Below are 72,089 nucleotides of genomic sequence, written 5' to 3' on the forward strand. Positions count from 1 at the left end.
TAGTGGGACAGCCCCCACCCCTCACCCCTACCCCCACTTTGGCATTTGGCATATGGGCTATTTTGAGCTGAAGGCAATCGAGACCTTGTGGGCTTAGGAGAAACTTTTGCCCCTCACTCTACTATATAGAAGAATCTAAATTGGAGGGTCTTTCCAGAATAAGGGTTATTAGCAAAGATAAATTTTATCTGAGTGACCCATCTGTATGGCAGGGCAAACATCTAATTACCAAAAATCTTCTCTTTTCTTACCACCCTGTGAATTACATTCTTTTCCTCTGAAGTTCCAGATCCCTATTCCATTCTCCTTAGTTCAGTATGACACAAGTACCTCATTTTGCCTATCTTTGGAATTTCCATGTCTATGTGAATTCCTCATACATATGCTATTAAATTTTATTTTCTCCAGTTAACATGTCTCATGTCAATTTGATTCTCAGTCCAGTTAGAAGGACCCTTGAAACGGACCTTGCTCCCTTAAAGGAATACTTGCTCCCTGATAATGACAAAATAATTAACTCTATTTTTACTCACGTTTTACTGAAATGTATCATATTCTTTGTCATTCAGTCAAGAAGAGGCTGTGAAGCAATCAAGGTGTTTATTTGGGGTCTTAGGGATTGCAATCTGGAAAACATAGAGTCCATCTAAATCCAAAGGATGCTTGAATTGGGAATTTGCAAATTATGAGTGGGAATTGCAGGCCTATAAAGGCAAAAAACCCAAGTTAACATAATTTGTTTTGGAAGAATTATAATTGGTGGGGCACCTGGGTGACTCAGTGCATTAAAACCTCTGCCTTCGGCTCAGGTCATGATCCCAGGGTCCTGGGATTGAGCCCCGCGTCGGGCTCTCAGCTCGGTCGGGCTCTCAGCTCGGCGGGGGAGCCTGCTTCCCCCCGCCCCTCTCTCTCTGCCTGCCTCTTTGCCTACTTGTGATCTCTGTCTGTCAAATAAGTAAATAAAATCTTTAAAAAAAAAAAGAATTATAATTGGTGCTGGCAGAGTTTCAACTATCTAATACATGATTGGTTATTTAGGTAACAGGTATTAGGTTATCTCTATTTCAGTCCAAAGTAGAAGGATATATCCCAGGAGATGGTCCAGTTGCAATTGACAGAAGTTAAAAGTTCATGGTGTTCTGAGAATTGAAAGAGGAGATGTGCATAGGCCTTACTTCCTAATATCCTTCTAACTCTATGTAGAGTGACTATTTTAGCAATAGATAGGTCATTCCGAATCTTCTTTCACATCCTCAATTATGAATGTTGGCAAAAAAAATCCACAGTAACATAGCAGTATTAACAATATATTTGTCACCATACAAATCACAGGTATTTTCATATTATTAGAGTTAGTGCAGATGATCTTGAAATATCATTTCAGTCCATGGGTTCAAAAAAAATCACAGTTGTTATTGGATCTGTTACTAGATATTATTTCTTAATAAGGAAACACACATTACTAGGTCATAATTAGTTTTTAAAATATTTTCAGAACTTTCATATTGAATTAATTTCCTTTGTAATCTTAATGTATTTTATTTTAAGCATTCCCAAACACTTTTCTAAGTAGGAGTCTATGGGTTCTACTAAGCTACCAGAGAGTTTATGGCCCCAAAAAGGAAAAGAATTCCTGTCCTCAAGAATTATCTTCCTTTGTATGGTTGAAATTTGGTTATTGTCTTTTCTACATTGCAATCTAAACAAATGAGAATGATAGAGGAACTTTGGGTTAAAGCATTCCCTTAGGCCCAAGTTGTGTACAATTCTGTTCATATGTCATTTTGAGAACTGAAATATAGCAATACTTCACTGCAAGAGGCTTGGGAAATGTAGTCTCCAGTTATGTGGCCCTGTACCCAGCTAAGTATTACTAACAGAAAGGGGAAACTGAATATAGAGGACATTCATGAAAAGAAAAAGAAAATCAATGACCTAATTTGCAACTTAAATGAATAATAGTCACCTTTTGTACACTGCTATAATTTCTTCCTATAGACATGCTAATGATGTCATGCAAAGATTGAGATAGTATCTATAGTCAAATTAATTTTGAATTTTTGCTTTTGAATGTCGGGAAACATAGGGAGAGGATGTATAATTTATGATGGGAGAGATAGGATAGAGCTATCTAATCTTTTAGGGATTGTCACCTTTGTGAGGTGGGGATCCTGATGATCTGGGCCAAAATGATGGGAGGACTACCGAATGATGATCAGTAGACATCTTTATTTCTTATAATCACTTCTTTTATACCTTCCACAAGATCTGATTACAAACAGGATATAGATTTATGTGCAGGGGGTGGGCTGCATGTGAAATGTGATTTATGTGCAGGCAATCAAGTGAGACAAGTGAACAACAATTATCTCTTAGCTTTAAATGACAATATCTCTTAGCTTTAAATGACAAGAGCAAGTTAAGGATTCTGCATAATTATCAGATCTATCTAAAGGAGGACTGGAAAACACTCCAGGGATCCTCCCACATTTAATCTGGGCGTTGGCCCAGGAAGATTCTTGCCCTCCATCTCCTGGTATTTTCTCACAAGATTTCACATGACACCAATCACATTGGCCAGGATCCAGGTTGTGTTCCAACAAGGGATATCTTTTTTCAGGCTGAACATCTGGATAACAACATACTTTAGCACACTGTGTTGTAAGTACCTGAAAGAGAAGGCAATGTAGGGGTACGTGGGTGGCTCAGTTGGTTAAGCATCTACCTTGGCTCAGGTCATAATCTCAGAGTCTGCTTCTCCTTCTACCCTTCCTCCCTGCTTGTGATCTCTCTCTCGATCTCTCTCTCTCTCTCTCTCTCTCTCAACTAAATAAATAAAATCTTTTTTTTTAAGCCTTTTAAAAAAGAAGGCAATGTAAAGTCCAGCCCTGGATTAAACATACTTTCAAGTTCTAGAGATTGTGTCTTCCTTTGCAAGTCTCCTCACTAGGGATCCTTCAGGGCTACTGTATTAATGAGTGCTGGTTGTACTTTAGGATTTCTGGAAAGACCAAAAGCTTTCCGGAAGTCAGACAAGCTTTACTTATCCAAAGGCAAAAGGAGAAAGTCAGCATAAACACAGGCAAGGATACATGGAAGAGAGATCAGCAGCTTCATCCCAAATACGGTTGTAGCTTCCTGGGCATTAAATCTTGCTGGGTATTAAGCCTTCCTTAGGAGGTATAGGAGTGGGGTCTGCATCAGACTTTCTGGCAATAAAACTCCCTCTCCCTTGGGTTGATATCTCATAGCCAAGGTGTGTGGTGGAGGCTTTGGAAAACCCCTTTTCTGAGCCAAGTGCACCACTCCATATACCAGGAGACGGTCTATGTATTACTTTACGTAATGATCTCAATAATCCTATAAAGGAAGTATACGTATGCCCTGCTTTTCACTCTTCAAAAGTTCTTCTTATTCCACTTGGCTTTTAGTGGCATAATGTACTTAGTACATAAGGTACTTATGCCACTAACATTAGTACCTGTTTTCACTAACCCTAAGAAATCTGAAGAAGATCTTTGCTTTCATGGAAAAAAAGGTGGTAAGTGAAAATAGTATTCAACATTTATTTTACTGCGTGGACCCTGAGCAGCCAGAGGGCCACCACCACACTCCATCCTTGGGGAGGACACTGGGTATCTCAGCACTGAGCTGCTGTAGCTTTTAATTATGTCTGGGAGCATCTGTGCTGTATCCCAATTTATTTTGTGCATCTGTTAGCAAGATGTGTCCTAAGGAAAGCTTAGAAGGAGTTATTTTTTGGGTCTGGGAATGTTCAAAAATGTTTCCATATAAATTAATGGTCATCGCTTCCTCACTTTACACCATTTTGGCTTAGGAAAGTTTTCATTAGGAATTCTAGAGAATTCTAGGAATTCTAGAGAATTAGGAATTCTCTACTTTTGGATAACAGGAGAAACACGCATTCCTGTTAATTCTTCTTTTAGAGGCAGGAAAACTGAGCAGAGATAGGTTAAGTGATTTTCCCAGAGTTGTATGTCTAGTGAATGGCAGAGCCAAGATCCAAACCTCGGAGGCAAAGGAATACTCTGCCCTCCCTAAAGCAAGAACAAACCACCACTACCTTTTCTTATTCTTTACCGCTCAGTCGTATTCCCTTATTTACGTCTTTCTATACAAGCCCTCATATGAAAAAAGGTCTATTTTCTTTGAGAAGTTTCCTCTGCATTAATGGACATTCTCCCTATTCCAGGGGTCTGGAAAAAAAAAATCTCCTTAGCTTCACTTGGTGCGGTTTCTTTCACATGTGTCATAAAAAGTTTGCCAACCCCATTCTCTGTATCATTGGTCCGGAGACCGGCAGCAATAGCCTATCCTGGAAACTTGTTAGAAATCTACACTTTCAGCCCTACTTCAGCCCACTGAATTGGCAGTTTCCCAGGTAGTGGTCTTTAATCTTTAATCCCTTTGTAACAAGCTCTCTGGACCGTTCTGATGCAAGTGAGAGGCAGAGAACCACTGATGGAGAGGGTTTCTCCATCAGACACGTGAACGTGCCTTTGCAAATCTCGCCGCCAGGCACTGGAAGGAAGGCCAGGCTGGCCACTGCCTTGCTCACACGGGTGGCGCTAGGACCCGGGCGGCACGGGCCTCCCCGCTGCCGCCCACGGCCGGGGGCGGGGCCGAGCTGTGCGGGGAGCCGGGACCTCGCTGCTCGACCCGCCCCTGGAGGCGGATCGAGCTGACTTAAACTCTGGGGCCCGGGAGGCCAGAGCGTCCTCCCCGCTTGCCCGCGCTGGGTCGTTCACCGGTCGGTAAGTGTGGGGCCGGGTAGCCCGCGGCCCCTCGCTCGCCTTCTTCGGTGCCCCGCGGGGCGCTGGGCGCCGGAAGTGTAGGCACCCGCGGTCTAGGGCTCGGCGTGCGGCGGCGGGCGCTTTTGTTCTGAGGATGGGACGGGGTCGCGGGGTCGCGGACTCTCAGGCGGCTCCGGGCCTTGGCCCGGCGGTTCCCGCGCCCAGCCGCCCGCCCCGCTCGTGGCCCTGAGGGCCGCGCGGGACTGGCGGTGGCCAGCCGCGGACGCCGAGCTCGAGCCGGAGGGCGGCGCCTCGTTGGGTGTTTTCTTTAAATTGCCTTACTCCTTGTGGAGGTCGCGGGTGGAGAGAGCGAGTACGCATTTTGTTGAACTACAAGGCGGTTGTTTAGGCGGTGGGTGTGAGAAAAGCTTATGTTTTTCATTATTTCCTGTCGTCGGCGTGGAAAAAAAAAAATCTGTGTTTTGCATTTACTGGTTCTCGAGCGTTCTTTCCTCCCTACCTCCATTATGCTGACCCTCCCGAAACAGGATTGCTCGGCTCGTATCTCCAAGTAGCCCGCGAACGCCTCTGTACCGCAGATGCTCTCCGTTCTCAGCAGTAGCTAGTTCCTGGAGGCATTTTTAAGTGCACAAATGCCTATCGCTTTTAGGTATTCTCGAGGGATGCGAATGCCCTAAGCAAGTGTCCTTAGGGTCCCGAGTTCAGCCGCACCCTTAGGGGAATCGTTTCAGTGAAAACATTTAATTTGTTAACACTTTAAATTTTTTTGAGATTTTATTTATTTGACAGAGTTCCCAAGTAGGCAGAGAGAGAGGGGGAAGCAGGTTCCCAGCTGAGCAGAGAGCCGTATGTGGGGCTCCATCCCAGGACCCGGAGATCATGACCTGAGCGGAAGACAGAGGCTTTAACCCACTGAGCCACCCAGGCGCCCCTATTTGTAACACTTTGAAAAGGCCTATTTTTAAAATAAAGAGAACAGCCGGTGATGTGATTCAGCTTGGGGTGCATTTGAATAGGCGGGTCACAGGGCTTGTTTGGGGATTTTTCTGTTTAATGTTGGCTGTAAACCGTATGTTTTATTCAGTGTTAACGGGCACGAATGTTAAGGTTTTACTTTTTTTTCTTTTTTTCTCCTGTATAGTGGAGATTCGGATTCACTTACTGTTCTCTTACTATTCAGGAAAATTGCAGAGACAAAGTAGTTTTGTTTTAGAATGGAAGGACAGTAGTGAACCTGGAGGACCGCACAGGAATTCTGAATTAAACAGTGAATGGTATTTTAGGCCACACCTAGTTTCTATTTCTGTTACTTTGCACACCTAAGAAGAATTTTTGTAAACCTGGTATGTTTTTGGTGCAGCCTTAAAGGAACTGAGTTTTGCACAGCAGTGTTGTATCAAGTAAACAGATTAACATACACTTTTATTGTAACTTTGAAGTAAATTTCATATACATAAAATTATAAATTTTATATTAAAATATTAATAATTACTAAATGTTTCTTGCTCTTCCTAGGACCAAAGAAGTAAACACTGTGTGAAGGGGGAACACGTTTTCAGAGGGAAATGGGAACATACACAATAATGTAAGAGTAAGATTGTCCTTACAAGTAAGTATGTTATCTCCAAGTAACCTACTTTAATCTATCTGTTAGGGAATAAAATTGGTTAAACATTAAATAGTAGGACACAATGGATTTGATGACAAAACTTGAGGAGAAATGGTATGGTTGACAAAGCACAGAGAATTCAGTTGTTAATCTTTGCAAGATAAGGAAGAGTAGATTATGGTGAGGTGAGTGGTTCAAGTTACTCAGATAGAGGTCTACTTAAGATTGCTCTGTTTCTTGATTTTTAAAATTTGGTTTTATTATTTCTGGCAAGGGTTTGGGATAAGGCACCACAGAGCACAACTCTGAGAACCATTCTGTGAGATAGAAAGCTGGAGAGATCATCTCTAGGGCTTCTTTTCTGTAAACACCCAAGTTGTGTCAGGAAATAATCTGTAGTGATTAAGACCATGGCCTTGCAGTCGATTGCTGAGTTTCAAATCTTGGCTCTACCATTTATTATCTATACAACCTTGGGAAAATTATTTAACCTCTTGCTTTAGTTTTCTCATCTGTAAAATGGGGATGACAGAGCACCTACCTAGTAGCATTGTTGGGATAAGTTACGTGATTTTACTCATACAACACACTTGGACTAGCTGTCAGCTAGCTATAAGTGGTAAGTGGTTAATAAATTTTAGCTGTTGTTTTGTTAGAAGAAAGATATTTTATAGCCCAAGCCAACATTATGTCTAATAGGGAATTCAATCTGCTAATTTAATCTCTTAAGTTTATCAACTCCAAGTCAGTTTACCAGCTTTGTGTTGATTAAATCCCTTCATTATAGACCCTGCTGTAGGTCCAGTTTTTGTAGGGAAGTACCAGACACAGCTCTAGTTTTTACCTGCAGGCTTAATTTGAAATCAGGAATGCCTCCATTAAATTCTTTATCTAGGGCAGATTTGCCCAAAAGCCTTGTTTTTCCAGGTTACTGTGTGATGTAGAGGAATCTCTTCCCGTTTAGATTATTGATGTCTGGCACAAATAGGATTGCAAATGTTTAGGGAATTGATGTTGCTTTTTAAAAAGGTGTTTATAGGAGCGCCTGGGTGGCTCAGTCAGTTAAGCATATGACTTCTGCTAGGGTCGTAGTCTTGGGGTCCTGGGATTGAGCCCCATGTCCGGCTCTGTCCCATGCTGGGCTGGGGGAGGGGGTCCTCTGTTTTTCCTCCTTCCTCTACCCCTGCCCCCTCTCCTGCATGCACCTGTGCCCTCTCTCAAGTAAATAATAAAATTTTCAAAAGTATTTATAGAGGTGAATTTCCAGTTTTTGTGTGCGTGTATGGAGGCCTTCTCCACCCTTCTGCCCCACCCCACCCCCCACATGTAAGGCATACTCTGAAACAGACATGGAAAGCATTCAGTTTGAGATAAAGAGACAACAGTTTACCAGCTCTGTCTCCAGAAATGCAAGTTAAAATTTACTTTGTAATAAGCCTTGTAAAGAAAGAAGTAATCTTGCGGACTTTGAGGAATTCTAAATGCTTTGTTGGGAGGCAGCATTGTAGTGTGTATATTCTTGGGATCTTAAGTGTGCTTGTAAATTGAAGGGCAATGTTGGAGGCTGGCCTGTTGAGGTAAATGTCTCAAGTGAGACATTTGCTCATAGTTGTAATGACTGCAAAGATTTAATGACAATCACTAAGATTCTCTTGAGATGTATTAAATTACAAGACTTCTTTGTAAGTAAAATCTTTAATCTATGGTTAAGGTTGCAAAATGTTATATGAAATATTGTCTACCTTAGGTTTTAAGAAACAAATAATAAGCAAATTATTTTTTTTAATTCCAAAAGGTAATTTATTGGATCACATCATTAGAAGTTCAAGTAGCTCCATCTTCGGCTGGCTCTAGCATGTGAATCTAAGGAAAGAAAATGTTTAGGCTTTAGAGACACAACTGTCTTTGAGCTCTGCTGTCTTCAGCATTGACTTCATTCTCCCTTCATTGAGTGGCTGCAGCATATCCAGGTATATATCCAGATAGCTTCATCTTGGACATGCCTTGCTTTACCAGAAGTCTATAATTAATTTCATTGGCTTTCATTGGATCATGTGCCTGTCTGTGCTGATAACAGGGAAATGCTGTGTTTAGTTCTTTATAGTTCAGGGATAGAATTCATACATACTCATTAATTCAGTTTGTCCATTTACAGAGTACAGTGATTTTCGGTATATTCACATGGTTTGCAACCATCACTGCAGTCAATTTTAGAACAATTTCCTGACATATCCCCCCCCCCCCCCCGCCGCCCCAAACAGTTTCCATGCTCATTAATGGTGTCGACTCAGATGATGATGAGGCTGTAAAGCAACCAAAAGAGTTTCTTAGGCATCTTTGGGACTGCGATCTGGGACACACAGATTTGACTGAAATCCAAAGTGTACTCCCAACGAGTGGGGAGCGCAGGGTTATAGAGGCAGAAACCACAAGGGTACATAACTTGTTTTGGAAGAATAATGATTGGTGGTACCAGAGTTTAAACTAACTAGAATACACGACTGACTGGCTGATAGGCATTAACATTCTCTCTGTTTTAGTCCAAAGTAAGAGGGTGTGTTGCAGGAGGTGGTCTAGTTCAGTTGACAAAAGTCAAAAGTTCATGGTGTTCCAAAAATTGAAATAAGACAAGCACTGGCCCTATTTCCTCAATATCCTTCTGACTCTATTTGGAGTGACTGTTAGTAATGCTTATTCTGTTTTGGAATGTCGTTTCACAAATCCCTCCCTCCTCACACCCAACCCACCCCAACCCAAGTATTCCCAGGCAACTGTTAATCTAGTTTCTGTCTCTAGGTTTGTGTGTTCTGCACATTTCTTATAGATGAATTAATAATACATGATCTTTTGTGACTTTCTCTCACCTCACTTGTTGTTTTCAAGGTTTATCCATGTTGAATCATGTATGTACTTCACTGCTTTTTATTGCCAAGTAATAGTCCATTGTATGGGAATGCCACATTTTGTTTATCCTTTCATCAGGTAACAGACACTTGGCTACTGTAAATAATGCTGCTGTGAGCATTCATGTACGAGTGTTTGTGTAGACATACATTTTTAATTCTCTTGGATATACACATAGGAGCAGAATTGCTCCATCATATGATAACTATTTGGTCTTTTGAGAATCAACCAGAGAGGGGAGCCTGAGTGGCTCTGTCTTTAAGCATCTGCCTTTGGCTCAGGTCGTGGAATCGAGTCCCACATCGGCTCTCTGCTCAGCCTGCTTCTCCCTCTCCCACTCCCCCTGCTTGTGTCTCTGTCAAATAAATAAAATCTTTAAAAAATGCCAAAGTGCTCTTCATAGTAGTGGAAGCATTTATAATCTCAACAGCAATGCATAAGAGTTCCAGTGTGTCCACATCCATGGCAAGCACTTTTTGTGGTATGGCACTGTTTTTGATTGATGGTTTATGATGTTGAACATCTTTTTATGATCTATTTAGATCTTTGGAAAAATTGTTCAGAATCTTTGTTGACTTTGAATTTGAGTTGTCTTTGTATTATTGAGTCGTAAGAGTTCTTTATTGAATTCTGTTCCACTGATCATTGTCTATCCTGTTTGATAGCACATGGTTTTGTTATTGTAGTTTTGTAGTAAGTTTTGAAATTGGGAAGTGTGAGGGGCACCTGGGTGGCTCAGTAGGTTAAGCCTCTGCCTTCGGCTCAGGTCATGATCCCAGGGTCCTGCGATAGAGCCCCACATCAGGCTCTCTGCTCAACTGGGAGCCTGCTTCCCCCTCTCTCTCTTTCTGCCTGCCATTCTGCCTACTTAGGATCTCTGTCTTGTCAAATAAATAAATAAATAAAATCTTCAAAAAATTTAAAAAAAAAAGAATATGAAATTGGGAAGTGTGAGTCCTCCAGATTTACTCTTTTCAAGATAAATTTTAGGATCACGTTCTCAACTTATGAAAAGACATCTGGGATTTTGGTAAGGTTTGCATTGAATCTGTAGATGAGTTTGGGGAGTATTACCACCTTAACATTATTAAATCCTTTAATTCATTGAATGTGGGATGTTTTCCATTTTTTTAGGTCTTTAATTTCTTTTTTCTTTTTTTTAATAAAACTTTTTTTTAGTAATTTCTACACCGAACATGGGGCTCGAACTCACAACCCTGTGATCGAGTTGCATGCTCTTCCTGCTGTGCCAGCCAAGTGCCCCAGGTATTTTGATTGTTTTATTTAGGGTTTTGTTTTTGGTTTTTTTTTTCCTCAGAATTATGACACCTTGGGGTGCCTGGGTGGCTCAGTTGTTGGGCATCTGCCTTTGGCCCGGGTTGTGATCCCCAGGGTCCTGGGATTGAGCCCCACATCAGGCTCCCTGCTCAGTGGGAGCCTGCTCCCTCTCCCACTCCCCCTGTGTGTTCCCTCTCTCACTGTGTCTCTCTCTGTCAAATAAATAAAATCTTTAAAAAAAAAAAAAAGAATTATGACACCTTTTTTTTTCTTTTCTTTTTTTTTTAAATAAACTCCACACCTAACATCAGTCTTGAACTTAACCACTCCAAGATGAAGAGTTTCATGCTCTACTGACCCAGCAAGGAGGTGCCCATGATCTTTAATTTCTTGCAGCAATGTTTTACAGAGTATAAATGTTTCATTTTTGTTGAATTTATTCCAAAGTGTATTTGGTTTTTTTTTAATGATGTAATGGATTGTTTACAAGAGTAAGTGTTGTTTAGTTTAGAAATACATATGGGTTTTGTATATCGAGCTTGTACCAGGCAACCTAGTTAAATTAGTTTATTACTTACGTTAGTTTTTTAGTGGATTCCTTATAGTTTTCTACATACAATATGATGCCATCTGCAATTAGAGTTAGTTTTTTTTTTAATTTATTTTTTAAAGATTTTATTTATTTATTTGACAGAGATCACAAGTAGGCAGAGAGGCAGGCAGGGATGGAGAGAGGGGAAGCAGGCTCCCTGCTGAGCAGAGAGCCCAAAGCGGGACTCGATCCCAGGACCCCGAGACCATGACCCGAGCCAAAGGCAGAGGCTTAACCCACTGAGCCACCCTAGCGCCCTGCAATTTTACTTCTTCATTCCCAATCAGATGTCTTTCTTTCTTTCTTTCTTTCTTTCTTTTTGTATAACTGCCTTGGTTTTTTGCTTAACCCTCTAGTACAATATTGAACAGAAGTAGCAAGAACAGACATATCTGTTTTGTTCCTGATCTCTTAGGGGGTAAGCATTCAGTCTTTGTTCATTATGAAGTAAGCTATGGGTTTTTTGTAGATACCTTTCATCAAATCAAAGAAATTCCCTTCTGTTTCTAGTTTGAGTGTTTTTATCATGGACATGTGTTAGATTTGAACGTGCATTTAATTTCTGCCCTATTAGATCCTTCTGCATCTGCTGAGATGATCGTGTGGTTTTTGTCCTTCATTTTATTGATACGTTATATAACATTGATTTTTTTTTTTTTTTAATGTTGAACCAGTTTTGCATTTCAGGGACAAGTCCCACTTGGTTATGGCGTATAATTATTTTTATATGCTACTGTATTTGATTGCTAGTACTTCGTGGGGATGTTTTTGCATCTGTATTCATAAGAAATTGGTCCGCAGTTTCATTGTTATCTCTTTTCTGGTTTTGCTATTAGGGAATATTAGCCTCATAGCATTAACTTGGAAAGTATTCCCTCCTCTTTTGAGTTTTAGAAAAGTTTATAGAATTTGTTTCTAATATTTAAATTTTTGATATAATTCACCAGAAAGCTGTCTGGAAGTAAGCATTTCTTTTTGGGTAATTTTCTGGTTACTAATTCAATCTCTTGATAGGTCTGTTTAGATTTCTTGTATCTTCTTGAGTCAGTTTTGGTCTGTGGTTTTTTTGGGGTCTTTTGGGGTTGTGCACTCAATTCCGCTCTGCGGGGGAAGGTTCCTCCCACATAAACAACAAGCAGTTCTCTGGAGATACGATGTGGGTATTCTGCAGTTCAACACATTTCTGATATATACCTGGAAGTAGCATCAGATTCTATAGGTTGAGGGCTCTGTCCCACAAGACTGTCCTCACCCCCATGTAAGATACCAGTTGTAAGCCCAGGTTGTCCCTTGTGCTTCTGACCAACAGGCTACATATTGTAGGTTTTTCTCTGACCCTCCTTGGACTTCACATACCAGTCACAAGTCCAGATTGTTTGTTACCTGTATTTCCAGCTAGCTGGCTGTGTAGATCACAGGTTTCCAAAAACCCTTCCCTGGAGTCTGTTAATTTGCTAGAGAGGCTCACAGAACTCAATCATTTTACTTACTAGGTTACTGGTTTATTGCAAAGGATTTTAAAGGATACAAATCAGTGGTCATAGAAGAAATGCATAGGGTGAGGTATGTGGGAAGGAGAGTGGAACTTCTGTCTCCTCTGAGCATGCCACTCTCCCCAGATCATCATGTGTTCACAAATGTAGAAGCCCTCAGAATCCTGTCTTTTGGGTTTTTATAGAGGCTTCATTACATAGTCATGATTGATTAAAAACATTGGCCATTGATTCAGCCTCCCATCTACTTCCTCTCTGGAGGTGGGAGGGGGTGGGACCGAGAGTTCCAACCCCTTAAGCAGGGGGCTGGTTCTCTTGGCCAACAGCCCACCCCTTTTGGTGCATTCTGAAAATTTGCCGTATTAGCATAACAAAAGGCACCTTCCTTCATCACATCACTTTGGAAAACCTAAGGATTTTAGGAACTCTGGCAGAAATGGGGACAAAGATCAAATACATATTTCTTACTATAAATCACAATATATGATTTTTATTCAAATTATCAAATACATTGGCATACAGTTGCTTGTAGTATTCTCTTTATGTTCAGTGAAGTATTGATAGTAATGTCTCTATTTTCCTGATTTTAGAAATTTGAGACTTTTTGGTCAGTTCAGATAAAAGTTTATCCATTTTGTTGATCTTCTCAAAGACCCAAGTTTTGGTTTTGTTCGTTTTCTCTATTTTTGTATTCTCATGGCTAAAGTTTATGACAGCAAAATACAATATATGACCAACAGAGAGAAGAGAGAGGAGGCACAGGGAAAGTTCATGGAGGTGAGATGCATGTTTCCAGGTTCTCCTTCCACGAGTACTGCATGCGTATGCCATCTCTGCAGCTGCAGATGGCAGGGACAGATGGTCTCTAGAAGCATTTATGTACATTAGAAATTCTTTAGAACCCCAAAGAGTATTTGTTTATGTAGGTTATATCAAATCTGCTTTTGCTTCAGTTTTTTGCCATGTACTGTTTTTAGATGAAGTAGTTGAGGGTCTTTATTGGATGTATGAAGTAGATCAGTGCTTCATTACAGTGCTGAAGGATCACTGCCACAGCTTCTATTGGTTTTTACATTTTCCTTCCATGTGACCATGTTACTGGATAAAGTGTTGTGGCTAGGGTGGCTTAGAGCATAGTATAGATCAGTTCACAATTGAGTGATTGTCATGCCATCTCACCTGCAAAACTTGCATAGGTCCCCTATGCTAGTTGGAGAAGGAAGACAGTAGACCCAGGGGATTGGGGTTGGGGAAGTAGGCAGAAACTTGTAATCTAATTACAGGCTGTTTCTACCTACCACCCTCAGTCAACATACTGCTAGCCAGTGAAAGATCCTAATCTGAGGACTCTTACCAACTTTCAGCCCCTGCTGATTTGGGGAGTGAATGTCCTTGGGAGTGGTGTCCTTTGGGTCAAGGCTTCTATACCTTATCCTTCTAGTCATGATTTCCATTGGTTTCCTGATGAGGGAAAGCAGAGTTCTCCTGTATGTATTTTCTGGACTAGAGTTACAGGCTCTGGATTTAAGTGGATATGTTATCCCCTGCCTGACCCTGCTAACAAAGTAGATTGTGTCCCACAGGTCTCTTCTGGTATTTCAGGTCCCCTTGCATCATTAATCTCAACCTTCAGTTCTCTAAAATCTGGATCTTAACTCCATGCCAATATAATGCCTCTGTTATAACAAAGTTCTTGTGACCCTCTAAACTAAACCTGGGACAACCAAAGTAGACGGTAGAATGTGGCTTGTAGTGACAGAGATAACTAACAGTGTGTAAAAGTTTTCAGATTTTTCTTCGGGGCAACTCAGCCTGCTTTTATGGCTCCTATTTAGTTTTGTTCAAAGAGTTTGTCCACCTCAAGAGCCACAGAATTGGCTCACTCCTATTATGATAGCAATATTTAAACTCCTAATAAATACACTTTGTACTCCAGCAGCATGTTGCATCTTAGGTAGCTTATACTTGCCTGGCAAACTACTTGTGTACTTGAGACCCTTGTCAGGGATTTCTAGATACTTGAAACCACTACCCCTTAATGAATCCTTTTTCCTTCCTTACCTGGAACAGTCTGCTAGACAGAACTCCAATGAAGGGTAACTGACTTTTTCATGTGTGCTCTGGGATCTTTAATTCCCACTCTAGGGTATAGTACAACTATAAAGGTAGTCTGAAATTTGCCTCTGACCTCTGCTTTAGAGACACAGTAAAGTAGCATAAACTTTCTAGCAGGAATGACAGATGCATTGCTCTGAACTTCCATTGGCCAGTTATGATGGGGTATATGTGATTCCCAACACCCTGTGCTGTACATTAATCAGTAAGCAAAAGTAGAGCAGTTTATTTCCTCCTCCCTTGTTCTTCCAGGGAGAAAGCCTTGTGGCTGTCATTGGTGAACCTTGATGATGATACCTGGGACGTACTTTGCTGACTTGGCTCTGTGTGGAGGCCTGACCTCCACAAAACACCTGATCATCCTGCCAGGGATCAGGGTCAAGTCAGTCTTTTCCAGTGTTGCCTAAGAGAAAAGTACAGTTAATTAAGGTATTTGACCAACTGTCCTGTGCTTCTGAGTAAAATTTGTAGCTAGACAAATGAAAGGTAGAGAAGGTAGAGATGTAGGGGGAGAGGGCAGCTTCACCATGATACTGTGATTACCTTTGTCTTCTCATGGGCCGAATGGGCAAAGCCTAATCTCTGCCTGAATACCTTGGCAGGACACCCAGCTTGTCCTCCTGAAACAAAGGTTGATAAGAACCCTTGGGAAAAATGACCATGAGGGTGTTTTTTTGTTTGTTTCTTTCTTTCTTTCTACTGCCCTGGTGTCCATTGAGCACAGTTTACCACCTCCCTTACCCTTGAGATATAGCTGCAGGCTATAAAATGATTATGCTTGAGTTGGCTTCTCAGCACCCTGTGTTCTTAGCCACATTGGTATCACCCTCCAGGAATAGGGACACTGATGTTGGTTTTTCTGTTTGTGTAAGTAATAAATTGCATATGAAATTATAGTCTTGTCTCCTTTCTGTCTTCGGCAGCTTGGAGACCTCACATCTGTAATTGTGGGACTTACAGCCCTGCTAACCGTAACACTACTGTATGGCATCATATCTTTAAAGCATTCAGTGCAGTTCTTAACATATGGTAAATTCTCAAATCGTAACTGTTACTTATAGAGTTGTATTATAAATAACACAAAACTTAGAATATTTTTGAAAGCTTAATTCAAGGATTGATAGCCTAATTTCTCCCATGACTAAGGTTACAAACAGCCAAAGGTAGAATAGGTTGAGTAAATCACGATACTTTGGCATTCCTGAAAAGTGTTGGTATTTGTGGCTTTGTTGATATTACAGAATTATCGGTAGCTTTTTCTAATGCAGATTGGTTTTTTCAATGAAAAATACTGGCCTTCCTCGATTTAACCACATCAGTAGACACTGCAAATAAACTTTGGTTTGTGGAACACATTAGAAGTGGAACTTAAAAAGCCATAAGGGAGAGTTCCAATTTAAAATACCAGAATAGTTGTTTATTTTTCCTTTTTGTTTGTTTGTTTGTTTGTTTAGATAGGAGAAAAGTATTCTGTATTTCCTAAGAAGTTTCTATATTTTTGAAGTACTAAAAGGCTTGCAAATTTAACCATGTGATAATTATGGCTGACATAGATCTGAAGGGAGGGGTGGGAACTTTTTTCCCATCCAGAAGTTTAAATAGGGACTTCTTTTTAACTTGGTATTCAGCACTTACAGATAATGTTTATTCATTTGACATTTATTGAAGCCGATCGGACATTGTCTAGATTTGCATCTTTTGTGTTGCTCTAAGACAGTCTTTTTTTATGCCTATCATCTTGGTTATTAATAGCATTGTCTTTCACTTCAGTAATGTTCCAGTTTGATAAATTAAGTCACCCTGTATATAAAACAGTTCTTGATGTGGCTTAGTTTGTCCTATTCTTTCTTACTATTTCATCTGACCTATAGTAGGCCTGGCCATGGCAAACCATAATATGACAGGTCCCTTTTCATAAGAGTTTTGTTCACGGGTATGTGTGCTTATGTGTTTCTGTATAAGATAGATACTATGATTATTCCTCCAAGCTGTGATTTTTAGATTTTTTGCTTTGTAAATTTCTGTAATGAGGCTAAATAACAAATAAAGGAAGCTGCTGGGTTGACAATTTTTCATTTAAACTACAGTCTTTGCATTAAATGGATATAGAATACTTTAAAATGAAAAGACAATTCACAAACTTTGGTGAGGGCTTAATGAAATTTTTATATGAAAATCACATACATTGTTAACATACAGTCTCTTATAGCCGTTTGATTAATTTTTTCCCTGCTTCACAAATTAATTTTGCATTTCATAGCTTACTATTAACAGCTTCTTATACTTTGAATTTTTAGTGACTTGCTTTCTTCCAGTTTCTCACAGGATGTAACAGTGATAGCATCATAAAATTTAAAGCCCCAGACTATGCATTTCATAGCTTACTATTCACAACTTCTTATACTTTGAATTTTTAGTGACTTGCATTCTTCCAGTTTTCTCACAGTATGTAACATTGGTAGTATCAGAAAATTTAAAGCCATAGACTATCAAACCTAAAGGTAGTTTGTCTAGGGACGCCTGGGTGGCTCAGTCAGTTACATGGCTGACTCTTGATTTTTGGCTCCGGTCATGATCTCGGGTCCTGGAATGGAGCCTGTGTTGCTCAGTAGGGAGTCTGCCTAAGGACTCTCTCCCTCTGCCCCTCCCTCTCCATGTGTGCTCGTACTCTTTCTCTCCAATAAATAAATCTTCAAAAGAAAAAAAAAAGGAAAGAAAAACTTTGTCTTTCTAGGATGTAAAAAAGGTTTTTTTAGCTAAAACTTTTAAGATTGTTTTTATGATGACACACAAACCTCACGGATCTTCTCTTCGGGATAGGAGTGTGTGTATTGACTCTGACTTCCCTCAGTTTGGGTCATGGCACTTTTATCATTGTCAGCATACACGGACTTCTGGCCTCCCAGTGAAGGTCAAACATCTTATCAGCATCAACATATTGGTATTACCTATCTTCAGACTGCAAAACCTGCCAGATGCGGGGGGAGGGGATTAGTAGAGCCAGACTTTGTGCTAACTGTATCAAGAGTCATTATTCAGGGTTTGCTAATTTACCTATAGCTAGTAATAGCAAGGATGTTCCTAGAATTTCCCACAGTTGAATATAAAATTCCAGTGTTTTGGTGGCTTGATGACATCTCCCATTACTGGGCGGCCTGCTGATCTTTCACCACTTGACAAAAGTACTTGAACTGTTGTTGCCAAAGTGGGGAGAGCCTTAAACTTAGAAGGCAAACAATGGACAATTATTTACTAACCCACAACTTAAGATACTCAAATTTGTTTTAATCCCTACTAGAAACAAATACAGGCGTGTATAATGTGTTCTGTACGTCTCTTTCTTCGTTGATTTTTCTGCCAGTTCTATTCATTATTGAAAATAATGGAATTGAAATTTTCAACTCTTGGTGAATTGCCTTTTTCTCCCTTGTTCGTGTTTTTGCCTTTTTTTTTTAATTTTAATGCTCTTTTAGGTGTTTTTAATTGTTTTATCTTTTTGTTAGATTGACCCTTTATGGTTGCAGAATACTTCTTTTATTTATTTATTTATTTATTTGCCAGAGAGAGAGAGAGAGAGAGTACACACAAGCAGGCAGAGAGGCAGGCAGAGGCAGCGAGAGAAGCAGGATCCCTGCTGAGCAAGGAGCCCGATGCGGGACTCGATCCCAGTACCCTGGGATCATGACCTGAGCCGAAGGCAGCGGCTTAACCAACTGAGCCACCCAGGCGTCCCTGCAGAATACTTCTTATCTCTAGTAAGATTTGTTTATTTTGTCTAATAATTAGCATAGACCTTCCATAGTTCTCTTAGCTGCTGTGTTTGCATGATATGATGCCTTCTTTATTCTTCTACTTTCATTGTTTGCATCTTTGGATCTAAAGTGTGTCTGTTAGAGACAGCATTTTAGTTAGATAGATTTTGTTTTTTTTTTCTCATCTAATCTGACATTATCTGTCTTTTGGATTATTTAAGCCATTCACATTTAATGTTACTGATATAGTGGGATTTATATCTGCTCTTTATACTTTTGTTTTCTAGGTCTTGTGTCTTTTTCCTCCCTTAGTATTTTCTTTTGCGTTAAGTGAATATTTTCTAGTGTACATTTTAATACCCTAAATGTTTTTTTTTTCCACTGTATTTTGTGGAAGCACAAATTACTTTTTTTTGTAGACCACTGAAAATCTTTCTTATTGTATTTTTCTGTATTTTGTATGTGTTATATATTTTTTTATTTTATTTTTTCAGTGTTCCAAGATTCATTGTTTATGCACCACACCCAGTGCAATACTTGCCCTCCTTAATACCCACCACCAGGCTAACCCATTCCTCACCTTCCAAAACCCTCATTTTGTTTCTGAGTCCATAGTTCTCATGCTTTGTCTCCCTCTCGGATTTACCCCAATTCACTTTTTCTTTCCTTCTCCTAATGTCCTCCATGTTACTCCTTATGCTCCACAAGTAAGTGAAACCATATGAAAATTGACTTTCTCTGCTTGACTTATTTCACTCAGTTTAATCTCCTCCAGTCCCAACCATGTTGATAAAAAAAGTTGGGTATTCATCCTTTCTGATGGAGGCGTAATATTCCATCTTATATATGAACCATATCTTCTTTATCCACTCGTCTGTTGAAGGGCATCTTGACTGTTTCCATAGTTTGGCGATTGTGGCCGTTGCTGCTATGAACATTGGGGTACTATGGCCCTTCTTTTCACTACATCTGTATCTTGGGGATAAATACCTAGCAGTATAATTGCAGGGTCATAGGGTAGCTCTAAATCATTTTTATCTTTACCTTTAAAGGTATTAAGCACTTAAAATCTAGTTTATTATGCTTGTGGATTTTTTTTTAAGATTTTTTTTATTTATTTGAGAGAGAGAGAATGAGAGAGAGCATGAGAGGAGAAAGGTCAGCAGGAGAAGCTGCTGAGCAGGGAGCCTGATGTGGGACTCGATCCCAGTACTCCAGGATTATGACCTGAGCCAAAGGCAGTTGCTTAACCAACTGAGCCACCCAGGTGCCCTCTGCTTGTGGTTTTAAATCAAACTAAAAGACTGTTACTGGTACGGAGGTAGAGAGGTGAAGAATATGGGGCCCAGTGAGGTTGATCTCTTGTTTTTGAATTCTGCCAATCCTAGAGTATGTGTGTACCTGTGTGGAAGACCTAATCCCGGAGAGACAGGTTGATAACTAGGAATAAAGGGAAGGGGAGTAGGATTTTATTTATTTTTATTTTTTTATTTTTAAATTTTATTTATTAAAGAGCATGAGCAGGGAGAAGGAGCAGAGGGAGAAGCAGACTCCCTGCTGAGCAGGGAGCCTTATGTGGGGCTCAGTCCCAGGACCCCGAGATCATGACCTGAGCCAGAGGCAGACACTTAACCCACTGAGCCACCCACATGCCCTGGGAATAGGATTTTAAATGTGGAGATTCTGTATGAAGGTCAGCTATGTTACCGGAGATGTGTGTTACATTTATATTGGTGCGCTTTATAGATTTGATGATGGTAGAACAGCAGATGATGCTATTTTTTCTCTGAAATATAAGCATCTGAGTTAGGGCAGGGAAACATGTATGGGTTGGAGTAGCTGGGGATCTGAGAGGAGAGGTCTTAGAGAATGGGGGGGGAATTCAATAAAATGAAGTAGAATTATTGAACAGTGTTAAGTTTGATGTTTGTGTTCCTGAAATAAAATCAGTCTCCTGACTTGCGTGACTTCTGTTTTTCCCCCAGAAAACTTCAGCTGCTCCCGTGCAGAGGAGATTCTTAAAATAAGCCATACTTGGGGTTTGTCAGGTGAGTGCCATGGCTGTCACAGGTGAAGGGTGATGATGGAGTGGGGTGGAGATTTTGTCCAACAATTCATTTTTTCAAGAGAAATTAAGATGATAGATAGCTCATATAAATTTTGTCTCTGGTAATCTCCATTACATTATATTCTCAGAAGGCTTAATACTGGGTATCCAAAAGTAGAGACTCTATAGTCCGAAAAAAGTCAGACAACTTTTGACTCCCTCCATTTAAAAGGTAGTTCAGGGATGATTTTCCAGGCTTCAGTTTTCTTCTGTGCCAGCAGAGAAGAGAGAGAAAAAAAGTAACCCCAAGTTTCTCAAAAAGGTCATTTGTCTTCCTACCCATAGGCTCTATATTGGTCCTCCAGGGCTGCCCTAATGTAACAGACTAGGTGGCTTAAACAACAAATTTGTTTCTCACAGTTTGTTTTGGGGTTTTTTTTGGTTTTTTTTTTTTTTAAGATTTTATTTATCCATTTGACAGAGATCCCAAGCAGGCAGAGAGAGAGGAGGAAGCAGGCTCCCCGGTGAGCAGAGAGCCTGATGTGGGGCTCGATCCCAAGACCTGGGATTATGACCCGAGCCGAAGGCAGAGGCTTTAACCCACTGAGCCACCCAGGCGCCCCTGTTTCTCAGTTTTAGTCTGGAAGTCCAAGATCAAAGTGTTTGGTTTCTCCTGAGGCCTCTCAGCTTTTAGTTAGCCGCCTCTGTGTGACCTCACATGGTCTTTCCTCTGTGTGCCTATGCCTGATATCTCTCTTAAAAGGACATCAGTCCTATTGGATTAGGGCCCTAGCCTTATCACCTCACTTAAATATAATGACCTGCCTGGAGGGCCTGTCTCCAAATATAGTCACATTGAGGGTTAGGGCTTTAGCATAATGAATTTGTGGTGGAACAACACAATTCACTTCATAACTGGCCTCCCACTGCAAGTATGAATAAGAACTAAGGGGAATGTATTAGGCATCATTAACTCCAGTATAAGTGCCACTTTGCATTAATGCATCTGCTTGATCCGTCAGTTGTATTATTATTTCTGTTTTAAGTAAACTGCCCCTGACTCCAATTCATGACCCTTAGATCAAGAGTCTAATGCTGTGCTGACTGAAGCAGCCAGGTGCCCCCAGTCAGTTGTTGTATTAAGGCAACTTTCTTGGGAGAAGGCACGTGAGGAATATGCAGATCTGTTTTTTCTTCTTCTTTAAGTTTAGTTAGCCAGCATAATAATAATTACATCATTACTCTCAGATGTAGAGTCAGTTATTTCTCAGTTATATATAACACCCAGTGTTCATCACATCACATGCCCTCCTTAATGCCCATCACATAGTTACCCTATTCCCCCGCCCTCCTCCTCTCCAGCAACCCTCAGTTTGCTTCCTAGAGTTAAGAGCCTCTCATGATTTATCTCCCTCTGATTTCTTCTCATTCAGTTTTTCTGGGATCTGTTTTTAATCCAGAAGCATATATGCCTTCTTCAGTTTTGTTTTTCTTCTTAATGAGAACACTACGATGGATAAATTAATAGATCTCAAAGATCTGTAGATTGTTTGGGTTCTCTACATAACCTCTGCATAGTAGTTTTTATGTTTTCCTTCCTGATTCTTACAATTTTCAAGGATCTCCAGTACAGTGATGAATAGAAAGGGAAATAGTGATGGATTGGTTTTATTGTCAGTCTAAATTTTGAAAGCTACCATGTATCAAATTTAAGGAAATTTCTGTTGTTGGTTTGATACAGTTTTCTTCAAATGAATGAATGTTGAATTTTATCAAAAGTTCTTGCATGTGTTGAACTTGGAATTTTAAAAATTATTGTCGTTATTACTTTAATTTTCAAATGACATCTTGTATTTCTGAAATAATCCCAATTTGATCATGATAGGTTATTGTTTTCGTATGTCACCCTTTTTGGTTTGCTAACATTTTGTTTAGGATTTTCGCATTTGTGTTTCTGCGAGAGATTGGCTTCTTAATTTTCCTTTTCATCTTTTGGATGATAGCATCAGTGAATGAGCTCTGAAGTTGTTCTCTCCTTTATCCTTTGTTATTTTGGATTATTTCTTTCGTAAATGATTGTTAGAATACTCCAGCAAAGCCATATGGGTCTGGCATTTTCTTTGTGAAAAGATACTTAATTATGTGGTATTTTTCCTGGCTAGGTGTATTTTTTTTTTAAAGGTTTTATTTATTTATTTGACAGACAGAGATCATAAGTAGGCAGAGAGAGAGGAGGAAGCAGGCTCCCCGTGGAGCAGAGAGCCCGATGCGGGGCTAGATCCCAGGACCCTGGGATCACGACCCAAGGCGAAGGCAGAGGCCTTAACCCACTGAGCCACCCAGGCGCCCCTAGGTGTATTTTTTTGAAGAATTTCTCTATTCCACCTAAATTTAAAATGTATTGGAATAGAATTTTTCAGAATAATAATGTTATTTTAAATCTATAGGGTCTAATGGTAGTTTCTATTCCCAATATTATACTTTTTAACTAGAGATTGATTGATTTTAAAGATAGAATAAGTGGGTACATGTAAGCTGGGCTAGAGGCAGAGAAAGAGAGGGAGAAAGAGAATCCACAAGCAGACTCCCCAGCTGAGAAGGGAGCCAGATGTGGAGCTTACAACCCGAGATCATGACCTGAACTGGAACCAAGTGTTGGCCACTTAACTGACTGAGGTACCCACCCACTCCAACCCCCCACCGCTGCCAGTATTGCACTTTAAAAATGTCATGATCAGTATTGTCAGAGGCTTACTGATTTTTATTCTTTTTAAAGAATTACCTTGTGACTTGCTGAATCTCTACATTTGCATTCATTGTTTTGTTTATTTCACTCATCATTTCTTTCCTTGGATTAACTTATTACTCTGCTTGTGATAAATGTGGGAATTGTTTCCCAGTCATTTCATTTTATTTTATTTTAATTAATTTTTTAAAGATCTTAAGTAATTTCTGCACCCATCGTGGGGCTCAGACTCACAACCCTGAGATCAAGAGTCACAAGCCCTGCTAACTGAGCCAACCAGGCCCCCCTTCCAGTCTTTTTAAAGTACATTTATTTATGCTATGAATTATCCTCAAGTGTTACGTGAACATGAGTGTAAGAGCAAGTTATGGACTGAATTGCGTGTCCCTCTTTCCCTGTTCATAGGTTGAAGCCTTAACCCCTAATGTAACTATTTGGAGATAAGGCCTTTAGGGAGGTAATTAAGGTTAAATGATATTATAAGGGTGGGGCTCTGATTCAGTAGGACTGGTATCCTAAGTAGAGGAAGAGGCACCAGAGCACTTTTTCTGTGTAAGTATAAAGTACATTCCTTATTTCTCAGTTATTTGGCAATTTCCTGGTTACTTCCCCCCTATAATTTCTAGATTGATTCTACTGTAAATTAATCTGAATTATTATAATTATTTGAAAATTGAGGTTTATGGCTCAGTTAGACGGTCATATTGGTAAAAATTCCATGTGCGCTTGGAAGGAATGTCTTCATTGGGTGATCTATTAATGGCCTGCATTTGGGATGTACTATTAATATGTTAAGTTTGTTTAATTTTGTTATTTTAATTTGGCTTCATTTATTATGGTTATAGATTTGACTTTTTAAATTTATCAATATACTGTTGGTGAGTGTAAATTATTTTTAACCATTTTGGAAGGCAATTTGTCACTGTTTATTTTTAATGTCCTTTGATACTGATCTCATTTCTAGGAATTTTCAGAAATATTTAACCACAAATATAAAAGCAAAAATACAAGAATGGTTAGGGTACTATAGTTTATAAGTGCAAAAACTTAAGAAAAACAAATAGAGGACTGTTTAAACTTAAGTCAGTAGAGAACTGGTTAAATGGGGATATACCAGAAACTCTAATGTTACACAGTGAAGTTAATATATTTATAGTGAAATGATAAAGGTATTCCAGGTATAGTAATGAAAATCAGACAAAAAGATAAGGTTTTCTTTATGTGTTTGTTTTTTGTGTATAAAATTTCATGAAAGGAAATTTAACAATGGACACCCCTAGGGAGTTAGACAATGGACTTTTTACCATGTGTTTGAACTTTGTGTTTGCTTCAGTGAGCATGGGTTACTTAGAATAAAGAGCCTATTAAAATAAATAATAGCAGAAAGTAATTGCCACTTCAGTGTAACAAACAAAATACTTAACTGTATAATGTAGAATGAATTCCTGTAAAACACCCCAGAAATCTTCTTGATCTTTGACAGGATTTTTTATTATATCCTCCTTTGCTCTTTTCTTTGTTTCTGTTCCCCAAATTAAATATGAATCTTTGGTCTGAGGTGTCTGGAATTACAATAGACATAGCATTGGTGTTAAGGTAAACTACTTTTCTTGGGATTTTTATATAGCCACAATTCTAATAAAAGATCTTCATTTCCTACAGATTCCTGACATTCAAAGCAACTGACTGCTAACACACTGCTGCTACATCAAATCAGCAATGAATTGGAATGCAAAACCAGAGAATGTCACCTTACCACCACAGTATCCTAAAAAGCAGTCATGTTTTTTGGAGCAGGCTTTAATAAATACACTTAACACAACATCTCAAAGTTCTTTAAACTATCCTGGAAGTAACCAAGAAGCATGTATTCTTGGTATTTCAAATCCAGTTTCACAGCCGCTGCTAAATATCAGGAATTACACAACTCCTCAGCAAATCCCTTTTCCTGATATGCATAATGGGACACTTGTGGCCTCACAAACTTCAGTAGAACGAATCACATATGCAAACGTTAAAGGGTCCAAACAACTAAATCACAATTTGCAGACATCTTCAGGAGTTACCCAAAATGTATGGTTGAACTCACCAATGAGAAATCCTATGCTTTCTCATGCAGGCGCAACTATGTCCCATCAGACTGGTTTTGGAACTAATACACCTAGTATACATGCACTACAGAATCAGTTTGTAACATCTGACTCCTATTCTGTGCAACTACAAATGGTCCCTTCTAATTCTGCAAGAGTTCCTGTAACTTATCAAGGAGCCCCAGGACTTAACCCATCTTTATCAGAACGACAGGTTGATTGGGCACCACAGTATACATCCAGTGGACTGACTTATCCAGATTACAGACCACTTCCAAAGCAATACAGTTACTCATCACGAAGCTTTTTGCAAGATCTTCCTCTTCAAAAACAAACCTCTCTGCCATCTACATCATTGCATATTAAAAATGTTCACCCTCCAGATTCTCCACAGACTTTACAGTCAAAGCAGACTGCAGCCATACAGTCCTATCAATATGCAGTTACTCAAACTGACAAAAGAGCACCGCCGCCTCCTTATGACTGTAGATATGCAAGCCAGCCTTTGCAGAATACTCAGCATGTTATTAAACAGGCTTCTGTGGACATTCCTCAGAGTCAAGAACTGCACTTACCTGAAATGAGGAAAGACTACTCTAGAAGCTTTCAACAGCATTGGCAAAACCTTAATGAAAATGTCAGCACAGTTGGAAATTCCTGTAACTTGAAAGTAAATACCAATGTCACTCAGCCTTTTAATGAACCTATTAGATCTTCTGTGAATGGTGTTCAGGCCCTTGCTCAAAATAATCAAGAGAGAAGAAGAGACTGTGATCTAACTTCAAATCAAGTACTGGACACAAGTGCCACAAAAGAAAAGTTAGTGAGGGATATTAAAACATTAGTAGAAATAAAAAAGAAGTTCTCAGAACTTGCAAGGAAAATTAAAATTAATAAAAATCTTCTGATGGCAGCAGGTTGTATTAAAACAACTGATACCTCTTATAATGAATTAGCTCCAAATTCTGAATTATCTCTGAAACAAACTGCCCAAATCCAGTCTGGACCACAAGTGACCCTAGTGACTAAAGAGGACAAACCACGAACCATAACAGAATCTGCAAAAGAAACAAATAGAACACACCATAGAATGAATTCCAACCTTCAGGACCCAAACTGGGGAAATTGTAACCAAGTGAATTCTGTTTTAGTGAATTCCCTCTGTTCAGAAAAGTTGCCTATGCCAGAGCGGTTACATGATTTAAAAGTTAGGACTTCTGTAAAGGCATCAACTGTTGAGATTACCCAGGCAACATTAAATAACACCCAGATTTCATCAGGAAATGTCAATGTTGAACTAAATGTGCCAACAAATTCTGAAACAACTAGTATTCCTCAGTCTACAGCCTTTGAGGAATATGTTTCAAAATACCCAAATAAAAATACGCTAATTCTCAGTCTGCTTACATGTAGAGATCAACCTCAGGAGAAATTATTTAAAAATGCTAGTGAAACTGTTCAGGGTTCTAAACCACATAGTTTTGAAATTAACCCAAATACCCAAATCACTGGTAACCAACCGAATTTGAAAACCATGGAAACTCCAAGTACTTGTAATCTAAATGCCAGGGTTTTAGACAACTCCTTTTTCCTCAAGCATAAATCCTCAACAAGTGGAATGCCTTCTGACAGTGACAATCACTTTTCTATGGAATTGCTAGCAACGTGTCTTTCTCTGTGGAAAAGGCCTTCAGAATCTACAGAGGAAAAACAGTATAATGAGTCAAAAAATAGAACAGCAGTTGGAGTTTCAAAGCCTGTGGAAACCTGTGATAAGAGTCCATTTTCAGTTATAGGAAATTCTCATAAGAAGGTAAACACCTCACAAGAAACAACTTTGTCAACAGTAGTACAGAATTATGAGTCTTCCAGTGCAGCTGTTACAAAGGGAACAGAACTTCAGGTTGCTGTGGTGTCTCCTTTAATTCTTTCAGATGTCAAAACATTGTCTGCCAAAGGAATAACACCTGAAGCTGTACCTGAAACACTTTATCCAGTTATTAAGGAAGGCAGTGTTTGTAGCTTACAGAATCAGTTGGCAGAAAATACAAGTGTTGCTGCTACTTTGAAAGCTAATCTTAATGAACCAGTAGCCGGTACCTCAACAGACACAGAGATGTTCTCACCAATTCAGAAGGAAGAGCAAAGTGAGTCAACTAATTCAGAAGACACACCTAATAGCAATCAAGGGAAGCGTATTAAGTTAGAACCAGATACCCACTGTTCTGTGAGTGAACAGCAAGCCTCTTACAAGTCAAGGAACACTGATACTGTTAGTGGTGATATGTTACATATTGACAATATTTGTTCTCTTGTTGAAGGTGATACATCTTACAATTCCCAAATAGCAAAGATATTTAACATGCCTCCTTTGAAAAGGGTTGAGCCACAGAAATCTCTACCTAATCAAGTGATTACTAAAGAACAACAAAAAGAACAAATAGACAACCTCACTGAAAATAAAGACTTTGGTTTTCAAAATGATAATTTTTCACAGTGCACAGATGTTTCATGTAAAATAACTGATCAGGCAGAATCTCTGCAACCTCCAGAATCATCTTCGAAGTATGTTAAAGTGGATAGTGGAATTCTAGAGGAGAGTAACATGGACCGTATCACTAAAAAAGAAAGCACAGCTAATGATACGTGTTCATTGTCAGCTATTCAGCAGGATAGTTGTCTTCGGGAAGTTGACATGTCTGGCAGTTACACTGCCCAAGAGCCTCTGAGAAGTGAGATTCTCAATGATAAAGCATCTGTCTTATACCTACATGATCAGCTGTCAGAACTCTTAAAAGAATTTCCCTATGGTATTGAAGCTGTGAACACACATGAAGGTTCTGTGACCCAGCAAATAACAAACCAAGTCTTGAAAGATCAAACTTGTGATAAAACTGGTTGTGACTCTAAGGACTCAACAGACAAAATACAAATTACAATATTAAACTCAGAGCAAATGAGAGAATTATTTCCTGAACATGATCAACTCTGTGAGGTAGACAAGTTGATGGAACATCAGAAAGAAGAACCTATAAAAAAAGGGAGCAGCCAGTGTGACCCACAAGCAGAAACAGATGGAAAGACTGATGATACCTTAGTGGATTCAGAGAAAGACGATGTCGGTTGCTGTGCATTGGGGTGGCTATCTATGGTTTATGAAGGAGTACCCCAGTGTCAGTGTAGTTCCATCAACAGTTCAATTTCAAAAGAAGAAAAAGGGGAAAATCAGTGTTCTCCTTCAAAGATTAACAGTTGTGAACAAGAAGAAAGAACTTCTGATAGAAATGTACCTGTTGGGTGTAATAGTTCTCTAAATAACAGTCCAAAAATTCCTACGACTTTTCCAGATACAAAAAAACATTTTTCTGAAATAGAGCAAGGCAAAAATAGAAATGATATGCCCAAAACAAAACATCATAAATCAGTGAAGACAGAACAAGAAGTATCAGGTCAGTTTTTATCTAAAGGTGATAAAAAACTAGATTCCATGCAAAGTCACAAAAGAAAAAGAAAACTGCAGTTTCATGAGGTGACTTTTAATACCAGTAATAAAATGACAAAATTTTCTCAAGAGAGCCTGCAACAGAAGCTCATGGCACAAAACTTACGTCCACTGAAACCAAAGGCAGGGTTTTTGACAAGTAAAAATAAAGATCTACGTATGAAGAATGGTTCTTTGGTACAGTCACTATCCCCAGAGAAAATAAAATTGAAAGCAGGTGGCTTAAGACAAAAAGTTTTGGAAAAAAGGAAGTTAGATGATGGGAGCATACTTGATTCAAAGATAAAGAGGAAGAAATATGAACGGGAGCAGAATAAAAGTATGGGAGATAGTACCTTTAAATTATGTAATTTTTTGTCAATTACAAATGAAAGAGCTAGGGTTAAAGAAAAGGCAGTATCACATGTTAAGTCCTCAGTTTCTAAGGATAGTTCATCTAAAATTAATAGAGTTCTAACATCAAAGGAGTATTTGCAAAGGCAGAAACATAAAGAAGCAATGGGTAGCAATGCATCAAAGAAAAGCTATGTGAGAAATGTACCTTGTGATTCTCAATACATGAAGTCCAGTAAACTTCCCATGCAGGTTGGGAGTTGTGGGAAATCAAATGAGAGACCTAACAGCAGTGTACACACTTCTAAAGAATCCTTAAATATTTATTCAAACCATGGTAAAAACTTCAAGATTCACCATTCTGAGGAATCTAAAACATACGTTTCAAGAAGTGTTAAGGGTATAGTTGGTGGAAAGCAACCTGATAAAATGTGGATTGATAAAACCAAGTTAGACAAAACTTCAGGCAACATAAACAGTGAAGTGGAGTTCAGTCAGATGTCTCCCCAGTCAAAGGATCAAAGGAAACTGTATCTGAATAGAGTTGCATTTAAATGTACTGAGCACGAGAGCATTTGTCTCACAAAATTAGAGAGTTCACCCAGGAAGCTTAATAAAGAAAAGAGACTGGAAAATAAACCTCAGAGCCTCTTACCTGTGAAAGATGCCACAGAAAAACGAAGCATGCTGGAATTTAAATTATGTCCAGATGGACTGATGAAGAATACAAATTCTGTTCATGACTGGAAAGATCTGCAGCCTTGTCCTAGGAAGGAGCAAGCCCCTGTGCAAGGTCTAGTATGATTTTCTTCATGGTGTCTGGAACGTTGTCAGGCATTATAGGTGAACAAGTAGGTTAGCACTACTTAAGCCACATGGATAGCTAGCAAAGACTTAAATGAATTTGCTGTTGCTTGGTATTTGTTTTTGTAAATCAATGGATCATTTGGGCAGTATTTATCTCCCCTTACTGTAAATTGTCCTCAATTTGTACTTAAGAGGTATATAAAATTGGAAGTTTGCCAAATACAAAGACTTCCTTTTGCACCAAGAAGCCTATATTATGAAAAATAGTTTTTCCACTAAGTTAGAAAAATGTTACATACTATTTCAAGTATTTTGTTGATTGTCATTTGGGCTTGGAATTTCAAAGCCCTGTGAACTTGAAGATTTTGTCTGTCTAAATATGAGGAGATAAATGTTACATAATGGTGAAAACTTCACATACATAGGGAAATGGCTCAGCTTACTATCATCTTTAAAGTAGTTGGTGACTGTTACCACAAAAAAGTGCTATTATGTAGTCTGCTCTTGAAATCTTGAAATGGGAGGACCATGGAAGTAGTATTGTCCAGTATTAAGTTACCAAAGCCAGAACGTTAAGCATGACTGTCAGTTAGCTGCTGAGTAATAGAATTTTCAGTGTAGTGTCAGGAAGGAGAAAATAGAGGACTCATTTTTTATGATAGTAAGGAAACATTTAGGGGTTGTGGATATTACATATAGAACATTGTGTTTAGAAATTCAGATTGGAGAACTAAATGATTTGAATGGCAATCTTAATTTCTCCTGTGATGTTTAGATGGTATCTGTTGGGGTACGTAAAATTATGATATAAATACAAGGTATCTTTTCTTGAAAGGAGATAGGGATATATGATAAAAAATCAGTATAAAATTCAGTTTGTAAAGTATTGGTGATTTCACTTGGCTGTGTAAGTAGATCTTTGGAAACTGAGGCACAGGTGTTAACAAGAACATTAGAAGTGGGTGGGGGCAATGGGAGTGACTTTTCTCTGTCTCATGAACCCTTAAGTACCTTGAGATTGGTTGATGTTCAGCCTTAGTGGGAGAAACATAATTCCATAGTGAAGATAAATTTTTAAAGCAGTTTCTTTTCCATTTATGTGATATTCAGGCACTTGAAATGGAAGAGAGCATTTTTTTCAGGCTTCTTTTAGACTTGCATTATATGTGAATATATTATATGATACCTTTTAATCTCTATGCTTACATGATTTTCCTTCATTATAGTACTAAAAGAGAGATGAATAGCAATTTCTAGAGATCTGAAAATGAATATTTAGTTTCAGGAATAAAAAGTACAAAAGAAGACTGGTTAAGAGGTGTAACTGAGGAGAAAAGGATGCCAGAAGCCAGCCAAGAAATAGGTAAAATCATCATCTATTTAAATTTTTATTTTGTTTATTGGTTATGTAGAAGCTGGATTATAGTTATGAAACTTGTGAAATTTGTTTTTTATCCATATTTTTAGTGATTAAATATTTGTGTGGGTAGTAGGAAGATATTTTCCTTTTTTTTTTTTTTTTTTTTTTTTTAGATTTTATTTATTTGACAGAGACACAGCAAGAGAGGGAACACAAGCAGGAGGAGTGGAAGAGGGAGAGGCAGGCTTCCTGCTGAGCAGGGAACCCGATATGGGGCTTGATCCCAGGACCCTGAGATCATAACCTGAGTGGAAGGCAGATGCTACACAACTGAGCCACCCAGGTGCCCCTTCGATATTTTCTGTCCTACTGTAGAGAGGGAAACGGGTCCTCTTTAAAAGAAGATGTTATCATGAGTTAAGGGGTTGGCATACTTTTTTCCTATAGGACTAGATAGTAAATACTAGGTTTTGCAGATCGTAAGGTCTCCTAAATACTCATGTCTTGACAGTAGTGAGGAAAAGGCAGTAGAATAATAAGTGAATGAGTATGGGCTATGTTTCAGCCATATTGGGCTAGAGGCTTGGCTTGGCCTACAGGCCATGTCCTTGTTTGCCGCCCCTGGGTTGGGTGATTTACAAGTTAATCCATTTAATTCTCAAATCCAGGTAGACAGGGGTGTCCCCATTTTATCAATGGGAAGTTAGATCATTTGACTGAAATTCCATGACTGGTAACTGAGTAGGCACTTGAAATTGGTCCCTTTTCAAAGTTAATTTGGAATCTGAATTATTTTGATGGTAAGACTGAGCCTCCTAGTTAAAATTTATTTCTTTTTGCAGGGAAGGGATTTGGGCTAAGGGCCAACCAGAAAAACCAGAGCTTTCGGTATCTGATTTAACTAGTGGAATGAATGTGCTTGGTTTTTAGGGTTTTGCACTGAGAATTAGAAGCTAAGGTTCAGTAGTTTTAGCTTTGTTTTGGTTAATTGAATATGCAAAGACAAGGGTTTAGAATTCCTTGAAGATGGAGGGAAGCAGAATTTCACCATAAGCAACAATTTAGAAGCACATATTTTTTCTCTCATCTTAATTATTTTTTTACATATTTTTTTATTTTTTTATAAACATTATTAGCCCCAGGGGTACAGCTCTGTGAATCACCAGGTTTACAGACTTCATAGCGCTCACCATAACACATAACCCTCCCCAGTGTCTATAACCCCACCACCCTCTCCCTACCCCCCTAACCCCCTGAAGAAGCACATTTCTTAAAAGAGAGGAAGTATGACAAAATTGAGAAGAGAGCTTAAATACAATTTGTAGAAATTGAGTCTATACATTAAAGGTGTATATAGGAAAACACTGAGTAGAATTGAAGACTCAAAGAAGGAAGAAATGCACACTTAATCAGAACAGGAAAACAGCTGAAAAAGGGGAGAATGAATTTTAAGAGTCCTGAGAGTAGAAAACACTTCCAGACTTGGAACACAGGAATTTAAAAACGAGGAAGATGAAAATAGGCATGGAGATTGGGCAAGAAAGATCCTTGGAAATGGGAGAGACATTACCTTGTAAATTAAGTGAGAGGCATGATTGGAATCTAAATCTGAAAACACAGATGCCCGCACAGATTGGCTAGAAAAGATAGCCACAAATAGGATGAGCAATAAACTGAAGTAGAATAAACAACAATACCCAGAGTCATGATGAAAAAAAATACAGACTGGGGGACAAACTCAAGGAGATCTGAAACAGGGTAGAGAAAAGCCAAGGTACAAGTCACAGTTCTGTCAAAAGTGTAAGATCAAATCACCAGGTTGTACCTGAAACTAATGTAATACTGTATGTCAATTTAATTTCAATTAAAAAGTAAAGGCAAATAAAATGCACCTGTAATTCAGAAGAGCTGGATCAGATTCAGGGAAAGTGTGAAAGAACAAATACCAAGGTGAAGATGTGGACATTGTGAACCAGTGTGAAGAAAGATAAAAAAAATAAATGTCATGAACTCACAAATAGATGCAAAGAAACTTTTTAGATAATTATACATCTAAATTTGGTAGCAAAGATTGGAGTGTAGATGGAGCAAGTTGTGAAACTATCAAGTCGGGATAAGGTTCAGAGAAGAGGAGCTGACAGAATCCAGTGGAAATTATTTAGGGACCCATCTTGGTTATCAGTATTACTGACATCATAAAAGAAAGCTATTGAGGACATACAAGAATTTGAATCATGTAAAGAACCAAAAGGACTAGAGCATCAGAAAAAGGTAAAATGGTACTGTATTCTAGAAAAGATTGGGCTTTCTAGAGTAGGAATGGACTTTTTAGAGCAGGAATGAAAACCATGGGAATTCTGTATAGGGGGAATGGATACTGAGAAATAGAGGCACATCTAGAAATTCAAGAATTAGGAAAAACTGAACCCATCAAAAAGATAATGAAGCTAATGCAATGCTGAGATGGTCTAACAAAACAGAAAAATGACAGATTTGTAAAGTGTAGCAAGGCCAGAATATTAAAACTGTCTTTCCCATTCACTGGTTGAAACTGGCTAGTGTTTATGCTTTTTATGTTGTTAGTTTAAATAGTTGTTAAAAAGGTCACACTTAGGGGCGCCTGGGTGGCTCGGTGGGTTGGGCCGCTGCCTTCGGCTCGGGTCGTGATCTCAGGGTCCTGGAATCGAGTCCCATGTCGGGCTCTCTGCTCAGCAGGGAGCCTGCTTCCCTCTCTCTCTCTCTTTGCCTGCCTATCTGCCTGCTTGTGATCTCTCTCTGTCAAATAAATAACTAAATAAATCTTTAAAAAAAGGTCACACTTAAATATTGTGCAAGTGATAGTAGAACAGAATAGCCCTGGGCTTGTGAAGATGGGATGAGAATAGAAAATAGTCCCCACAGGAGAGGCAAGATACCCTTTGTGCATAATTTATCATTCTGTAGGTAAAAAAAGTCATAGTTTTTGTTTGTTTGGGGTTTGTTTGAGCAGCAAAGCAAAGTATATTGAATGAGAGTACAGAGCTCCTGCAGAGAGAGGGGACCAGAGAAGGTTGCCCAAAAAGCCAGTTTATCAAACTCTCTTTGTTAATGATATTTCATCCCAAAGAAGAATGCAGGTTTTCCCTCTTCATTTTAATTATATATTGGTCACTAATACTGAGTAATAAATAAAATTTCTGTTTCCTTAGATAATGTTTTGGCTAATTCGAGACTCTCCAAGAGAAGCTTCAGTGCAGATGGATTTGAGACACTACAAAATCCAGTAAAAGATTCAAAAGCAATGTTTCAAACCTACAAAAAGATGTATATGGAAAAGAGAAGCAGAAGCCTTGGTAGCAGTCCTTTAAAATAATTTTGAGAGTAATTTTTTTGATGGTTCTGTAATTGGCACCAGAGAATTCCTGCCATTTTCTGTTCAGGGTATTTTGCTGGAAATGCTCAGAATTAACCATGATAAAATCTCTCTTTAGAGTTTGGTTACCACTTAAGTTATGTGTATCATTGAAATTACTTAATTAAAACGGCTTGAGGACCTTACCTGTGGGTACCAGCCAAAAGAAATAGATGGTATTTTTCAGGGAAACTGCAAGGTATTGAATTTTGACATTATTGAACAAAGTTTACCATTGTTTATTTTGAAATGCTAACTATCCATCCTGAGGGAGGGCTGTTCTCAGTTAAGTACTTGTTTATTTTAGCTGGGACTGTAAATATGTTTTTATTTCTAAAGCTTATTAGCAATACTTATTTTTTAAAAATGCTCACTGTGAATGTCAGAGTATATTCTTAAGTATTTTATACCTAATTGTAAACTTTGTCAGAAGTCTTGTTTTGTACTTGTTAAGCTGGACATAATTTTTGGATAATGTTTAAACATTACTTTTCATACTTGAAATAAACATTTATTTTTAAAATATGTATGTATGAAATTATAGTGGTTTGTGTTTTATTTTCTACCCTCACAACAGGGCACATCTTAGAAGGGTGTTTTAAAAAGGAGAAATTTTAGTTAAGCTGTCAGGAGGAAATATTTTCAGGTTACATTCAGAAGAAGAGCAGACATTTTTCTAGGGTCAGGAAATGGCAAGAAAGAATGGAAAGCAAAATGTTTCTGGGTTTCACTTTATGTCTACTAGAAAAGTGTTGATTATTTTCATAAAATCTCAGTGCTATATGTACAGTTCATATTACTTTAAAAAATACATTTCTGGGACTAGGGAGAAATGGGGAGTTCAGTGAGAGTATAGTTCAGTTTTGCTATTGTGTAGATATTCTTAACACTGTTGACCCGTACATTTAAAAATACTTAAGATAGTAACTTTTATGTGCATTTTATTACAAGTCTAAGAACTGTATTCTGAAGACTTCAGAAGACTGGGCTTCTCATAAAATAATAAGCATCTGTGCTTATCTTGCCTATTTGATGGTTTCCTGTCAATAAAAGATTCAGTTAGAAAAGCAATGGTTGGGAAAGCTGCTGGCACCATAGCACCAGTCAAGGCAATGGCTTCAAACTGTGGTAGTCATTATATTCATCATCGTGTTCTCTAACTGCTGGAAATTCTCAGGATATTTTTTTTTGAAGTCTTAATGTCTTTGATAAAATTTAAGTTGTTAATATTATTAAGTCTCAACCCTTTGAGTATACATCTTTTAAATATCCTAAGTAATGAAAACTGCATTTCAGAAGAATTTGAAGCAGAGATGTACAAGCTATGATGGTACACTGGCCATTGAGGAAAAATGTAATTTTTAGGCTTGTAAATTGAACTGGTCTGGTGGGACTTTATTTTTACTTGAAGAGATCATTGACATTTTTTCTCAACTATGTCATTCTGACATTTCAAGGAAAATAAAAATATTTGCTGTCAATGATAAAACTTGAGCTTCCCTAAAGACTTCCCAAAAAAGGAAAATGTGTCTGAGACTAGGTTTGATAGCATCCTACTACTAGATCTCTGATGAGTTCCACGGAAATATTAATGAATGTAATTAAAATACTTTAAGCTCCACACGGAACATGGGGCTTAAACTCACAACTCTGAAATCAAGAGTCATATGCTCTACCAACAGCCAGCCAGGTGCCCCTGAATGTAATTATTTTTGATGTATGCTAAAGTGTGTCAGTATTTGGATGATCTGCATAACTTAGTGAACCAGTATTTTCTGACAACCAATGCAAGTTGATGAGAGATCTACTCAGAACGCCAGGTAAACCAATGGATTTTAATAGAAGAATGCAAAAAGATACCTGTCATCAAGATTCCATGTTGCAACTAACCTTTCAGGAATCAACTGTCAGCTTTTGGTGCAGTATTGAAGAATATATGTGATCTGGAAAAGATAAGGAACACTCTTCTCCACATAAAAAGCCATTTATATATGTGAGATGGGATTTTCTTGATATACTCGAACCAAGGCATAGGTCAACAACAGGCTGAATGCAAAAGTAGATAAGAGATTCAACTGAGTTCTATGAAGTCAGACATTGAAGAGATTTGCAAAAATGAAAAAAATGGTAGACTTCTCATGGATTTTTTGTTTTTGATACACATTTTTCATTAAAATGCTATTTATGTAACTATGCAATGGGTTTACTTTTAAATGAAAACACTTAAGATGTTTGAATTTAATGGAACAAATATAAATATCTCAATTCCACAATTTTTAAAGATTGTTTAAAAAAAGTGGTTACAGTGGTGATTGAGGAGCAAGCACAATTAGTCTTGCATCATTGCTGAAAAGTCAACATTAGCTTTCTAGTGCTTTTCTTAAATAAAATAAGGCATTTAGAGTTACATATAAGTAGTTAACAGTGTTGAATTGGCTGCTGTCATTATTCTTTAATTGTTAATGTTTTCACATTAGGTGTGGCTTTTACAAGTTCAGGCTAGAAACTTATATGTACCAATGAATATTATTTTCTGATACTGAATTTCAAAGAGTAATTTCAGTACAAGATTGAGAGAAGCGTGCATAGACTATGAAAATAAAAAATAATAATAAAAAATAGGGAAAACGGACTGGCTCAGTCCATAAAATACCCAACTCTGATCTTAGCTCAGGTCTTGATGTCAGTGTTGTGATTTCAAGCCCCACTTTGGCCTTCATGCTGAGCATGGAGTCTTTAAAAATAATAATAGTAAAAATAGTTTAAAAAAAAAAATCAATCTTGGGGCGCCTGGGTGGCTCAGTGGGTTAAAAAAGCCTCTGCCTTCAGCTCAGGTCATGATCCCAGAGTCTGGGCTTTCTGCTCAGCAGGGAGGCTGCTTCCTCCTCTCTGTCTGCCTGCCTCTCTGCCTACTTGTGATCTCTGCCATATAAATAAAATTAAAAAAAAAAAAATCAGTCTTTTAGGTGTTTGAGGTTCAGGGCAGTATTATGTAAAATATTCCTTTATGCATGATACAACGAAAGACAAACACCCTCAATGAAATAAAGACCAATGAATTTCCTTCAGGAAGAAGGGAATTGAAAATAGAAGTGAGATGCAAGGGTGAAAATCAAATCAGTGGACATTCATCCAAAGAATGACCAGGGAAAGAACACATCAATTAAACCAATTTTAAAGGAAAAATGCAATGGAAAATCCAACTAAATGATAACGCTGACTAGCATGTTACGTGTATCTTATTTCCTGGAGATGGAAATAAATTTGCAAATAGTAAGTACCTATATTGTATGAAGCTTTGTGGCAACTATGATACAATTATAGAAGCTGCAAACACAAGTAAAACAAGTTATTTCCGTAGGAATCTCCAATCTAGAAAAGGAGAAGATGCAAGTGTGCAAATACCAGTCAGTACTCATATGAGGCATAAATGTTTGGGGAGATGAAATGAGAGATAAAAAAACAATTACTATAGAAGTTTTCTTATGGACTTTGGGATGCCTTTTATTACCTTACCTTAATCCAGGTTAATGCCTTCCTTGCCCATCTATTATCTAGATGAAAGTGGTCAAAACCAACTACTGGTCTTATCAACTAATTTTCATTTGAGTTTCTCTTCAAGAGAAGGGTCCAGAGAAAGAAGCATAAGTAATGTGTTATAATAGAACCATAAATAATATTGATTTGCTGTTACTATTTCCATGTTTAAAGGAACGCAGTCAAGGTTCATTTTCTTCCAACTCTAGATATTTAAAAATAGAACTTGGAAAAGTTTTTGGAACTCTTACTATGTTAAGTTTAGACTGCAGAGCAGAGATTATGGAATATGAATCAGGATTGCAGTGATACTGTATACTTAAATGAAGACTGTCACATCAAAACAGCCATCAGGCCATCAGAACTCAAGCCTCTTAAATACTGAAGAAAGCTTGAGACTGATGATCAGATTATTATGCTTTGAGATCAGGAAGATGCCTTGAGAAGGGTGTGAATACACCTTTAAGAAAGCATTGCAAGGGAAGGTTAAGAATGATGCAAGTTGATAGCATTTTGATAGTTCTAGAATCCTAGTAAACATGCCATAAATACAGGTAACCAGAAAGTAAACAACAAGACTTGCTGTCCAATATGGTAGCTGTTAGCCTTATGTATATGTATTGAGTACTAGAATATAAAATGTACTAGACAGTTTGGATCTATATTTTAGAGGAAGAGCCAATGGAACTTGTTGCTGGATTGGATAAGGGAGAACAAGAGGGGGGGATCTTGTTTCTGGATTGTGCCACTGAGTGTGTAGAGAGGCCTGCCTTGCCTGTATGAGTAGGAAGTTGGAAGTCTAGGCTGAGCAGGAATTGATTTCTTTAAGCACATGGCAAGTTTCCATGGAGCTTTTACCTGAAGGCCAGCCTTAAAGGCAACAGTCTTGAAAAATTAATACACACCATTTAGTGGCTGAGTCAACTCAGCATAGCTTCTAGAGAGGAATGGAGTCATTCTCAGGGCACCATTTTCCCAAACATCATTACTTTCATATTTCTGATATTTCAAGGTAAATTGTTGGAGATTTTTTATTACTGATTCAATTTATTTGCTGGTTATGGGTCTATTCAGACTTTCTAGTTCTTCCTGTTTGAGTTTTGATAGTTTATATGTTTCTAGGAATGATCCATTTCTTCCAGTTTGCCTAATTTGTTGGCATACAATTGCTCGTAATATTTTCTTATAATTGTTTGTATTTCAGTGGAGTTGGTTGTGATCTTTCCTCTTTCATTCATGATTTTACTTATTTGGATCCTTTTTTCTTTTTGATAAGTCTGGCTAGGGTTTTATAGATTGTGTTAATTCTTTCAAAGAACCAGCTCCTAATTTCATTGATGTGTTCTGTTTTATTTAATTTCTATATCATTTCTGTATCATCTAATCTCCTGCTGGATTTAGGCTTTATTTGCGTTCTTTTTCCAGCTGGGATGTAAGATTAGGTTGTTTGAGACTTTTCTTCCTTCTCAAGGAAAGCCTGTATTGCTATATACTACCCTTTTAGGACCTCCTTTGCTGCATCCCAAAGTTTTGGACTATTGTGTTTTCATTTTCATTTGCTTCCATGTTTATTTTTATTTCTTCTTTAATTTCCTGGTTAGCCCATTCATTCTCCATGTACTTGTGGTCTCCCCGAATTCTTTCTTGTGGTTCAAGTTACATAGCATTCTGGTCTGAAACTATGTATGGTATGATTTCAATTTTTTTGTACTGTTGAGGCCTCTTTTGTGACCCAGTATATGATCTGTTCTGGAGAATGTCCCATGTGTACTTGAAAAGAATATGTATTCTGCTGCTTTAGGATAAAGTGTTCTGAATATACCTGGTAGGTCATCTGGTGCAGTGTGTCATTCAAAGCCCTTGTTTCCTTGTTGATCTTCTGCTGAGATGATCTGTCCATTTCTGTGAGTGGGGTGTTAAAGTCCCCTACTATTACTATTACTGTATTATTACTGTATTATTATCAATAATAATTAGTATTATTATTATTAAGTTTGTTATTAATTGGTTTATATATTTGGCTGCTCCCAAGTTAGGGGCATAAATGTATACAGTTGTTAGATCTTTTTCTTGGATAGACTCCTTTATTATAATATAGTGTCTTTCTTCATCTCTTATTACAATCTTTGTTGATAATCTGGTTTGATATAAGGATGGCTACTCCAGCTTTCTTTTAATGTCCATTAGTATGATAAATTATTCTCCACCCCCTACTTTCAACCTGGAGATGTTTGGGGATCTAAAATGAGTCTCTTGTAAGCAGCATATAGATAGGTCTTGGTTTTTATTCAATCATACCCTATGTCTTTTGATTGGAGCATTTAGTCCATTTACTTTCAGAGTAAATATTGAAAGATGAATTTAGTGTCATAGTATGATCTGTAAAGTCACTGTTCCTGTAGATTGCCTCTTTCTTTTTAGTCTTTGTTAATTTTGCTCTCTCTTTCCTGCTCAATACATCCCCTTTAATATTCCTTGCAGAGCTAGTTTAGAGTTCACAAATTCCTTTAGTTTTTGTTTGTGTTGGAAGCTCTTTAACTCTCTTTCTATTCTGAATGACAGCCTTGCTGGATAAAGTATTCTTGGCTGCATATTTTTCCCATTTAGCACATTGAATATTTCTTTCCACTCCTTTCTGGCCTGCCGAATTTCAGTGGACAGGTCTGGTGCTAGCTTCATGTGTCTACCCTTGTAGATTAAGGACCTTTTGTCTGTATTTGCTTTTAGAATTCTCTATCTTGGATTTTGCATGTTTCTTTATGATATGTCATGGTATTGACCTATTTTTGTTGATTTTGACGGGAGTTCTATGTGCCTCTTGGACTTGAATGTTTGTTTCCTTCCCCAGATTAGGGAAGTTTTAAGCTATAATTTGTTCAAATAAACCATCTTTGCCTTTTCCCTGCTCTTCTTCTTCTGGGACTCCTATGAGACGGAGATTATTTTATTATTTTGCTTTATGGAATCACTAAGTTCCCTAAGTCTACCTTTGTGATCTAATAGTTTTCCTTCCCTCTTCTTTTCAGTTTCATTATTTTCCATAATTTTACATATTCTCTCCTCTGCTTCTTCAGTCCTTGTGATTATATCCAGTTGGTTTTGCATCCCAATTACAGCAGTTTTGTTTTTTTTTTTCTTTTTTTTCACCCTGACTAGTTTTTAGGTCCTTTATCTCTGCAAGGGTTTTTTTGGTGTCTTCTATACTTTCCTCAAGTCCAGCTTGTGGTCTTATGATTACTAAATTATTGTTCTAAATTCTTGTTCAGATATATTGCTTATATCTGTTTTGAGCTTGTACATGGCTGTGATTTCTTCCTGACCTTTCTATTGGGGAGAATTGCTCCATCTTGTCATTTTGGTTAAGTTCCTGTCTTTTGCATGTTATGAAAGCTTGTTATGTTTCCTGCACCTGAGGGTAATGCTGTATTAAAAAGGGGTCATACACTGTCCAGGGCCTGGCACTTTAGGAAGTGTTTCTGGTGCATGCTGTGTGCACTCTGCTATTGTGTTTTGGCTGCTCTTTCCCACTGGTCAGGCCTCTGCAGAGTTCCTCCTTGCTTGCAATGGGGAATATTTGAACCTTTAACTTTGTGTGCCTTGATTTATTTGTTAAAATAATCCTGACGGGGGTGGGGGAGGGTGCCTGGGTGGCTCAGTAGGTTAAGCCTCTGCCTTTGGCTCAGGTTGTGATCTCGGGGTCCTGGGATCGAGCACCACATCAGGCTCTCTGCTTGGTGGGGAGCCTGCTTCTGCATCTCTCTCTGCCTGACTCTCTGCCTGCTTATGATCTCTCTCTCTGGCAAATAAATAAATAATCTTTTTTAAAAATAAAAATAATCCTGGGGGAGAAAAAAGAAAAGGAAAAAATAATACTGATCCAAAAAAAGAGAGAAGGAAAAGGAACCAAACAACCAAACAGACAATCAAAAAACTACAAACCTGATTCCAGAGAAAAATAAAGGAAAAATAGAAGAAAAAAAGAATATTGATCCAAAAAAATAGACAAGGAAATGAAAAAAACTAACAAACCCAAAACTATAAGCCAGATTCCAAGGGGGAAAAAGAAAAAGAAAATTACAGCCTGGTCGTATTTCCACCAGAACTGAAGGTAACACTTTGAAGCACTCTATAGTCAGTAGACTTAGTGCATGCAGGGTGCTGCCTGTGCTGGTCTTCTGGGGGATAGGCCCGCTGTGCTGGGTCAAAGTCATTCCTGCCCTAGTAAATATGCACCTGCCAGGCACAGGGGGATGGGGTTTTGTGTAAGTGGCTCCCGCCTTCACTGGGAGATGCTCTGTTGTTCTCTGAAGTCTGATCATGTTGGTGGTGAGGGTAAAATGGTACCACCCCACTCCGTCACAACCCCAGCTGTTTAGGAAGCCCTCACAGAAAATCGAGGGCCCTCAGTGCTTCTGGCACCGCAGCTCTCCTGCATTTTATCTTTAGCACACAGCTGGGATTCAAAATGTCTTAAAGGACCTGGCACCACACAGATCTACTCCTTCCTCTGTGTCTAGTGTCCTTTGTCCCAGAAAAACTGTCCACACCTGTGCAGTGCATGGAATCTATGTTGTAGCACTGTAAAAAGCAGTGACCAGGTTATCTACTGTATGCATATACCTCTGTCCCCTGCCAGTTGAAGCTTTTTGCTGGTGCCTGCAGAGTTTTGTCCTTGAAGAGGCAATATGCCTTCTTCCAAATGTAGTCCAGGAAGGGGGACATTCTTTCCCAGTCCAATCCAGGACATCCCAACATCACTTTGTGCATTCTCTGGCATGTGCCCTCTTTCTCCCCCAGAGTGCGTGCCACAGGCTCCATTCAGGCAAAAGTTGTGCATTTCCAAAACCTCAGAGTTTGAGCACCACACACTTTTTGCAAAACACTTGTGACACTCACTTCCTATTCCTCACCAGTCCGTGGTCCAGAGAGGTTTTCTTCTTGTGTGAACCCAACACTGTACTCTCTCAATCCCTCTTTCTTCCTCTCCCCACAGAAAGGGCTCCCTCCCCTCTATGGCATGACAGTTTTTCTCTTGCCCAATTCACTTCCACGTACCTTACTCCTGTCATACTGTCTCCCTCCAACTGTGGAAATTCTTCTTACAATCCTCCAATGAATTTCCTGGGTGTTCAAAGTACTCTGAAGTCAATATAGCCATATTTTAGGGGTGAGAAAGCCCAGATGATTAAGTTTTTTATATATTTTATATTTATATATTTTAGATATTAATCCTTTACCAGATGTATCATTTGCAAGTATTACCTCCCATTGCATTTTAGTTTTGTTGATGGTTTGCTTTGCCGTGCAAAAGTATTATATTTTGGTGTAGTTTCAGTTTATTTTTGCTTTTGTTTATTTTTGCTTTTGTTTGACTTGCCTAAAGAAACATATTGAGAAAAGCATTGCTAAGGCTGATGTCAAAGAAATTACTGCCTGTGTTTTCTTCTAGAAGTTTTATGGTTTCAGATCTCTGTTCAGATCTTTAATCCATTTTGAGTTTATTTTTGTGTGTGGTATAAGAAAGTGGTCCTGTTTCATTCTTCTGTAAGCAGCTATCCAGTCTCCCTAGCAGCATTTATTGAAGGGACTATCTTTTCCCTAAGAATAACTCTTTTTTTTTTTTTCTCTTTAAGTAGGCTCCATGCCCACCGTGGAACCCAATGTGAGGCTTGAAGTCATGATCCTGAGATTAAGACCTGAGCTGAGACCAAGAGTTGGATGTCTAACCAACTGAGCTCCCCAGGTACCCCCCCCCCCGCCAAGAATAACTCTTTTATATAACCTTTGGGTTAGTATACTCCAACATCCTATAGACCATTCTTTTATGAAAAAATTCTTGGATATGATTAAATGTAAAGCAGAGAGAGAGCGCTGCTTCATTCACCTTTGTAGCTGTTGGCTTCTACTTTGGAATAGAAACACTTCATGTAGCAGCATTGTCCCATAGTTCTGTATCTATGTGGTCTAACCATATAGCTGCTAGCTACCTGTGTCTATTAAGAAACTGACTTTTTAATTTTATTTAATTTTAATTAAAGGTAAATAGCTACATGTGGCTATTTCACCACATGTCCCTTCTTGGATAGTACAGTGTTAACAAGTGTATTTGTCTGTCACTAAGATCCCCATAGGTTTGTGTGAGTTATCAGCGGGACCCTGGTAGGGCCTGTCTAAGGCCTTATCTGAGATCCCTTGTGGGCTGACTCAGCACCTCGCTGTTCTCTGGCCTCCTGACCGTAATTCTTTCAACTTCTATGACATGGACATATAACAATGAATATACCTGCTCATAGCTTAGACATCTGCCTTTGAGTATTTTCCTTTCTTTTATGAGTGAAATTTGTCATCTTGGTATCCCGTAGAACACTGGTCCATGTCTTTGATGATATTATGCTGATTGGACCTGACAGAAAAGAATAAGCATTCTATGAAATTTAATAAAACATGCACTGCAAAGAAAGAGGCACAGTGTTTGGAGAACCTCTGGGGGGTTTGTGGGCAGCATACACCATATATGGATATGCTGCCCTAAGTAATTTATGAAGTAATTCACATAACTCCAGATGTATAGTGGCCTCAAGCAAGAGAAGGCTCTACAGCATACACAGGCTGTGGTGCAAGCTGTCTTGCCCCTCAGGCCAGAAGGCCCCAGGGGGCCCAATGGTACAGGTAATTTCCACGCTGTATGAAGCCTCTCAAAAAACTGTTTTTAGGAGAATCCTAGCATCATGCCCTGTTTTGCTGACAGGTATTCTCCATTTGAAAAAAATTTGCAATCACTACTGGGCCTTATTCTTAGGACACAATTTAACTATACAGCTGAAGTGTCCATCATGATGGGGTGCTCTCTGATTCACAAAACTATATAATTGGGGGTGGGGGGCGCCCTGGGTGGCTCAGTCTGTTAAGCGTCTGCCCTCAGCTCAGCTCGTGATCCCAGAGTCCTGAGATCGAGCCCCACATCAGCCTTCTCACTCAGTGGGAAGTCTACTAGAGATTCTCTCTCTGCCCCCCACCCCTGTGCATGTGTGTACACACACTCTTTCTCAAATAAATATATCTTTAAAAACTATATACACGTGTGTGTGTGTGTGTGTGTGTGTGTGTGTGTGTGTGTGTGTGTGTAATTGGATTGGTGCAGCAGCATTTCATTGTTAAGTGAAAACAGTATATTCATTTTAATCCAAGCAGATCTTAAGGCATAATTAAAACATATAGTCAAGTTGCCCCAGTGTTCTGTCATACCTGGGGCTTTCTTACTTCTCTGCTTTCCTCTGTGCACACACATATGGCTGCATGAGGAGTGAACGAAAGGAAAGTAAGGTCCTGGTTTATGAACTGGTTTGTGTGGTATGCTGAGTCCACCCAGAACTATTTGATAGCCCTATGTAGAGACGATACTAAAAGATAGTGATAAAGCCAATTTCACTACAGCCTGCCACCAGGAACAGAGAGTAATTCCTTTAAGTAGCTCTTGAGTTACTTATACTGAGACAGCCCACAGTCTTTATAAGAGCCAATTCTTGGATGTGATTAAATATGAAGTTGAGACAAAGCACTAGTTCACTCACCTTTATAGCATCTACAAACTGACGAAATAAGCATTAAATAACTATCAGAACACATGTACACAATGCCCTATCTGGTTTGATAAACCTATTAAGCAAGAACCAAAGTGACTGAGGAGCCTGTGCATCTGGTTATCAACTTTGGACTTAGGTGTATAGATATTCTGATGTATGAGTCAATATTGATTCACGGACAGTGGCTAGTGGATTGACCTGCTGGTCAGAAACTTACAACAAGATTGACACATTGTTGTTAAGGAAGTCTGGGAGAAAAATCATGCAGAAGACCTCTCAGAATGTGCATAGTATGACAAATCTGCAGTGCATATTACCCAAGGGCCTCCACTGTAGAGTAGGCTTTCATTATCAGATGGACAGTATATCCAGTCCTGTGGGTCAGTTAACCTCTTTCACCAGCCACCCTGCTGTTTGGTTAATTGGCCCATTTATAAAGTGAAATGGCAGCAGGGATGGAGGCTCTGCATGGACTTCTCCTCACTTCTGCCTTTGCTAGGTACCCATTGCTGTGAGTCAAAGCCATGCTGAGTCCCTGACAGAGCACACCATTCTCCAAGGAACTGATGAGCTACTTGGAGGTAAATCAATACACTGGACACTTTCCATCATGGAGAGAGGAACAACTTGTTCTCTTAGGCATAGAAACATATTTCAGATATGGCTTTACCTTTCCTACCCCAAATGCTTCTACCAGCACTAAACAGAAGGCCTTATTCATTCATGTTCCATACAAATCACCTCAGACCAAGGAACATATTTACAGTGGACGATGAAATGCAGTGGAATTACACTCACAGAATTCACCAACATTACCATAAGCCCCAACAACATCTGGCTTAACAAAATGGTAGAAGGGCCTGCTAAAAACTCAGTTACTATATGAGCTAAAAGAAAATTACCTTACAGGATTAGGGTGCTGTTGTATGGGATGAATAACTGACTTAAATCAGCAGACAGTATATGGTGACATCTCCCTCATAGCCAAATACATGAGCCCACAAACCAAGGGGTGGAGGTCTAGAGTGGTTCTATTCAGTTTTTTCCTTGTTTTTAAAAAGTTGAGATATATATCATATATACCTCTAAAGTGTACAACGCAGTGAATTTTTAAAGTATATTCACAAAGTGGTGTAACCATCACCACTCTCTGATTCCAGAACATTGTCATTATCTCTAAAAAAAAAAAAAAAAGCTGGTAGTCTTACTGGTGCACCTCAGTTTCCTCTCACCCATGCCCCAGGTAATCTCTCATGCACTTTCTGCCTCTGTGGATTTATCTGTTCTGAGTATTTCTTATGAATGAAATGATATAATATGTGGCCTTTATATTTGGCTCCTTTCACTTAGTAAGATGTTTTCATAGTTCATTCATGTTGTAGAATGTATCAATACTTCATTCCTTTTTATGGCTGAAAAATATTCATTCCATTGTATGGCCTTTTACTTTTATTTTATTATTATAATTATTATTTTTAAGTAATCTTTATACCCAAGATGGGGCTTTAACTCACAACTCTGATATCAAGAGTTGGATTTTCAAAAAAAAAAAAAAAAAAAAAAAAAAAAAAAGAGTTGGATTTTCTATCAACTGAACCAGCAAGCACCCCCATGGCCTTTTACCTTTATTTTATTTTTAATTTTAATTTTTTCAAATTTTTATTTAAATTCTAGCTAATTAACACATAGTATAATATTATTTTCAGGAATAGAATTTAGTGATGAATCACTTACACATAATACCCAGTACTCATTATAACAAGTGCCCCCCTTAATAACCATCACTCACTTAGCCCATCCCCCACCAACCTCTCCTCAGCAACCCTCAGTTTGTTCTCTGTTGTACAGTCTCCTATGGTTTGTTTACTTCTCTCTCTTTTTCCCCCCTTCCCATAAGTTCATGGGTTTTCTTAAAGTCCACATATGAGTGAAATCATATGGTATTTGTCCTTCTCTGACTTATTTTGCTTAGCATAATACCCTCTAGCTCCATCTACGTCATTGCAAATGGCAAGATTTCATTCCTTTTGATAGCTGATTAATATTACATTGTATATATATATATACCACACCTTTATCCATTCATCAGTCAGTGGACGTTTGGGCTCTTTCCATAGTTTGGCTCTTGTTGATAGACCTTTTATTTTTAAACATAATAATCCACTTAAGGAAGATTTTCTTCCCAATCTATAATCATTGGACTCAGTGGGTTTGGAGGTTCCGATGTCCAGTGAAAGAATGGTCCACTAGTGAACACTGACATAGTTCTGCTATACTGGTAGCTGGTACTTCCTCCTACCATTCTGGGTTCATCATGCCACTTAAATACCAAGCAGTGAAAAAGGGGTCACTGGCTGGGTGATTGATCTTGGTTATCAAGGGGAAATTGGATTGCTGCTGACTAATGAAGAAAGGAGGTCAATCCAAGTCTGCAACCCATGGAAATGGGGAAGAGGGAACAGATTTAAGAAATGCAGAGGAAGTTATGTTGTCAAGACTTTGTGATTGATGAGGTGTAGTGATGGAGGACCAGGAAGGACTGCTGACTTAGTGGCTCTAAGTTTCTGTACCTTTTTTTTTTTTAATTTCTACCTATTTTTCTATTAGTTAGTAGGAGAAAAGTGACAAAATAACCAACAATAATTACAAAATACTCAAATTCTCCCAGTTCTGTCACTTTTGTTTTCATATAACAGTCTGTTTTGAAACTCTGTTATTAGGTGCATATATGTTTGTATTGTTATGTCTTCATAATGAATTGGTTCTCTTTTGTTGTGAAATATCTCTATTTCCACTAATACTCCTCATCCTTAAGTCTACTTATCTGATATACACAGCCACTCCAACTTTCTTATGACTAGCATTTGCATGGTATAACTTCTTATACTTTTTTGACTTATTTGAGTCTTCATTATTTAAAGACTTTCTAGCATATAAACAACATACAGCAGCATATGAATTTAATATTACTTTTGTTCTTCATATGTTCAGATAGTAACCTTCACCATACTTGCAGCAATTATTTTTTTGAACTGTATTTCATTGATCTCTTGTATTAGTGAATTTTTAAAAAAGTTTTATTTAAGTAATCTCTACATACCCTGTGTGGGGTTCAAATTCATGACCCCAAGATCAAGAGTCTCATGCTCTTCCTACTGAGCCAATGAAGAACCCCTTAGTGGATTTTAAAAGGAGAATTCTTTAAAGGGAAAGTGGAAATTGAGATTACCTGCCTGATTCTTTCCTCCAGTATAATCTTGCCCAGGAATATAAAACTGTGAAGAATACATAACTTCACTGTTTACCTTAGGATATGCTTGCCAGTCAGTGTATCTAGGAAGATCATCTGTAGGAACAGCTCTCCTTTTAAGATAATAGCATGCTTACCTGAAAAAGAGCTTACTTCTCTGACAACAGTTTGCTTATCAAAAATTACTTTAAAATCCTCACTTTCCTGTCATAGACTTTTCCCGGTTCCAACCAGGTCTCCACCTAAGACCTTCTTTAAACCACTGGGAGTCTAGACCTTCAAAGCCTTAATCCATAACCCTTCTTAATCCACACACCTCCCCTCCCTCTGACTCACAATTGAGTCGAGGTGGCACTACCCTCTGCTGCAATAAATTTGATAAAACCAACTTTGAGTAATTTCTCTGGTGGGATGTTGATAAAATTTTGAAAGCAAAATGGGCATTTTTGTACAATTTGTAGGCAAATAAAATTCTCTGTCAAATACTGAATTTATGATCTAATCCTACTTCATTTTTTTCTACTGCTCCTTATCTAAACCCTATTAAAATGACAATACTTGTTTTGAGCCAACCAAAATAATAAAAATCTGTGAGCATTGTTAAGATCGGATTTTATTTTGCCAAATAATTATTAGTAGGCTGTCAATATAAAGGGCAAATATTTGTAACCAAGATTAAGACTTTTATCTCTTAAATGAAGAAGCTGCACAGAGGTAAAAACCTCTGGTTTTCCATCTACAGTATTTCTAGTTCCTTTAGCTGAATGTGGTCATTTATGGGAAATAGACTATGGTTAGGTTTGTTACACTTTGACTCTCAGAGCACCATCTTTGGAGTACAAATCTTGTCAGCCCTCTGCATAAGATCTTCACTGACCTGGCATTGCTCCGAAGGTAATTTCAACATCCATACAGATAAAAGACACTGCATCCTCTGGCTCTTGCCTGCCTGTCAATTTTCAGGGCTCAGCATTTCCATCTCTCTCACTGTTTCCCAACACCCAAGCTTCCCTCCTTTCTCCAAATGCCTTCTCTGACACTGAAGGCCTTCACATTTGTAGTTCTGTTTCCTGGAACATTCCCCTTCTCTTCACTATTTCTTTCTCCTCCTCTAAGCCTAATCCTTTAGTTTTCAGTTTAGATAACCCTTCCTAGGACTCATCCCCAGGCACTCCGGTCCAGATTAAGTCTTCCTTTCATAGTTTTCTTTGCATTCTGTCTTTTCCTTCCTGGCGCAAACCTCAATTGTAAATACATAATTATTTGCATACTTGTTCCACGTTATCTCTCCCACTGGGCTCTAAGTTCTCTGAGGCACTTTTCTTGATTGCACAGCACACTGCCTTTCTCCTAAGAGGCTCTCCATAGGTATTTGTGGAACACATGAATCAATTTTTAAAACTCACTTTTCTTCATAATTGCCCTCTCAGTATAGGAACGTATGCCAAGTAAAATAACGTTTTTCTTTTTTTGCTAACTTTTAGACAAATTAGTTACAGTTACAGCTTAGTTATGATGATATCTAGGTAGATATAGTTATATCTGTAGATATCTATAGAGATACAGATATCTATATAGTTCCACTTTTCTGGACCTTTCATATAAGATCAAATTCCAAAAGCCCCTTTGAATGAGGAGATTCTTGGGTGGCTTCTTGCTTTCTTAGCTTATCATTCTCTCTTTTCCTATCTCCCTATTTAGCTGACTAGCTGTATTGCTTCTGTTTCTCTGGAGAACCCTAATACTGTCACTTTTCAGAGACACCTTCCCAGGGCACACTATCCAAACTACACCCTCATCCTTGGGGCTGATTTATTTTTCCTTATGGTATCTATCACAATATTTTATTATATAATATGTGTATTAGTTTATTATTTCTTTCCCTGCTAGAATTTAAATCTCTGAGAACTCAGATAGTCACAACCTGAGCATGGGCTATTTGGAAGGTCAGCATGAAATCACTGCTCTCTGATCCAAAATCCAGTGTATTCTTTGACTCCTGCTGAAGTCTGGAATCACAGATTCACTGGTGGCAACTTTCTAGTGTATAAATCAGAATAAAAGTTTTGAAAAAAATTGTTTAAATTTTTTTTCCTGAAGGTAATTAAGTGTAAAATGAAAACAAGCAGGAGTGAATGTTGACACAAAATGTAAATTGACACAAAAATTTAAGATAAAACTGGAGCATCTAGAACAACATTTTGCCTGGGGTACACCCCCTTAGCAATACTCCCACCAGTTAAAAGAAGCCCATTCACTCTCCTAGAAGTAAGACCCTAAGGAGAATCTACTTCACTGGGAATGCCGGAGGGTGGAGGACCCACAGAGGATGGGCAGGAAGAAAGCAAGAAAGAGTAAATGACCTTAGCCGCAAAAACCGTGAGTCTGGGCTGTTACAGGTGATAGTGTGAGTCTTGGCTTGTTCTTGTTTCTGTAATCATGGCAATGGAGAGGAAAATGTAAACACTCGACCAAATGGTTGCCCCATTGTGGATGATTTCACACTTCTAGAAAATGAAAAATACATGACTTTTTACATTCCCTGTCCTTCCCTATTTCCTTCTTTAATTTTCTGTCCGATCAGTGGTAATCTTCTGCTAGAGAGCTGTGCTCACTTTATAGCTTGATTTTGTTTACCCTGGGGCCAAGGACAATTCCATCTATGTTTAAAGAGGCAGAAGATAGAAAAGAAATTGTGATTCTTTGTCCTTGAGTCTGGCATGAAGTCTAGGGAGTAGAGCAAAATTCAGGGTTAAGGGCCTTCAGGAGGGTGACATTAATCATTAGTTTACTCAAATTACTAAATGCTAAAGCCAACAACATTTTAAAATTTTAGTTAGATAACTACCTGTTCTCCCTGTCTTGCGAAATGTCTTAGAGCAGTGTTAAAGAAGAACCCTACTGGCACAAACCAAGACTCTTCTTGATTTAATTGCGTGAAGTTGAAGAAATTTGAAAGATATTTCTTACAATGTGATTTCTTGCTTCCCCCCCCCATATGTATACCCCTATTGTGTGAACCATTCCATTGTACAATAAGATTCCCATAGCAAGCTAGTATTATAATCCTAACTTGCAGATGAGGACTCTTGCGATGAAGAGGGTTTGTCCAAAAAACACATGGATGGCAAATGCCAGAAGCAGAACGTAAACACAAGCATCAGGAGGAACACTGCCCTACACTGCTACTTTATGTATTTCTGAGTTATGAGTAAAAATGGGTGTCTCCTCACTTGATTAACTTTTTACTCATTCTTCAGCAATCTTATACTGAAGCAGGAATCAAAAAAGAGAGGCAAGAAGGTTCTAATATCATAGGCTCCATCATTATGTCTCCTGGGGGAAAAAGTTCCTTCTCATTTGAATATGGATGTTGATTGCTTTCCCCCCCTCTCTTTCTGAGTCAGTTTGCTCTTGGTGTTAAAAGTATTTTATTCATATAATTCTACAGAAGAAAATAAAAGAAAAACTGTATTGTTCGAAATATTTCTGCAAAGTCCTATCAACTAATTTTGGAAATGAAACAAAAATCCTTTAATTTTATTATGGGTATTCAAAATATGAGTGGTGAGTCCTTCCCCCTCCTTTTTCTAACCCAGTTTGGGCACCAGGTGTCCAGCCTTCCCCCTGCTGGGGATTCTCTAGCAGGGACTGCTATTGCCATTTGCCATGACTCTCAGTGGGACACCCCAGTAGAGTCAGTCACCCTGGATAAGGTACAGTCCTTTTTCAGGTCAGTGGAATGCCCTGACTGAAATCACAACCATGAGTCAGAGCTCCATTTTTTGATGGGATGCCCCTTTGGAAATTAGCAGCCAGTCTTTCCCACTATGGGACAAACCCCCTGTATTCCTTGAGACTTGCCCTTGGGCTGTTTTCTTAAAAACTGGAACAAATTTGACCCCCGGGGCCTGAGATGTCTCATCTTTTCATGTAATGTTTCCTGGCCTCAGTACAAACTCTCAGATCCAGAGGTATGGCCCCTTCACAGAACTTTTCTTATAATATTACCTTCTAGCTTGACCTCTATTGTCCGAACTCGACCAAATGGTCAGAGTTCCCATATATGCAGGCCTTTATGGCATTGTCTCCCAGTTCCCAACCTCCACAAAAACTGTAAAATGTGTCTTTCTCGGTTTCATGGCCCATCTGACTCTGCGGCCATTCCAGATGACCTCTCTTTTATACCACCCCATCATCTTTCTCCTCCCCATCAAGCCCCAGGGGCTTCCCTGGACTTAAACTGCCCATATTAGATTCCCCCACAGGTGCCCCAGGTAAAAATTGAGAATAGGGAACAAACTGATTGACTTTAAGTGGACATAGATGCAACAGTTGGTATTAAAGCTAACTTAAGTTTGTTGGTTTAACTAAATAGATATGTCTTTAGAGTTACCAATATTAAATATAAAACTTTTATTCTACCAAGGTTTACTAAAGGTCAAATAAGCTCATGTTATCTCTGTTGGAATTTGTCAGTAAAAAGATGGCTTAAAATGATGGTTAAGGGGTGCCTGGGTGGCTCAGTGGGTTAAAGCCTCTGCCTTCAGCTCAGGTCATGATCTCAGGGTCCTGGGATAGAGCCCCAAATTGGGCTCTCTACTCAGTGGTGAGCCAGCTTCCTCCTCTCTCCCTCTGCCTGCTTCTCTGCCTACTTGTGATCTCTGTCAAATAAATAAATAAATATCTAAAAAAAAATAATAATGGTTAAATTTTGTCTGTCTCCCATAAAGTTCTCAGAGGTGACTGTTAAAATAGCTTTCAAAATCTTTGGTGACCTGAAAGTTTGAAGTTTTGCAAGGTTAAATGATAAATTGGGTTGAATTCACTGGATATCTTAAGTCCTTTCCAAATAAGATAAAATACCAAAACATTAATTGCTAAACATAAGGTTTATCTGCTTTTGAGTTTGTATTTTAGAGAAACTAAAGATACTTGGGTCTGTTGGGAGACATACTTTGTGCCTTATTGAAAGATTGTACTCTGAAAAATGCATGTTCCTAAAAATTATGAAATGTATTTAAAAATTTACCAGTCTATAGAATCCTGGTGTAATACACAGTTCACAATTGGTTACTACATAGTTTTTCACTGGAAACTAAGGTTTCTATGAGTTAAAATTTGGCTAAATGTGATTAAGACTGATAGAAATGATAAGGAAAGCAGCTCTGTATGTAGGAAAGCAGGAGATATGTAAGAAATATATCTCTTAAATATAAGGAATATATCTCTTAAGTATAAGGAATGAGAGTACATTTTTGTTGAGGGAAAAGAAGGTAATTTTGTCCTAAAATGAGACTAGCTATCTAGAGAAAAAAAGGCTTAGGACAAAATCTGAATGTTAAAGAAAGTTGTAGAAGGCTTCTAAAGGGAAATCTTTAGAAAATAATTTTATATGAGGTCAGGTTGGAGTAAGATTAAAATTAATGGATTTTAAAAGTACATTAGTATAAGATTGAAACTCTGTTTTACTCTCTGTTAAAAAGACAAAGTTTTCTTGGATTGTTGGTCTGCTCTTGATAAGAAAATGTAAACAAACGGGTTTTTTTCTTTATCTGTCCAGAAAACCGAATCTTCTATGTTTTGTCTTTAGCAAGTCTTTGATTACTTAAGAAAGGTAAAACTTCTCAATATTAAAGGAGCTAAGTTTTGGTAACAACTGTATAGGTTCCAATAGAACCCCTTATTGCCACTTTGATTAAGTGTAAATAATCTTAGTTAGGCATGTGCTTTAAGATTTCCTAAGGTTTTGGGGCACCTGGGTGGCTCAGTGGGTTAAGCTGCTGCCTTCGGCTCAGGTCATGATCTCGGGGTCCTGGGATCGAGCCCCGCATCGGGCTCTCTGCTCAGCAGGGAGCCTGCTTCCTCCTCTCTCTCTCTGCCTGCCTCTCTGCCTGCTTGTGATCTCTGTCTGTCAAAGAAATAAATAAAATCTTTAAAAAAAAAAAAAAAAAAAAAAAAAGATTTCCTAAGGTTTTTAACAAATTCCCTGAGATTTGAATTGTAAATGGAAGTCTTTTGGGGGGAGTGGGGGAGAGGGGACCAGTTAGGCTTGTTTATTTGATATGTTATGATCTGGTATAAGGTTATCACTTGATATTCTGGTGTGAGTCACAGAAAAAAAAAAAAAAAAAAAAAACAGATTTCCTTGTCAGCTACATTATAATGAACTCTCATATCAGATCCTTAACCATGTCCATTTCTGAGTTTTTTTGTCATTTACAGTTATTCAAATGAGTTTGGTCTTCAAGGAGATGCATGAAAAGGATTTTTTTTTTTAAACAAATACAGGTATTTCGTGTCTTTAAGATCATAAAATTGAACTAGGTAAGAATTTCTAGAACTAACAAACAAGCTGCATCCAAACTAGAGTTGGTAATGTGGGACTGAATGAATTGGGAAAGATGATTAAGAGTCACAGTTAAGAAAGAGTCACAGTTTTTGTGACTCTTGTTTGAAACATTGCTGGTTCTCTACTGTTGGCTCTTCCAGATTGAGAGTTTTCTCTTAAAATTTTTATGACTTATAGAAATGTGATAAAGTGGGGCTCCTGGGTGACTCAGTGGGTTAAAGCCTCTGCCTTCAGCTCAGGTCATGATCCCAGGGTCCTGGGATAGAGCCGCACATCCGGCTCTCTCCTTAGCAGGGAGCCTGCTTACCCCTCTCTCTCTGTCTGCCTCTCTGCCTACTTGTGATCTCTGTCTGTCAAATAAAGAAATAAAATCTTAAAAAAAAAAAAAAAAGGAATGTGATAAAGTATTCCTTTGTGAACAAATTGAAACATTTAACCTTTCTCCCTACCTAAACCCTCTGAAATTCAGAAGCTCTCATTGAGTATTCTTTCTTCCGTGACAAGTGTAATTATTTGCAAAAGTTCAGTGAGAATCTGTTCTCCTTATAACAGGATACCATTGGAAACATTGGTTATAGTAACAAGGCCTTGACTGAAATGTCATATTTGAGGGAGACAGGCATAGATTCAGATATGACTAGACAGCTCTAAGGAATTAAGGTTGACTTTATGGAGCTCCTTGGAAATGTTGGCCAGATACCTTGCTTACAGAGTTCCCAGCAGCCTTACCAGCTGAGTAAAAAAATGTCACTTTTTGGCAGTGCAGGAACCTTGAGATATTTTGTGGACCTCAAGAAGAGGAATTCACCCAAATCTCCAAGTATTGCAGGCATATCTGATGGCAAATATTTGGCTTACTTCTGGCCTTGAGAGTCATAAAGTTCAATCTAGGATTCCTTTTGAAAAGTTCCTGCAAAGCAAGTTTTAAAGAATCTGTATGGTCAATCACTATTCTTGCTGAGCCTATGTAAATAATTAGACTAAGTTTGTTCCTGCTCAGTGGGAAGCTTGCTTCTCCCTTGCCCATTCCCTGTGCTTCTGTTCCCTCTCTCACTATGTCTGTCAACTAAATAAATAAAATCTTAAAAGAAAAAAAAAGAACAGAGTGCTCTGGTATATTTCAAACTGGTTTCTTTTCATATCCCTCTACCAGAAGCACAGAACGATTTTTCTCTGATATTTACTGTGGAAAACCTGTTAGAACTCCTGGAGGTCCTTTGTATGTCTGAATTCTCCTGGAGTTTTTAACTCTCATCTTTGTCCACACTGAGCCTCCAGCAATTTGTCTATTACAGCTCAGATTTCTTTTTTTTTTAATTTTTTTTAATTTATTTATTTGTTAGAGAGAGAACGAGCGAGCACAGGCAGACAGAGTGGTAGGCAGAGGCAGAGGGAGAAGCAGGCTCCCCGCCGAGCAAGGAGCCCGATGTGGGACTCGATCCCAGGACGCTGGGACCATGACCTGAGCCGAAGGCAGCCGCTTAACCAACTGAGCCACCCAGGCATCCCTACAGCTCAGATTTCTTATCCTGGCAGTTTCCCATGGTGGTTTCCATTTGTGAATCTCTGCTCTGGTAAGCCCACTCCTGGTATTCACCTGTATTCACAAGATTCTCCAATCTTGTGAACAGTGGTTTGCTGTCCAGAAGAGTTGGATCCAAGGAGAGTTATTGATTTTTCAGTCTGTTAAGCTTTTTACTTGTAAGGACAGAGTACGGATTATTAAGCTTCTTAAATGTAGAACCAGAAACTGGAAGTCTTCCTTATTTTTTAACTTAAAGGGTTATCAAGCATTCGATTCAATTTAATCAAGGAGGACAAAGGTCTTTTTATCAGTGACCATTGACATAAGGAGTTAAGGGCACTGGGTGTCTCAGTGGGTTAAGTATCTGCTTTTGGCTCAGGTCATGATCCCAGTGTCCTAGGATGGAGCCCAGCATCAGGCTCCCTGCTCAGAGGAGAGTCTGCTTCTTCTTCTCTCAACTGCCCCTCACCCCCACCCAGTTCCTGCTGTCTATCCCTCTCTCCCTTGCTTGCTCTCTCTCTCTCTCAAATAAAGCCTTAAAAAAATGGTTACACAAATTATTACACAACTTAATTTAATATACTTCTCTTTTTAAGCTTTTGTTTTTAAGCAATCTCCATATCCAATGTGGGGCTCAAAACTATAGCCCTGAGATCAAGAGTCACATGGTCTACCAACTGAGCCAGCCAGGTGCCCCTTAATATACTGTTTAACTTTCTTGCTTTTCTAAGCTGGAAATAAGCAGTCTGTAATTCTACTCAAAAAATAAGTCAAAGAAAAGTATACTCCAAAGGAAAAGCAGTAAGAGTGGAAGAAAAGAAGCATTGAAGAAGGACAATGACAGACCAAAGAAGAATGAGAAATGAAGAACCAAATAGAGAAGAACCAGACAGAGGCAAAGGTAAATCCCACATACATATACCTAAACACAGACTGTGGAGACAAAAAACCCAAATACAAAGAAATCTATAAGTGTAGATTGTAGCATCATATATCTAAGTCCCGTCTATCTTTCGTGGGTTTTTTTAAGATTTTATTTATTTGACAGACAGAGATCACAAGTAGGCAAAGAGGCAGGCAAAGAGAGAGGAGGAAGCAGGGTCCCCGCTGAGCAGAGAGCCTGCCACCAGGATCCTGGGATTATGACCCGAGGTGAAGGCAGAGGCTTTAACCCACTGAGCCACCCAGACACCCCCTGTTTACCTTTCAATAACTGATATTCTGATATTTAACTTCTCCTTTATTCAAATAAGTAATTATTAGACATCTTCTATGTACCTATCACTGTATTGGGAACACTGTATTAGGGTATAATAGCAAGTAAAACAATAATCCCAATCTTTTTTTTAAGACTTTATTTGTTTATTTGACAGCGAGAGATCACAAGTAGGCAGAGAGGCAGGCAGAGAGAGAGGGAAGCAGGCTCCCTGCTGAGCAGAAAGCCTGACGTGGGATTCAGTCCCAGGACCCTGAAATCATGACCTGAGCCAAAAGCAAAGGCTTAACTCACTGAGCCACCCAAGCACCCAATGATCCTAATCTTAAAGAAGTTGAAATTTGGCAAGAGACACAGACAGCGTTTTTTTTTTCTTTTTAATTTAAATCACATCATTCTCACTGCCCCCACCCCAACCCGCCACACACACACAAGATGGCAATGTGAGGTGATGGGTATGTTAATTAGCTTGATCGTTATAATTATTTAATAATGCATATATATCAAAGCATGATATTGTACACTTTATACAATTTGTATTTGTTAGGTATACCTCAATAAAGCTGGAAAAAATAAATCACGTTATAGTCTAAAAATACATTTTATGGGAAAATACAAAATCCTCTGTGAATTCCATTTTCAATTTTAAACTCTTCTGGGGGCACCTGGCTAGCTCAGCTGGAAGGGCATGCAACTTTTGATTTGGGGGTTGTGAGTTTGAGCCCCATGTTGGGTATATAGACTTTAGTTAAAAAAATAAACTCTTGGGGCGCCTGGGTGGCTCAGTGGGTTAAAACCTCTGCCTTCAGCTCAGGTCATGATCCCAGGGTCCTGGGATCGAGCCCCACATCGGGCTCTCTGCTCAGCAGGGAGCCTGCTTCCCCCCCTCTCTCTCTGCCTGCCTCTCTGCCTACTTGTGATCTCTTTGTGTCAAATTAATAAATAAAATCTTTTAAAAAAAATAATAAAAAAATAAACTCTTCTTCTGAAGCCTCTTATTTTTTTTAACATATTTAATACTAAGGTCTCAATACAGTTTTCTAGACATTTAAATACAAAAACCCTTTTCATGGGGAAAAAATAGCTTATTTACTAAACATAATGAAGTTTGCTTATAGGTAAAAGCAGTATAGGAAAGCAGACAACATTTTTGAGAAATTGTCCATGAAAAGTATCTCTTTCTTCCTAATTTGGAAAAAAAAAAAAAAAAAAAACAGAGAAAGTACAAAGAATAGTATAACAAATACCTGTTGGGGAAATATAATTAAAAACAAAATCTCCCAACCCAATAAACCTCTCCACTGAGGTAGAAGAGAAAGAGAATCATTTTATTATTTGCTAAGCATTAAACTAGAATGTGATATTCATCACAGGCAATCTGCTAACAGATTACAGAGAAATAAATCTCACTGTTTTATATAGCCAGGTAGATACAACCTATTACATATATATCTTCAAAATAAACAATAAAACTAGTCCTCAAGAAGGAGGACTTGAGAACATTTGTCACTTACAGTTCATCCTAAATTCGCCTGGAAATTGGTGTAGCCATGAGTGCTAGTTGACTGTATAATGAAAGAAAAACCAACTTCTCATATCTTTACGAGATCATGTAGTTTTGCAATTTGGAGCAAGGTACCCACCTAAATTAGGCACCTCCTCTTCTGCAGGACCTGGGAAATAGGGGTGCTATCTCTTTTCACATTTACATTTCAAGGAGATGTGCTCCCAGCTCCTTGAGCTAAACATTCCTGGGCTATAAATCTGGCAAAAAAGCCTTTAAAAATATTTGCATACATCTCAAACATATAAGTTTTCTAAAGACAATACCGTAAGGGAGGAGAGATACTCTTCCTTCATTTTTTTTAAAAAAGATTTTATTTATTTGAGAGAGAGAGCCACAAGAGTGAGTGGGAGGAATAGAGGGAGAGGGAGAAGCAGGCTCCACACTGAGCTGGGAGCCCGACATGGCGTTTGATCCTAGGACCCTGGGATCACAACCTGGCCAAAGGTAGATGCTAAACTGACTGAGCCACCCAGGTGCCCTCTTCCTTCATTTTTTTTTTAAGATTTTATTTATTTATTGACAGAGTGAGAGACAGCGAGAGAGGGAATACAAGCAGGGGGAGTGGGAGAGGGAGAAGCAGGCTTCCCACGGAGCAGGGAGCCCCATACGGGGCTTGATCCCAGGATACCAGGATCATGACCTAAGCCAAAGGCAGACAGTTAACGACTGAGCCACCCAGATGCCCCTCTTCCTTCATTTTTTTTTCTTCCTTCATTTTTAACAGGGAGAATTAAGCCTCTTATTTTTTATTTTTATTTGCCTTTCACACCCAAATACTGCTGCATACAATTAAGAAGTATTAACATTTAGTTATGTTTGCTTCAAAAAAAATTTTTTTTTCATCTTCAATATTTATTCAATTCCAAGGAGTTCTCAAACCATTTAGCAAAAGGAGAGACTATCTAGTCTATGTGTCCCTTTTCTCCCAAATCCTTCCGTTCAGTGTTCATTCAACAGCAGAGCATTAAAAAATAAGTTAATGGTGACTGATACTTGTGTGAGGGCCCAGGGCAGCCTGCCCCAAAATATGACACTTTGGCATATTGATTATGCTACATTAAAGTTACTTAAGGAAGAGTCAGTGCAAGAACAACACTCTGACCCCTCTTTCTCTCTAGAAAGCAATAAATAAATCTCCCATGTGAAAGATATCCTTCCTGCACCAGGAAGTAAAGAGACATTCTTAGCACCAGAGTTAGGGAATTGAGAGCTGAGAATACTTTATAAACAAGCATTGTTACTTTTCTAAATACTCCAGCCCAAATCCTATTTCAAATTCTTATTAATTGGAGCTCCCAAATATGTTTTTTTTTCATCTTGTCAAGTCTTCCATATTTATGTTTCTTTGTCTAAAAAGCATAAAACTGCCTACTTTGGTCATTTCTTTTCAGTTTTAATTCAAATTCTAGTTAGTTAACATACAGTGTAATGTTAGTTTCAATTGTACAATATCGTGATTCAACACTTCCATACAACGTTCAGTGCCCATCACAAGTGCACTTCTTAATCCCCATACCTATTTTTTATTTATTTTTTTATTTTAATAAACATATAATGTATTTTTATCCCCAGGGGTACAGGTCTGTGAATCGCCAGGTTTACACATTTCACAGCACTCATCATAGCACATACCCTCCCCAATGTCCATTTCCCCACCACCCTCTCCCGTCCCCCCTCCCCCCAGCAACCCTCAGTCTGTTTTTTGAGATTGAGTCTTTTATGGTTTGTCTACCTCCCAATCACATCTTCTTTCATTTTTTCTTTTCCTACCTCCCCCCAATCCCCCCCGCCTTGCATCTCCACTTCCTCATATCAAAGAGATCATATGATAGTTGTCTTTCTCTGATTGACTTATTTCGCTAAGCATGATACCCTCTAGTTCCATTCACATCATCGCAAATGGCAAGATTCCATGTCTTTTGGTGGCTGCATAGTATTCGATTGTGTATATATACCACATCTTCTTTATCCATTCATTTGTTGATGGACATCTAGGCTCTTTTCACAGTTTGGCTATTGTGGACATTGCTGCTATAAACATTCGGGTGCACGTGCCCCTTCGGAGCACCATGTTTGTATCTTTAGGATATATACCCAGTAGTGCAATTGCTGGGTCATAGGGTAGCTCTATTTTCAGTTTTTTGAGGAACCTCCACACTGTTTTCCAGAGTGGTTGCACCAGCTTGCATTCCCACCAGCAGTGTAGGAGGGTTCCCCTCTCTCCGCATCCTCGCCAGCATCTGTCATTTCCTGACTTGTTAATTTTAGCTAGTCTCACTGGTGTGAGGTGGTATCTCATTGTGGTTTTGATTTGTGTTTCCCTGATGCCGAGTGATGTGGAGCATTTTTTTCATGTGTCTGTTGGCCATCTGGATGTCTTCTTTGCAGAAATGTCTATTCATGTCCTCTGCCCATTTCTTGACTGGATTATTTGTTCTTTGGGTATTGAGTTTGATAAGATCTTTATAGATTTTGGATACTAGCCCTTTATCTGATATGTCGTTTGCAAATATCTTCTCCCATTCTGTCAGTTGTCTTTTGGTTTTGTTAACTGTTTCCTTTGCTGAGCAAAAGCTTTTGATCTTGATGAAATCCCAATAGTTCATTTTTGCCCTTGCTTCTGTTGCCTTTGGCGATGTTCCTAGGAAGAAGTTGCTGCAGTTGAGGTCAAAGAGGTTGCTGCCTGCATTCTCCTCAAGGATTTTGATAGATTCCTTTCTCACATTGAGGTCCTTCATCCATTTTGAGTCTATTTTCGTGTGTGGTGTAAGGAAATAGTCCAATTTCATTTTTCTGCATGTGGCTGTCCAATTTTCCCAGCACCATTTGTTGAAGAGGCTGTCTTTTTTCCATTGGATATTCTTTCCTGCTTTGTCGAAGATTAGTTGACCATAGAGTTGAGAGTCTATTTCTGGGCTCTCTATTCTGTTCCATCGATCTATATGTCTGTTTTGGGGCCAGTACCATACTGTCTTGATGATGACAGCTTTGTAATAGAGCTTGAAGTCTGGAATTGTGATGCCACCGACTTTGGCTTTCTTTTTCAATATTCCTTTGGCTATTCGAGGTCTTTTCTGGTTCCATATAAATTTTAGGATTATTTGTTCTATTTCTTTAAAAAAAATGGATGGGATTTTGATAGGGATTGCATTAAATGTGTAGATTGCTTTAGGTAGAATAGACATTTTCACAATATTTGTTCCTCCAATCCATGAGAATGGAATATTTTTCCATTTCTTTGTGTCTTCCTCAATTTCTTTCATGAGTACTTTATAGTTTTCTGAGTATGATTCTTGGCCTCTTTGGTTAGATTTATTTCTAGGTATCTTGTGGTTTTGGGTGCGATTGTAAATGGGACTGACTCCTCAATTTCTCTTTCTTCTGTCTTGCTGTTAGTGTAAAGAAATGCGACTGATTTCTGTGCATTGACTTTATATCCTGACACTTTGCTGAATTCCTGTATAAGTTCTAGCAGTTTGGGAGTGGAGCCTTTTGGGTTTTCCACATATAGTATCATATCATCTGCAAAGAGTGATAGTTTGACTTCTTCTTTGCCAATTTGGTTGCCTTTAATTTCTTTTTGTTGTCTGATTGCTGAGGCTAGGACTTCTAGTACTATGTTGAACAGCAGTGGTGATAACGGACATCCCTGTCGTGTTCCTGACCTTAGCGGAAAAGCTTTCAGTTTTTCTCCATTGAGAATGATATTTGCGGTGGGTTTTTCATAGATGGCTTTGATAATATTGAGGTATGTGCCTTCTATCCCTACACTTTGAAGAGTTTTAATCAGGAAGGGATGCTACACTTTGTCAAATGCTTTTTCAGCATCTATTGAGAGTATCATATGGTTCTTACTCTTTCTTTTATTAATGTATTGTATCACATTGATGGATTTGCGGATATTGAACCAACCTTGCAGAACTGGAATAAATCCCACTTGGTCGTGGTGAATAATCCTTTTAATGTACTGTTGGATCCTATTGGCCAGTATTTTGGTGAGAATTTTCGCATCTGTGTTCATCAAGGATATGGGTCTGTAATTCTCTTTTTTGGTGGGATCCTTGTCTGGTTTGGGGATCAAGGTGATGCTGGCCTCATAGAATGAGTTTGGAAGTTTTCCTTCCATTTCTATTTTTTGGAACAGGTTCAGGAGAATAGGAATTATTTCTGCTTTAAATGTTTGGTAGAATTCCCCTGGGAAGCCGTCTGGTCCTGGACTTTTGTTTGTTTGGAGATTTTTGCCGACTGCTTCAATCTCCTTACTGGTTATGGGTCTGTTCAGGTTATCTATTTCTTCCTGGTTCAGTTGTGGTAGTTTATATGTCTCTAGAAATGTATCCATTTCTTCCAGGTTGCCAAATTTGTTGGTGTAGAGTTGCTCGTAGTATGTTCTTATAATTGTTTGTATTTCTTTGGTGTTGGTTGTGATCTCTCCTCTTTCATTCATGATTTTATTTATTTGGGTCCTTTCTCTTTTCTTTTTGATAAGTCTGGCCAGGGGTTTGTCAATCTTATTAATTCTTTCAAAGAACCAGCTCCTAGCTTCATTTATTTGTTCTATTGTTTTTTTAGTTTCTATTTCATTGATTTCTGCTCTGATCTTTATGATTTCTCTTCTCCAGCTGGGTTTAGGCTTTCTTTGTTGTTATCTCTCCAGCTCCTTTAGGTGTAGGGTTAGGTTGTGTATTTGAGACCTTTCTTGTTTCTTGAGAAAGGCTTGCACCGCTATATATTTTCCTCTCAGAACTCCCTTTGTTGTGTCCCACAGATTTTGAACCATTGTGTTTTCATTATCACTTGTTTCAATGATTTTTTTCAATTCTTCTTTAATTTCCTAGTTGACCCATTCATTTTTTAGAAGAATGCTGTTTAGTCTCCATGTATTTGCGTTCTTTCCAAATTTCCTCTTGTGATTGAGTTCTAGTTTCAGAGCATTGTGGTCTGAAAATATGCAGGGAATGATCTCAATCTTTTGGTACCGATTGAGACCTGATTTATGACCTAGGATGTGGTCTATTCTGGAGAATGTTCCATGTGCACTAAAGAAGAATGTATATTCTGTTGCTTTGGGATGGAATGTTCTGAATATATCTGTGATGTCCATCTGGTCCAGTGTGTCATTTAAGGCCTTTATTTCCTTGTTGATCTTTTGCTTAAATGATCTGTCCATTTCAGTGAGGGGAGTGTTAAAGTCCCCTGCTATTATTGTATTACTGTCGATGTATTTCTTTGATTTTGTTACTAATTGGTTTATATAGTTGGCTGCTCCCATGTTAGGGGCATAGATATTTAAGATTGTTAGGTCTTCTTGTTGGACAGACCCTTTGAGTATGATATAGTGTCCTTCCTCATCTCTTATTATAGTCTTTGGCTTAAAATCTAATTGATCTGATATAAGGATTGCCACCGCAGCTTTCTTCTGATGTCCATTAGCATGGTACATTGCTTTCCACCCCCTCACTTTAAATCTGGAGGTGTCTTTGGGTCTAAAATGAGTTTCTTATAGGCAGCATATTGATGGGTTTTGTTTTTTTATCCATTCTGATACCCCGTGTCTTTTGATTGCGGCATTTTGTCCATTAACATTCAGGGTAACTATTCAGAGATATGAATTTAGTGCCATTGTATTGCCTGTAAGGTGACTGTTACTGTATATTGTCTCTGTTTCTTTCTGATCTACTACTTTTAGGGTCTCTCTTTGCTTAGAGGACCCCTTTCAATATTTCCTGTAGAGCTGGTTTGGTGTTTGCAAATTCTTTCAGCTTTTGTTTGTCCTGGAAGCTCTTTATCTCTCCTTCTATTTTCAATGATAGCCTAGCCAGATATAGTATTCTTGGCTGCAAGTTTTTCTCACTTAGTGCTCTGAATATATCATGCCAGTTCTCTCTCGCCTGCCAGGTCTCTGTGGATAGGTCTGCTGCCAATCTAATGTTTTTACCCTTGTATGGTACAGACTTCTTTTCCCGGGCTGCTTTCAGGATTTTCTCTTTGTCGCTAAGACTTGTAAATTTTACTATCAGGTGACAAGGTGTGGACCTATTTTTATTGATTTTGAGGGGCGTTCTTAGCATCTCCTGGATTTTGATGTTTGTTCCCTTTGCCATATTAGGGAAATTCTCTCCAATAATTGTCTCCAATATACCTTCTGCTCCCCTCTCTCTTTCTTCTTCTTCTGGAATCCCAATTATTCTAATGTTGTGTCATCTTATGGTGTCGCTTATCTCTCGAATTCTCTCCTCGTGGTCCAGTATTTGTTTGCCTCTCTTTTGCTCAGCTTCTTTATTCTCTGTCATTTGGTCTTCTATGTCACTAATTCTTTCTTCTGCCTCATTTATGCTAGCAGTGAGCGCTTCCATTTTTTATTGCACCTCATTAATAGCTTTTTTTATTTCAACTTGGTTAGATTTTAGTTCTTTTATTTCTCCAGAAAGGGCTTTTATCTCTCCGGAGAGGGTTTCTCTAATATCTTCGATGCCTTTTTCGAGCCCGGCTAGAACCTTGAGAATTGTCATTCTGAACTCTAGATCTGTCATGTTACCAATGTCCGTATTGATTAGGTCTCCAGCCTTCAGTACGGCCTCTTGTTCTTTTTTTTGAGGTGAGTTTTTCTGCCTTGTCATTTTGTCCAGATAAGATTTGCTTTCTCCTCCTCTGGAATTCCGCTATTCTCCTTGGTGAGTGAAGTTGGTTTTGGATGGGTTTCTTGTTGATCTTCTGGGGGAGGGGCCTGTTGTAGTGATTCTCAAGTGTCTTTGCTGCAGGCGGAATTGCACCGCCCTTGCCAGGGGCCTGGCTAAGTAATCCGCTCGGGTTTGCTTTCGGGAGCTTTTGTTCCCTGAACGCTTTCCATAGAGTTCCGGAGGACAGGAATGAAGATGGCGGCCTCCCAATCTCTCGGCCGGGAGGAGCCGAGAGCTTGGGGTCTGCTCCTCAGTGCGCCCTCAGAGAAAAGCGCCCAACCACCCCGCCTCCCTGGCCTGCGGTCGCGCCTTGAGAAAAGCAGTCAATTGCTGGAACCTGGAGAAAAGCGCCCGGTCGCTTCCATCCCCTTGGCCTCTGGCCGTGCTCCAAGCCCACCCAGCCTGCAACCGACACAAGGTAACCTCGGGCTGAGAGCTCATTCCTTGGCTTTGTTGCTGTAGCCGGCTTCCCTGCTCTAATACCTGCAAGCTCTGCGGCACTCAGACACCCCGGGTCCTTTTGTGACCCCACAGGACCTGGGGTTATGTTGACCCCGCCTGGGTTTCCCCTCGGTTTAGCCTCTGGAGCGATGTCTCCCAGTGGAGCAGACTTAAAAGTCCCGATTTTGTGCTCCGTTGCTCCGCCACTTCCCGGGAGCCAGCCCCTCCCCCTGGGGTCTATCCTCCCGTTGCTTTGGATTCACTTCTCCGCAGGTCCTACCTTTCAGAAAGTGATCGATTTTCTGTTTCTAGAATTGTTGCTCTTCTTCTCTTCGATTTCCCATTGGGTTTGTAGGTGTTCACAATGGTTAGATAAGCTATCTAGCTGATCTTCTGCTACCTGATGTCATCTCAGCCTGCTACTTCTCCGCCATCTTGACTCCTCCCCCCCATACCTATTTTTTAAATTACTTTTATTAACATATAACGTATTATTTGCCTCAGGGGTACAGGTGCTTCAAAATTTTTTAACAAAAAGAAAAACATGGAAGTTAAAATTCATTTGTAGATTTCCCACCCTCAGTCTCTCTTGAAGCTGTCCCTATTCTATATTTGGTGTGCTTCCTTCCAGTTGTGGGAGTAATGTGTTTTGTTTACAATTTACTCTCTGCTCTGTTCCAGTTTTTTTTAGCTTCTTCATATATGTGAGATCATGAAGTGTTTTTCCTTCTGTGTCTAGCCTCTTTCACTTAGCACACTGCTTTCAGGTTCATCGTAGTGTTACAAATGGCAGTATTTCCTCATTATTAAGGCTGAATAATATTCCACTGTACATACACACCACACATTCTTTACTCATTCATCCATCGACAGATACTTAGGTTTTTTACATGTCTTAGCTATTGTGACTAATGCAGCAATGAATATGGGTGTATTGGTATCTCTTTAAGGTACTGATTTTATTTCCTTTGGATATCTATCCAGAAGTTGGATTGCTGGATCTTATGGTAGTTCTATTTCTAGTTTTATGAGGGGCAGGGAGGTGGGGGAAATGGGGAGGTGTTGATCAAAGGGTACAAAGTTGCAGTATGTAGAATGATTAAGTCTAGAGATCTAGTACAATGACTATTGTTAATATTTATTGAATACTAGAAAGCTGCTAAGAGAGGCAATTTCAGGTGCCCTCATCACATGCAAAAATGATAACTGTAGGGCACCTGGGTGGCTCAGTGGGTTAAAGCCTTTGCCTTTGGTTCACGTCATGATCCCAGGGTCCTGGGATTGAGCCCCACATCGGGCTCTCTGCTCAGCAGGGAGCCTGCTTCCTCCTCTCTCTCTGCCTGACTCTCTGCCTACTTGTGATCTCTGTCTGCCAAAGAAATAAATAAAATCTTTAAAAAAAAAAGATAACTGTAGGATATGGTATTTTAATTAGCTTGACTGTAATGGTGCTTTTATTACATATATGAATGTCCAATCATCTTGTACACCTTAAATATATACAATGTTTATTTTTAAAAGAAAAAAGTGTCTGTCTTTTGTGACAAAAAATATGGAATATAGAGAGTATCACTTCCCTATTGCCCAGCCTGGATTCAAAAGAACAATAGATGATGCGCCTGACAAAGAGGAGCTCTCCCTGGATTTAATATGACTGTTCTTTGCATATACGCTGTGCCCAAATTCTTGTTCTGAGCTGATAAAGAAGGATGACTCTCCTTCAGTGACCCAAAGAAATGTGGTCAACTGACTGATTAAGGTGCAGCTAAGTGCTAAGTCACGTGAGAATTGGTTATGCTCTGAAAACTGGGCCTATGTGAGGTCCATGCTGATTGCTAGTGTATCTCCCCTGCTCCCTTCCCCCAAGTCTCTGGGCCTCAGAATCTGGAAAGTCCCTATCCTTGGGCACAGGGTGCATGTACAGCAGCAATAAATAGCAATAGGAAGAATATGAGCAACGGGTGCTGGAGACTTGTCAATTAGCAACAGGGTGTTACTTCCATATAAGGATGTCAAGACATGGCTCCCCAGGTTAGAAGGATGCCAAAGGCGAAAGCCAAAAAGACCAGGTGCCTGGACTTCTACCTATGGTGTAGTCATGTTCAGTGGAATGCATACTCTCTGCTTCCTGATTTGCATATCTTTTAATGCAACAATTGTTCCAGTGTAGTCCAGACACCCGGGAGATGCCCAAAATCCTTTCAGGGATTCTACAAGATCAAAACTTCTCAAAATAATAGTAAGCCATCACTTGGGTTGTTTTCACTTTCATTCTCTCATAAATGTAAAATGGAGTTTTCCAGAGACTACATGACATGTGGTGTCCTAACAGATTGAATCTATAGCAGATATGAGAATCCAGCTGTCTTCTAGTTAGCTAGATAACAAAGGGATTTGCAAAAATGTAAAACAATGCCTCTTTCTTGGAGAAAATTGTTTTGAGTTTTTTTAAACATATTATTCGTGATTATTACTGCTATTTTAAAAATGGATTAATAATTTTTAAGTGCTTAGTTTTATTTTGCAATGAAGTAAATATTGATAAATTAAACTATAGATGATCCTTGAACAACATGGGTTTGAACTGCATGGGTACACTTATTATCTGACTTTTTCTAGTATAGTACTGTAAATGGATTTTTTTCTTGTGACTTGCTTTTCTCTAGCTTACTTTATTATGAGAATGCAGTATGTAATACATATAACATACAACATGTATGTTAACTTTACATGTCAACAGTAGGCTTTCAAACAGATGAATGGTTAAAGAAGATGTGGTATATATATATATATATATACACACACACACAATGGAATACTATGCAGCCATCAAAAGAAATGAAATCTTGCCATTTGCAATGACATGGCTGGAACTAGAGGGTATTGTGCTTAGTGAAATAAGTGATCTGGAGAAAGACAACTATCATATGATCTCCCTGATATGAGGAAGTGGAGATGCAACATGTGGGGTTTGGGGGGTAGGAAAAGAATAAATGAAACAAGATGGGATCGGGAGGGAGACAAACCATAAGAGACTCTTAATCTCACAAAACAAACTGAGGGTTGCTGAGGGGAGGGAGGTCAGGAGGAGGGGTGAGGTTATGGACATTGGGGAGGGTATTTGCTATGGTGAGTGCTGTGAAATGTGTAAACCTGGTGATTCACAGACCTGTACTCCTGGGGATAAAAATACATTATATGTTTATAAAAAAATTTAAAAATTAATTTTAAAAAATGTAACAAGAAAAAAAAAACAGTAGGCTTTTAGAAGTCGAGTTTTTGGGGAGTCAAAAGTTATAAGCATGCCTTTTGCAATGATGTGGTTGGAGCCAGAGTGTATTATGCTAAGCAAAATAAGTCAGAGAAAGACAAATACCATATAATATCACTCATATGTGGAATTTAAGAAACAAAACAGATGAACATGTGGGAAGGGGAGAAAAAAGAGAGAGAGGGAAGCAAACCATAAGAGACTCATAATGACAGAGAACAAACTGTGGGTCGATGGAGGGAGGTGGGTGGGGGATGGGTGAAATGGGTGATGGGTATTAAGGAGGGCACTTGCTATGATGAGCACTGGGTGTTATATGTAAGTGATGAATTACTAAATTCTACTCTGGAAACCAATATTACACTATATGTTAACTAACTGAAATTTAAATAAAATTTTGAAAAAGAAAAAAAGAAAAGTTAGATACAAATTTTTGACTGAGGCAGGGGTTGGCATTCCTAACCCCACTGCTGTGAGCAATTGTAGCTTAATCCTGCTGGGAAATTCTGGGGGTCAGTGTGGAAAACATGCCTGCCATCATTCCACCAGAGAGGTGAAGGCACTGGGGTATTTATACCAGCTGCCTTCAATCATTGGTTATGGCCTGATGTGGGGAGTGTTTAAATTCAAGACACTGGAGAAAACCCTCAGAGTTGGAAGTCAGCCAAGCATACTGCAGCGTCAGGAGCCTGGGTGGGGGCACTGACAGCAGCAGCTACAAACCCAGTGCAAAGTTTTTCATCATAAACGCTTTATTATTTCATGTATTTTGAAAGATTTTGGTAATCAGTGTTGAGTCTTATTATTGGAGGAGGTCTGGATAGAAGAAGAAAACTTGAGGTGATCCAGATGGCAGCTTAGACCTACCTGATTGTGTGATATTAAACAAGGACCACCTGAATGAGAACAAGTGAAGGCTATTTATTCAGAGCTTGCTATAGCAAGGGAGTCAGCCACTGTCACTTACATTTTAACAGAGACTTAGAGCAGGCAGAAGAGTGGGAAGGCTTGATAGTGGAAAAATGGAAGTCTTCAGGTATGTTCAACTGAACGTTGTTGGCAGGGGAAGCTGATAGGCTAACTAGAAATGGAACATCCTATGTGTTGGTTAGGGGAGCTTATTTGGCTGACTCTGGTTGGTCCCTCATTGGTGTAATGCCCAAGTTTTCGTGTCCGAGAGACCACCAAGGAGCCAACACCAATGCAGTCACACAAGGGTTTATTCGACAATCTCAAGCTTGGGCCCAAGTATACCCAATACAGTGGAATAGGGACTTGGACCTCAAGTCTAGTTAAGGCAGGGGTATTTATGTGTCATTACAAGAGGCTTGGGAGTGGGGGGAAGAAGGGAAATTTCAGACTTTCCTGCAGTAAGCTGATTAGCTGTTGCTGGGGTGTTGCAGGGTTGGGTATAGCAGTTTTTCCTGTTACTAAAGCTTAGCGGTTTTTCCTGGAACTGAAGTAGGGTAAAGTTCAGCCCCTGGTCACAGGGGCCTGAGATGGCTGCTGAAACTAAGATGGCTGTACTTGTGCTAACGCTAAATTTGAGGTGGGATGATCTTAATTTTCTCGGCCTCCACTGTTGGAAGCCAGGGAAAACATTAGGGAAGCTGGCAGTTTTAACCAAAGCCTGGACATTGGGGCATATGGCTGGTCTTTTGATTTATCTTTATTTCCACAGACCAAATTATTTTTACTTGTACCCCATGCTCCCATCTTATCTTTTCTTTGTGCCAGCCACAGTAAACTTCTCACTTTCCCCAAATAAACACACCAGCCTTTGGCATGAGAGAGCTGCCTGCCTTTGCTCAGATTATTTGTCTCCTTGTTAGAAGGTAGAAGAGGGATAGTAAAGTATCCTCCAGACTGAGAA

At 38.9% G+C, this 72,089-nt stretch overlaps 1 protein-coding gene across 3 annotated transcripts; it reads left to right on the forward strand.

Moving 5' to 3' along the window:
• The first annotated feature begins 4,647 nt into the window (after positions 1-4,647).
• Positions 4,648-35,329, forward strand: RESF1 (retroelement silencing factor 1). 3 transcript variants are annotated; one of them, XM_080810454.1, is made up of 8 exons: positions 4,648-4,775; positions 6,291-6,384; positions 8,180-8,354; positions 10,468-10,554; positions 20,504-20,566; positions 24,974-30,029; positions 31,323-31,406; positions 34,592-35,329. In XM_080810454.1, exons 6-8 carry the CDS (start codon positions 25,031-25,033, stop codon positions 34,753-34,755), a joined length of 5,247 nt encoding a protein of 1,748 aa, XP_080666580.1. In that variant the 5' UTR covers positions 4,648-4,775; positions 6,291-6,384; positions 8,180-8,354; positions 10,468-10,554; positions 20,504-20,566; positions 24,974-25,030; the 3' UTR covers positions 34,756-35,329. The 3 variants fall into 3 exon arrangements, with proteins under 3 accessions (XP_080666580.1, XP_080666579.1, XP_080666581.1); XM_080810453.1 differs by lacking the exon at positions 10,468-10,554 and having other exon boundaries at positions 4,689-4,775; XM_080810455.1 differs by lacking the exons at positions 8,180-8,354; positions 10,468-10,554 and having other exon boundaries at positions 4,692-4,775.
• The last annotated feature ends 36,760 nt before the right edge of the window (positions 35,330-72,089 follow it).

The sequence above is a fragment of the Martes martes genome, assembly GCF_963455335.1.
Source record: "Martes martes genome assembly, chromosome: 8".
In the NCBI taxonomy this organism is placed as follows: domain Eukaryota; kingdom Metazoa; phylum Chordata; class Mammalia; order Carnivora; family Mustelidae; genus Martes; species Martes martes.

Coding starts and splice junctions, on each gene's coding strand:
- RESF1 (XM_080810454.1), top strand. CDS start 25,031: ATGAATTGGAATGCAAAACCAGAGAATGTCACCTTACCACCACAGTAT. Junction 30,030..31,322: donor GGAGCAAGCCCCTGTGCAAG/GTCTAGTATGAT, acceptor ATGAATATTTAG/TTTCAGGAATAAAAAGTACA. Junction 31,407..34,591: donor AGAAGCCAGCCAAGAAATAG/GTAAAATCATCA, acceptor CTGTTTCCTTAG/ATAATGTTTTGGCTAATTCG.